Source organism: Scyliorhinus torazame, chromosome 18 (assembly GCF_047496885.1).
Source record: "Scyliorhinus torazame isolate Kashiwa2021f chromosome 18, sScyTor2.1, whole genome shotgun sequence".
NCBI classification, from domain to species: Eukaryota; Metazoa; Chordata; class Chondrichthyes; order Carcharhiniformes; family Scyliorhinidae; genus Scyliorhinus; species Scyliorhinus torazame.
The window spans coordinates 116,122,299-116,184,075 of NC_092724.1; the positions used below are offsets into that span (position 1 = coordinate 116,122,299).

At 46.5% G+C, this 61,777-nt stretch overlaps 2 protein-coding genes across 4 annotated transcripts; both read right to left on the minus strand.

Annotated features, from left to right (window-relative positions):
- Nucleotides 1-3,471: 3,471 nt before the first annotated feature.
- LOC140395431 (Golgi apparatus membrane protein TVP23 homolog B-like) lies at nt 3,472-26,094 on the minus strand. 2 transcript variants are annotated; one of them, XM_072483168.1, is made up of 7 exons: nt 25,943-26,094; nt 25,520-25,602; nt 21,985-22,129; nt 19,529-19,618; nt 13,905-14,036; nt 13,415-13,543; nt 3,472-4,233 (listed from the first exon to the last, which is right to left on the minus strand). In XM_072483168.1, the coding sequence occupies exons 1-7, from the start codon at nt 25,952-25,954 to the stop codon at nt 4,201-4,203; spliced, it is 624 nt and encodes a 207-aa protein (XP_072339269.1). In that variant the 5' UTR covers nt 25,955-26,094; the 3' UTR covers nt 3,472-4,200. The 2 variants fall into 2 exon arrangements, with proteins under 2 accessions (XP_072339269.1, XP_072339268.1); XM_072483167.1 differs by having other exon boundaries at nt 19,529-19,648.
- Nucleotides 26,095-30,951: 4,857 nt separating this feature from the next.
- Nucleotides 30,952-60,547, minus strand: LOC140395432 (uncharacterized). 2 transcript variants are annotated; one of them, XM_072483169.1, is made up of 5 exons: nt 60,409-60,547; nt 56,823-56,981; nt 40,722-40,999; nt 40,342-40,497; nt 30,952-31,873 (listed from the first exon to the last, which is right to left on the minus strand). In XM_072483169.1, the coding sequence occupies exons 1-5, from the start codon at nt 60,453-60,455 to the stop codon at nt 31,047-31,049; spliced, it is 1,467 nt and encodes a 488-aa protein (XP_072339270.1). In that variant the 5' UTR covers nt 60,456-60,547; the 3' UTR covers nt 30,952-31,046. The 2 variants fall into 2 exon arrangements, with proteins under 2 accessions (XP_072339270.1, XP_072339271.1); XM_072483170.1 differs by lacking the exon at nt 56,823-56,981.
- Between the last annotated feature and the right edge of the window lie 1,230 nt (nt 60,548-61,777).

A 61,777-nucleotide genomic window follows, 5' to 3' on the forward strand; every position in this document is an offset into this window, starting at 1 on the left:
TGCAGGAATCTCCTTCTGATATCAGACCCAGCTGCACCCATGCAGGAATCTCCTTCCGATATCAGACCCAGTTACACCCATGCAGGAATCTCCTTCTGATATCAGACCCAGCTGCACCCATGCAGGAATCTCCTTCCGATATCAGACCCAGTTACACCTATGCTGAAACCAAGAGCAGATTTGTCATGCTCAACTCTACAAAAAGAAAAGAAAATCCACGAAAACCCCAGTTCTAAGGGGAAATTGCATACCTACCCCACAATATAACCTAACGCTCTTCCATGCCCAGAACAGAAACAATATCTTTCAGAAAATTACAAAATTATAAAAAAGGATCGGCAGCAACAAGTCCCAGATGTTTTCAGACCCAAGGTCTCTCATAGAAAAAAAGCGGAAAGGAAAGACTAGAGATCCAGAGAACCCACCGGATAAGAAGAGCTCAGGACCCAACAGCCCTGACTCACCACAGCACTCATGAGGCATCCATCAACCAAAAGAGAATCGGCCACTCAACCAACACAAGGATAACTCACCCCCAAGGGGAATGACAGGATAACCATCAAGGTACAAAACCTGAGTCAGGACAATCTCTCCAGTCCTAATCAACGAGGGACCCCGTCCCAGAAAGCCGCCCCTCAATTGAGTGCCCTGGGAGGGAGGGCCAACACCCCTCCACCCCGGCACCCACCCTAATAACCTGACCCAACCAAGAAAAAGGCCAACATAAAAAGAACACTCAAAAGTGGACCCACTTCTTAACAAATAGATCACCGCTGCCCAACGAGTAGAGCACCAATACCCAATGAGCCTTAACATTCGCCAGTGGAAAGGCAAAAGCACCGTGAGAAACCCAGCGGAGGACTCGACCTTTGGAGCCTCCAACAAGAAACAATAGAGGAAGAGAGAGTAAGAACCGTCAGAGCTAATCGCTTGGATAACAAGGAATCAGTACCCACCCACCACGCCCAACCACTCAGGCAGTCTCCCGAGGCACACGAACGAAGAGAGCCAGTCAGTCAATAAGGGGTAGTCGCACCTACCCCGTGGAAAAGAAACACAGGACATCTACAAAGTGGATAGGCTCCGCCTATCCAGCACTCAGCCCATCCCCAAATTGCCACACACCCAGGAACCAGATCCAGCCTCTCTGGACACCAACCTGCTCCCCCAGACACCCTCAAAAGGAAGCGCCAAGGAGCTCCGATCTTTGGGGCAACAGGTACCAGCCAGGGTGCTGGGCTTGGACTAGCCCATTGGTGTCTAAGAAGAAAACTCAGGGCGTTATGCCCCTTGAGCCTCCCAACTGACCCCAAAACCCACACCCTACCGAGCTTGCAACCACCCAACACAATGTACCACCCCCCCACACAAGGAGCAAACGGATGACCCTAGCCAGGAGGGAATCCCAGTCCAGATGAACCGTCAAGACACCAGCCAATAGGTCAAGAGGCAGGCTATCTTCCTTCCCCCCCCCCCCCCCCCCCCCGCCGGTGTTTTGGTCATGTCTCCTTATTGTTTCATCAGCTTTATGAGCAACCCTACAAGTGTTTATTGTTTTGACTGCCCCTTTCAAGACCCCACATTTTGTAAATCAGTATAATTACACATTACAGGTAACCAAATGTCATCAAGAATAATCTTCACTGACCATTAATGTGATGGATGCGCTCAGTCTCCTCCGCACTGCCACCTACTCACCACTTCCTATTCAGTTTCTCGTTTTATACCTCACACTCACCGCTCCATTTCCCATCACCCACCTGCTGTTGTTGCCTCCCTCCCTCTCACTGAGGGAGTGCTCAGCAGAAAGGCAGTAAGCAGCGAGGGTTTGGGGGAAAGAAGCAGCGAGCGAGAGGGTTAAGGGAAGGTGCGGGTTGGAGGGAAGAGCGGGAGGTTCAGGGAGGGAAGCGGCAGGGTCAGAGTGGGGAACGGGGAGCAGAGCAGTAGGATGGGGAGTGGTAGCAAAGCGACGCTTCAGTTTTAAAAAAGACTGGGCATGCTCAGCAACAGCACCAAAACAAAAATGGAGCTGCACCATCCAGGGACGCCGATCCACTTTAAACAGATGTTTGCCCCATGTTCGGCACTGTAGCACAGTAGTTAGCACTGCTGCCTCACAGCACCAGGGACCCGGGTTCAATTCCAGCCTTGGGTGACTATGTGTGAAATTTGTACACTCTCCCCATGCCTGCGTGGGTTGCCTCCAGGTGTTCCAGTTTCCTCCCAGTCCAAAGATGTGGTTAGGTGGATTGTCCATGATAACATTGCCCCTTAGTTTTCAAAGATATGCAGGTTAGATGGGTATAGGGCCACGGCAAGATGCTCTTTCAGAGAGGGTCATTGCAGACCTGATGGGCCAAATGGCCTCCTTCTGCACTGCAGGGATTCTATGGTTCACTTACACAACTTATTTTAAGTACTACCTAGAGACACATGTACCCTACTTTTGGAACCAGTGCTCTAAGGGGAGGGCAGGGGAAGAAATATTTGGTGGTGGCAAAATGCTGGAGCTGGTTGAAATATTGGGCCATGATCTATTTAACATGGAGACTGGTGAGTGGAATGTGAGGACAAGGCGAACCTGAGAGGGAGGGAAGGGGTGAAGAATAGAAGTATGTGAAATGGAGGGCTAGCCAGCCATGCTAGATAGGGATCCTCAGTTAATTAAAAAAAGACACCTCAGAGGCACTGGTGTGGAACCTTGTTGAATCGTCTGAACCGATGTGAAGGACATAGAGAAACTGGGAGAATAGAATGGAATCCTGACGGAGTGTGAGGAAGTGTGGTCAAGGTGGCTGTGGGGAACCATGGTCTGGTTGTGAATATGCGTTGATAGCCTACCCTGAAAAAAGGAGGCAGAGAAGTCAAGGAGCAGAAGAGTCAGAGATGGACAAGACGAAGGTGAGGGAAGGGTGGAGATTGGAAAGAAAACCAATTAAATTCCAGTTCTGGATGCGAGCAGGAAGCAACACTGATACAGTCATCAATGTACCAGAAATAAGAGGGATCAGAAATAGGGCTGCAACGTTCCACATATTCCATAAAAGTTAGGGATACCTTGGACCTATACGGGTGTCCATAAGAACCTTTCTTTGTAGGAAGTGAATGGAGTTTCAGGAGGAGTTGTTCAGAGTGTGAGGAAGCTCAACCAGGGGGAGAAGGGCGGTGGTGGATGGAGAATGGTTGGAGGCCTCCGCTTCTTCCTCGAACAGACTTCCACTCTTGACCTTTCTGTTCACGACCTTCAGTTCTGATAAAAGGTCCAAACTCCTCTCCACCTGATGCTATCTGACCTGCTGAGTATTCCCTAGCATCTGTAACGTTTTGGTGGTGTCACATTCAAACACATGGTATTTTCACAGAGTGCCTGGTACTCATTTACAGGCTGTGTTGGCTCAACTCCATTGCCTTTATCCTTTGAGCGGTTTAATTTACCAGGTAAATCTTAATAGCTTCAATCACAGTCAAATGTTTTCCAAATTTTGTTTTAATCTTTCCACGAACATTGCGTCTGTACAAAAGTAAATTTTGTCAAGTGTACAATATGTCATGCATTTCAACATGAATTTATTGCTATAACTTTAAAAATTGGAAATTTGTGCATTTACAAAAGATGTTCTTTTCTTAGCCACATTATTTCCTCCTTAAAGAGTAGCTCAAACGCTTCACCAGTCTCTCAGACGAGTATTTTATTAGAAAGCACATACAATTTCTAAACCTCATTTCTCCCCTCCCCCCCAAAAATCTTTGTGTTTATGATGAAAGTAAAATTTGAGCCTTGATCTCAACCCACACCAAGGAGTGATGAGGTTCCCTCTTCTTTTTACACATCCTCCCTGTCCCTTGACATAGATTAACTTTTTGGAGAGATTCTAACATTAGATTTTGCTTCAAAAGGTTCATTCCAGGCTGGGAGACAATTAAATCAGCTCCCATTGAGACCGACCGCAACAGTTTCCAAACATAATTAATGGGGGCGGGGGCAGGGGGGAGGAGGAGAGAAAGGGGGTGAAATAAAAGTAAAAACTACAAATCATGAGGCGATCGCAATTTTATCTGATCTTCCTTTATCCCAAATGAGTTCCGAATATTAAAAAGAGAGAAAAGTAATGTAAAAATTGCCAGTCTTCAGCAATACGAGTTCCAAATTCACAATACAAAAGGCATCTCAAGTGTGTTTCCAAAATTCCCATCCTTCTTTTAAGGTTCTGTGTTCTCTTCTTTCTTCAATGCCTGTGACGTTAAACAAGAAGTGACCTTGATCAGCCAGGCTGCTCAAAACAGTCTACAGAAGATGCTGGTTAAGCTCAGCAGATCGGGCAGCTCTGAAGAAGTCCATATGGACTAAAAACATCGACTCTGTTTCTCTCTCTCCACAGATGCTGCCCGACCTGCTGAGCTGATCCCGCATCTTCCATTTTTATTTCAGATTTCCAGCGCACGCAGTATTTTGCTTTTATTAGGCTAAAAGGCTAATAAAAAGGCTTTCCAAAAAGCAGCTTTCTATTGTAACTGTCTTTATATTTATCTTTATATTTTTAATACTATGCTGTTAGATAACAGTCACTGAACATGACATAGTGAAGCCATTTCAATTAAATCTACAAGGCACACAACTATTATCTGAACTATAAAATCAGATTACATCTTGAAACTCCATTATCTGGCACATTAACATTTGCAAGTCTATGGTTTCAATATTGTCTGCGTCTGCACAAACTTGATCTTTTTTGGCCCATTTTGTTCATTTAGTAGTACAATAAAGTTCACCAAAACAAATCAAGGAATGCTTGCTGGGGCATTTTTTAAACAAGCATGCTTTTATAAATTACTCCTCCACTCAAAACAAGGAATAAAGACGCTGCACTTCAAGATCCCAACGTACAAAGCTGTAGGTTAGAGGATGTATAATTTGTGACAGGAAGCAGTGAATGACTATATATGTGAGGGAGGCAGCAACAAAGAGGAAGGGCTCACAAATTATACACTATACATTTGCCAGAAACTCAATACCCGCTATTAAACAGGATTTATTTGTTGGATTCATGCCGATATAGATCATAAGAAGGCACTGGTGTAATGTCTCCTTGCTTGGATGTATCATTTGGGACAGATTGCCACCATGAGAAGAAAGCTTGATATTTTTTTTTTTTTTTTTTTAATAAATGAAAAAAACCTGTCCCAAACGATGCCTCCGTACATATCAGTCATCACTATCACCAGGTGCTGCAAGCACATTTCACCCAGTTTCAGGCTCCCGCAGTCCGACAGCCAAATGCAAACCAGGAAGGTTTTAAACAGCCATCTGCGCAGCAGACAAATCGTGCTGATGGGCCCAGCGCCGAGTGCATCACTTGCAACATAATGGATCAATGGATCAATGGATCAATTATTGGACCCTTTTCATGATTAGGACATCAGTGCACACACTGCAAATTATTTTCAATAGAAGCTGTACAGAGCTTTATTCTGGTCACCTCACACAAAAAAACACATTATTCATAATTCTGCATCGAGTCAAGGTCAGTTAAGTTTTGTCTATGTGGATTAAACAGGCCTTCCGCATTCCCTTGGGTGTAGAGAACAACCCACTTACTGTAACTGCTAGATTAATGGGCTGCTGTTGCTGAAACAGATCTAAATATACCTCCTGTAAATTATCATTTGAAACCTTGATCACCATGTCTGTAATCATATTACATCAAAACTAAAATGGTTTTGAATACAGGCTGTGCGGCATCTTTTAATTTGATCTCTTTCACTCAGCACAATGTCAGGGTCTTGATTCAGGAGTTGGAGAGGGCCAATTCAAAACCATTTAACCATATTAAAATGGTCAACCTATAGATACCAGTGAAAATGTCATTAGCTTCAAGAATCATTGGATCCACCCACTCTTCACAGAATCTGGACTCCCTAAAGTGCAGGAGGCCATTCAGCCCATCAAGTCTGCAACGACCCTCTGAAAGAGCGTTCCACCCATGCCCACTCCCCTGCCCTATCCCAATGACCCCTTTAGGTTCCTTCAAATCTTTGGACACCAAGGGGAAATTTAGCATAGCCAATCCATCCAACCACAAACCTTTGGACTGTAAGAGGATTGCAGAATTGGAGAGGCTCGAATTAACCTCAACAACACTGGATGGGCCAAATTGGTTGATAGTGCAGCTATCAGAGCACTCAGGGTTTAAAATGTCAATCAAGCACGTAATGTGGCTCATTTCCACATCTTAGAAGCATCAGAAATTCAAACACAGGAGTCTGTTCTCTGCAAACAGTAGGAATATGTAAAATAAGAAAAAGAAAATGCTGGAAAAGTGCAGATCTGGCAGCATCTGTGGAGACAGAAACAGTTAATGTTTTGAGCCCATATGACTCTTCTACAGAGCTTGGGGGGGATAGCCTATCAGGGGAAAACAGCAGCAGCCAGAGCAGTGGCACCACGGCTGGCTCTGATGTTCAGAAGGGAGGGTCAAAGCGCAGAAGAGTAATAGTAATAGGGGACTCTATAGTCAGGGGCACAGATAGGCGCTTCTGTGGACGTGAAAGAGACTCCAGGATGGTATGTTGCCTCCCTGGTGCCAGGGTCCAGGATGTCTCCGAACGGGTAGAGGGAATCCTGAAGGGGGAGGGCAAACAGGCAGAGGTCGTTGTACATATTGGTACTAACGACATAGGCAGGAAGGGGCATGAGGTCCTGCAGCAGGAGTTCAGGGAGCTAGGCAGAAAGTTAAAAGACAGGACCTCGAGGGTTGTAATCTCGGGATTACTCCCTGTGCCACGTGCCAGTGAGGCTAGAAATAGGAAGATAGAGCAGACAAACACGTGGCTAAACAGCTGGTGTAGGAGGGAGGGTTTCCGTTTTCTGGACCACTGGGAGCTCTTCCGGGGCAGGTGTGACCTGTATAAGATGGACGGGTTGCATCTAAACCGGAGAGGCATAAATATCCTGGCCGCGAGGTTTGCTAGTGTCACACGGGAGGGTTTAAACTAGTATGGCAGGGGGGTGGGTACGGGAGCAATAGGTCAGAAGGTGAGAGCATTGAGGGAGAACTAGGGAATAGGGACAGTGTGGCTCTGAGGCAGAGCAGACGGGGAAAAGTTGCTGAACACAGCGGGTCTGGTGGCCTGAAGTGCATATGTTTTAATGCAAGGAGCATTACGGGTAAGGCAGATGAACTTAGAGCTTGGATTACTACTTGGAACTATGATGTTGTTGCCATTACAGAGACCTGGTTGAGGGAAGGGCAGGATTGGCAGCTAAACGTTCCAGGATTTAGATGTTTCAGGCGGGATAGAGGGGGATGTAAAAGGGGAGGCGGAGTTGCGCTACTTGTTCGGGAGAATATCACAGCTATACTGCGAGAGGACACCTCAGAGGGCAGTGAGGCTATATGGGTAGAGATCAGGAATAAGAAGGGTGCAGTCACAATGTTGGGGGTATACTACAGGCCTCCCAACAGCCAGCGGGAGATAGAGGAGCAGATAGGTAGACAGATTTTGGAAAAGAGTAAAAACAACAGGGTTGTGGTGATGGGAGACTTCAACTTCCCCAATATTGACTGGGACTCACTTAGTGCCAGGGGCTTAGACGGGGCGGAGTTTGTAAGGAGCATCCAGGAGGGCTTCTTAAAACAATATGTAAACAGTCCAACTAGGGAAGGGGCGGTACTGGACCTGGTATTGGGGAATGAGCCCGGCCAGGTGGTAGATGTTTCAGTAGGGGAGCATTTTGGTAACAGTGACCACAATTCAGTAAGTTTTAAAGTACTGGTGGACAAGGATAAGAGTGGTCCGAGGATGAATGTGCTAAATTGGGGGAAGGCTAATTATAACAATATTAGGCGAGAACTGAAGAACATAGATTGGGGGCGGATGTTTGAGGGCAAATCAACTTCTGACATGTGGGAGGCTTTCAAGTGTCAGTTGAAAGGAATACAGGACAGGCATGTTCCTGTGAGGAAGAAAGATAAATACGGCAATTTTCGGGAACCTTGGATGACGAGTGATATTGTAGGCCTCGTCAAAAAGAAAAAGGAGGCATTTGTCAGGGCTAAAAGGCTGGGAACAGACGAAGCCTGTGTGGCATATAAGGAAAGTAGGAAGGAACTTAAGCAAGGAGTCAGGAGGGCTAGAAGGGGTCATGAAAAGTCATTGGCAAATAGGGTTAAGGAAAATCCCAAGGCTTTTTACACGTACATAAAAAGCAAGAGGGTAGCCAGGGAAAGGGTTGGCCCACTGAAGGATAGGCAAGGGAATCTATGTGCGGAGCCAGAGGAAATGGGCGAGGTACTAAATGAATACTTTGCATCAGTATTCACCAAAGAGAAGGAATTGGTAGATGTTGAGTCTGGAGAAGGGGGTGTAGATAGCCTGGGTCACATTGTGATCCAAAAAGACGAGGTGTTGGGTGTCTTAAAAAATATTAAGGTAGATAAGTCCCCAGGGCCTGATGGGATCTACCCCAGAATACTGAAGGAGGCTGGAGAGGAAATTGCTGAGGCCTTGACAGAAATCTTTGGATCCTCGCTGTCTTCAGGGGATGTCCCGGAGGACTGGAGAACAGCCAATGTTGTTCCTCTGTTTAAGAAGGGTAGCAAGGATAATCCCGGGAACTACAGGCCGGTGAGCCTTACTTCAGTGGTAGGGAAATTACTGGAGAGAATTCTTCGAGACAGGATCTACTCCCATTTGGAAGCAAATGGACGTATTAGTGAGAGGCAGCACGGTTTTGTGAAGGGGAGGTCGTGTCTCACTAACTTGATAAGAGTTTTTCGAGGAGGTCACTAAGATGATTGATGCAGGTAGGGCAGTAGATGTTGTCGATATGGACTTCAGTAAGGCCTTTGACAAGGTCCCTCATGGTAGACTAGTACAAAAGGTGAAGTCACACGGGATCAGGGGTGAACTGGCAAGGTGGATACAGAACTGGCTAGGCCATAGAAGGCAGAGGGTAGCAATGGAGGGATGCTTTTCTAATTGGAGGGCTGTGACCAGTGGTGTTCCACAGGGATCAGTGTTGGGACCTTTGCTGTTTGTAGTATATATAAATGATTTGGAGGAAAATGTAACTGGTCTGATTAGTAAGTTTGCAGACGACACAAAGGTTGGTGGAATTGCGGATAGCGATGAGGACTGTCGGAGGATACAGCAGGATTTAGATTGTCTGGAGACTTGGGCGGAGAGATGGCAGATGGAGTTTAATCCGGACAAATGTGAGGTAATGCATTTTGGAAGGGCTAATGCAGGTAGGGAATATACAGTGAATGGTAGAACCCTCAAGAGTATTGAAAGTCAAAGAGATCTAGGAGTACAGGTCCACAGGTCATTGAAAGGGGCAACACAGGTGGAGAAGGTAGTCAAGAAGGCATACGGCATGCTTGCCTTCATTGGCCGGGGCATTGAGTATAAGAATTGGCAAGTCATGTTGCAGCTGTATAGAACCTTAGTTAGGCCACACTTGGAGTATAGTGTTCAATTCTGGTCGCCACACTACCAGAAGGATGTGGAGGCTTTAGAGAGGGTGCAGAAGAGATTTACCAGAATGTTGCCTGGTATGGAGGGCATAAGCTATGAGGAGCGATTGAATAAACTCGGTTTGTTCTCACTGGAACGAAGGAGGTTGAGGGGCGACCTGATAGAGGTATACAAAATTATGAGGGGCATAGACCGAGTGGATAGTCAGAGGCTTTTCCCCAGGGTAGAGGGGTCAATTACTAGGGGGCATAGGTTTAAGGTGAGAGGGGCAAGGTTTAGAGTAGATGTACGAGGCAAGTTTTTTACGCAGAGGGTAGTGGGTGCCTGGAACTCGCTACCGGAGGAGGTAGTGGAAGCAGGGACGATTGGGACATTTAAGGGGCATCTTGACAAATATATGAATAGGATGGGAATAGAAGGATACGGACCCAGGAAGTGTAGAAGATTGTAGTTTAGTCGGGCAGTATGGTCGGCACGGGCTTGGAGGGCCGAAGGGCCTGTTCCTGTGCTGTACATTTCTTTGTTCTTTGTTTGTTCTTTGTCAGAAGCACTGACGGAGGCAGAGGAACTGGGAAAATGGGATGGAGTCCTTACAGGAAGCAGGATGTGAGGAGCTGTAGCCGAGTTAGCTGTGGGAGTCGGTGGGCTTGTAATGAATACTGGTGGTCAGTCTATTGCGAGAAATAGAGACAGAAGGGGTCATGGAAGGGAAGGAAAATGTCAGAGATGGACCGTGAGAAGAGAGAGAGGGGTGGAAATTGGAAGAAAAAACAACAACATGAAGCAACACCGATATATAGTCATCGAAGTAACGGAAAAATAATTTGTGGAAGCGGGCCCGGATAGGACTGGAAGAAGGAATCATCTACATACTCCACCAAAAAGACAGGCATAACTGGGGGCCCTACAGGTACCCATAAGCACACCGTTTATTTGCAAGAAGTGAGACGAGTTAAGCCAGGTGGAGGAGTGGACATTGTTCAGGCCTCTGCTCTTAAGAGGTGGAGAGGCTTCAGACTCTCCTGATGGGGGATGCTGTAGAGAGAATGGACGTCCAGATTGAAGAGGTGGCAGTCAGGGCCAAGAAACAATTGATATGATGCAGGGAACCAGAGGAAGCGCAAGCGTAGGTGGGAAAAGACTGGACATGGGGAGTGAGAATGGAGTCAAGACAGGAAGAAGTGAGTTCCCTGTGGCAGCAACAGGCTGATATGATGGGTCTACCAGGGTACCACAGTGTGAAGATTTTGGGAAGGAGGTAAAGGTGGGCTGTGCTGAGTAGGGGGACTGAGGTTGGAGGCTGTGGAGGGAAGATCACCAGAGGTGAGGAGGTTAGTAACCGTCCTGGAAACAATGGCTTGGTGTTCGATGGTGGGGTCATGGTCCAGAGAAGGTAGGAGGAAGTTTTTAAGAGTTGGCGTTAGCACACTGGACTAAATAGATGGCTTGTAATGCAGAACAAGGCAGCAGCGAGTTCAATACCCGTACCAGCCTCCCCGAACAGGTGTCGGAATGTGGCGACTAGGGGCTTTTCACAGTAACTTCATTGAAGCCTACTTGTGACAATGAGTGATTATTATTATTATTAACACTGAAAGTGGGTGGAGTAAGCAGAGCAGGGTGATGAAGGTGATGAAAAAAAGACTTCAGCACTGTGCCGAGATCAAAATTAATTGAGGTGAGGATGCAAGGGGATGAAATGTAGTCCTTTGCGGAGTACAGGATGTTCAGCATCAGCGAGGGGCAGGTCATAGTGAATGCGCGGGAAGGGTTGGGTTTGGAAGGAGTGGGGTCAAAGGGATGGGAAGGAGTGGATGGTCCCGGGTGGACGTTGGTATCTGTTGGAGTTTGTTTTCCTTGACACCTGAAAGAAAAAGCTTCTTGTTAAGGCATCAGATGGGATGAAGAGTAAAATGGAGCTGGAGACATGAGCAGCTTTGAGAAAGTGCAAATGTGAATCAGTGCTGCTGGAGAGAGAGGTAGAGTGTGTACGTATGGCGGCACATAGCACTGAGTGTGGACCTCAGCAGGCGGCGAGAACAACAGTCCGAGGGGCATTTATGTCCCAGAGATACTGGTTATTCTGGGTGGATTCGAAATATAAGAGATGAAACTTCAGTTGGAATCCACATGGGATAAGTCAGCGACAGAGACGGTCATCGAAGAAGAAATTGTGACTGTGGAATAAAGTTCTGGTAAACACCTTGTCAAACACCAAGAGGGAAACGGAAAGCAAGAAGGCGAACAGAATAAAATAGGCAAACGGAAATCCTGTTGAAGAGAAAAACAGTACTTATTAGGCAAACCTAGGAGAGAAGTGGTAGTGAATTAAACACTAAAATAAATGAAAACAAAATACTGCAGATGCTGGAAATCGGAAATAAAAACAGAAAATGCTGGAAAAACTCAGGTCTGGCAGCATCTGTGGAGAGAAAAACAGAGTTACTCTCCACAGCTGCTGCCAAACACGCAAAGTTTTTCCAGCATTTTCCGTTTTCATTTACGATTTCCAGCACCTGCGGTATTTTCCTTTCATTTTAGGAATACGCAAAAGCCTTGCACCTTTTTTGAATTATCCCAGAGTTTTGCGAGCCTATAGTTCCCCGCTGCTTTTGCCATGCCAATGTTTTGGCCAATCAGAGTCAGCTTGTCAACTATTCAGCATGCTTTTCTCGTGTACTGTAAATTCTTGTGATAGTTCAAAATTCTTGCCTTTGTTCTGATGAGTGCAAGATGAAAAGCTTCAGCAACGTGTGTTCTTTTTCCAGCAATATTCGAGATACTGGTTAATTTATGAAATCAAATGTAATCAGTTCTAACGATTTGCATCTACATCAATGGTTTACTTTCAACAAGCTGATTCGTAGCCGACACCCAACCAAGGTGACATAGTCTGATAATGTTTCTTCGTCATAAACCAAAGATTAGCACACAAGAGGCTTTTTGCAACGACAGTAATCTATTCAAACAATGAGAGTTCTTCTTTAACCCCCAGACAATGCTACTGGGAAGATAATGCATCAAAAATAATGCTCTGGACTGTCTGTAGCAAGTGCCTCATTTATTCTGTTTGGCACAAAGCACAAGAGAACGTCTGGAGTAAAATCACTTAAGGGGAGACCCATGGCGCCGAGGTCCCGGGTTCGATCCTGGCTCTGGGTCACTGTCAGTGTGGAGTTTGCACATTCTCCCCGTTTGCGTGGGTTTCACCCCCCCTCCCCCAGCCCCAAGATGTGCAGGATCGGTGGATTGGTCATGCTAAATTGTCCCTTAATTGGAAAAAATTATGTGGGTACGCTTAATTATTATTATTTTTTTTAAAGATTTAAGGGGAGACCACCAGCATCTGTGGAGTTCCAACTCAGCACCAAATATCACCTTCAAGCACAAAGGATACAAAACAGGAAATGATTTTGGGGAGACGGAGTGGCTGCTTTGCGGAACAACTTTGCCCCGCCTGCAAGAACGATCCTAACCAACCTGATGCTTGTCATTTCAACTCGACATCTTTCTCCCATGCCCACATGTCTGTCCTCGGCCTGCTGCAATGTTTCAGTGAAGCCCAACGCAAACACCACCTCATCTTATTTAGGAAGGTTACAGCCTTCTGGACTCAACGCCGAGTTCAGCAACGTTAGACGGTGACCTTTCTCCTCCATCTTGACCTGCTCTTTATATCCCAAACATTTTTTGCCCCATTGCAAAATCTCCCCCTCCTGGCCATCTGTCACTCGTTCTTAAGTTTTGTTACACCTTTGTTGTTCTCACTTCCACCAATCACTGAACTTCTACTCTGTTCCAGCTGTCCCACCCGCCTCTCTTAAAGTATACAATCCAACACATTTCTCCCTCTTTAGCTTTGAAGAAGTCATACAGACTCAAAACATTAACTCTGTTCTGGTCACGTGAGGCATCAAGAGTCTCGGATTGAACTCACCGTCTTGAAAAACTGACGTCCCAGATAGGAGGTGGCCATGCTAGTTAGATTCTTTCCACTTCCTATTTTACATTTTACGTATCCATAAAGATTAGACCCTTGAAGCGTAACACCCATGATAACCACAGCCTGTTCCAAAAGAAGAAAAACAGTAAGAACATTCAAAAAGACTATCCCATGGATATAAAACAATCTCCACCTTCTACAACCGATGTAGCAAAACTGTGTGTGTAGTAACATCTGCTTTACCCCTCTCCATCACTTTCACCGTTTTAAACATATTTCAAGACCAGCATGAAGTTTTAAAACAACATTTCAAGTGGTACAAGTGACACAACCTGTCGCGATTCTGCAATCTCCCAGGATGTAGAAAACCATCTGCATTGTTTGCATTTATGCAAATATATTTTAAAAACCATGAATGAAATTTTTAATGAGAAAAAAAAAGGTAACCACAAAACTCCACATAGGCTGCCAGTCAGGAACTTACCAACCATTTCAACTTAAAGGAAAAGAAAGTGCTGAAGACAAAAATGATCCACAGAATGGGACAGATGATTAATCCTAACCAGAAGATTTTGGATTCTGCGTCGGAGGAGGCTCTCTTTCCTTTTCGTGACGCCTATGAAAACCATACAGAAAAAAAAACATTTAAAATTAGAACAGAATAACCTACTGTTTCCCCCAGAACTCAATGCAACAACTGTATGGGACCCAGCTTGATTAAAAAGGTTTTCAATAATTCATAAATATTTATGTAATTAGTTTAAAAATATTTCCAGTATTACTCGTGTACTTTAAAAAAAAAAACATTTCCTGCTTATTCAGGTTAAACAGCGTCCACGGTACCCAGCATGGTCTTAAACTAGCATCTACAAACCTCGGGGCTGCACTTCATCTTCTTGACTGGAATGAGAGTGCGTGGGGAGTGAAGAGCTTATATGCAGCTCCAGCTTGTCAAGTTCTCTTGTGCCAATCCCAACGCCAGTGAATCCCACTCCGGCGTCAGTTGGAATTGCACTAGTTCCACGTGGCGAGAGTGCTGGCCCATTAGCATGTCGTGAATGGCTCCGGCACTGGTGCCCCCATCGGAACCAGGGAACGCTTAGTCTCTCAAACGGAGAATCCACCCCTTTGTGCCTGCCTTCACAGTAGCAGACACAAAGCTTCATACCAGAAGGAGAGAGTAACGTAGGTGGCAAGAAGAATGACAAAATTAAGGAAATTATTGGCAGAGAAAATCTACTGGAGAAACTCAAGGGACTAAGTACTGACAAATCTTCAGGGCCAGATAGCCTACATCCTAGGATTCTAAAATAATAATAATCTTTATTAGTGTCACAAGAATGCTTACATTAACACTGCAATAAAGTGAAAAGCCCCCAGTCGCCACATTCCAGCACCTGTTTGGGTGCACGGAGGGAGAAGTCAGAATGTCCAATTCACCTAACAGCAAGTCTTTTGGAACCAAAAGAAATAGCTACATAGATAATAGAAACTCTGGCTACAATTTTTTTTTTCTTTTATAAATTTAGAGTACCCAATTAATTTTTTCCAATTAAGGGGCAATTTAGCATGTCCAATCCACCTAGCCTGCACATCTTTGGGTTGTGGGGGTGAAACCCACGCAAACATGGGGAGAATGTGCAAACCCCACACAGGCAGTGACCCAGAGCCGGGATCGAACCTGGGACCTCGGCGCAGTGAGGCAACAGGGCTAACCCACCGTGCCACCGTGCTGCCCTCTGGCTACAATTTTGCAAAATTACCGAGATTCTGGAACAGTCCCAGCAGATCAGAATTCAGTAAATGTGACACCGGTATCCAAGAAAGGGAGACGCACACAAACGGGAACGCCAGACCCGTCAGCCCAACATTAGTTGTCTGGAAAGTGCTGGAATCGGTTAAGTAAGCCTTAACAATGCCCCGAGAAAAATCAAGGCACGATCAGACAACAACCACATGATTTTAAGAAAGGCAAATCCTGTTTCACAAATAGATTCGTTTTTTGAGGATGTAACTATTAGGGTGGATAAAGAGGAGCCAGTAAATGTAGTATACCTGGATTTCCAAAGGCATACGATAAGGTGTCGCACAAAAGGCTGATAGGCAAGCTAAGGGCTCATGGAGTTGGGGGTAATATATTTGCATGGATAGAGGATTGGTTGACAACAGGAAGCAAAGAGTAGGCATAAATTGGGCAGTCTCATGTTGGCAGATAGTGAATAGTGGAGTGCTGCAAGGATCAGTGCTGCGGCCTCAGCTATTTACAATCTATATTAGACAAAGAGTCAGAGAGAAATGTATCCAAGGTTGCTGATGATACAAAGCTAGGTGGGAGTTTACATTTTGAGGCGTACGCAAAGAGATATGAATAGGTTAAGCGAGTGGGCAACAAAATGGTAATGGAGTATAACCCGGCGGGAGGGGGGGGGACGTTATTCCATTCTATCGCAAAAATAGAAAAGGAAGAACATTTTTGAAAAGACATGAAACTTGAAAGTACCAAGCTTCAAAGAAACTTGGATGTGCTCGTACAAGTAATGCAGAAAGTTAGCATGCACGTGCAGCAATCAGGAAGGCAAAAGGCATGCAGACCTTTATCGCAAGGGGGTTGGAGTAGAAGAATAAAGAAATCTTGTTACAATTATGCAATTTTTTGTGAGATCGCATCTGGAATACTGTAGACAGTTTTGGTCTCCACATTCAAGAAATGACAGACTTGCATTGGGGGCCAGACAGCGAAGGATCACAGGACTGGTCCCTGGGATGAAGGGATTGTCCTATGAGGAGAGGCTGAGTAAACAGAGTTTCTTTTTTCTGGTGTTTAGAAGAATGAGAAGCGATCTCATTGAAACAGACAAGTTTGAGATGGTATTGATGGGGTGGACACGGAGGTTGTTTCCTCTGGTCGGGGAATTCTGAACACAGAGATGCAGTCTCAGGATAAGGATCGAGTTCTTTTAGGATTGAGGCGAGGAGAATGTTTTCCCTTTTGAATTCTCTACCCCAGAAGGTTGTGATGGTTCCATCATTGACCATCTTTAAGTCTGAGATAGACAAATGAAGGGAAATGGGTGGGAAAGTGCAGTTATAGCTCATGACAAACCTTGATCGTATTGAATGAAGGAGTAAGTTCGACAGACCCGGTGATCTATTCTTATAAAAATTGAATCCAATACTATTCATCAACTAGCTTTCCAAATGAAAACACCCACTGGTATTTGTAATCTGTACACACAGACTGTTTTAGTTTCAAAGAACAATACAGCACTGGAACAGACCCTTCAGTCCTCCAAGCCTGTACTGGTCATGATATCAACCTTTGCCAAAACCATCAGCACTTCCTTGTGCCGTATCACTCTATACCCATCCGATACGTGAGTTTGTCAAGATGCCTTTTGAACGCCGTTAATGTATCTGTTTCCACAACCTCCTCTGGCAACGCATTCCAGGCGCTCACCACCCGCTGCGTAAAAAACCTGCCTCGCACATCTCTAAACTTTGCCCCACGGACCTTAAACCTATGCCCCCTGGTAACTGACCCCTCCACCCTGGTAAAGAGTGCCTGCCCATCCACTCTATCCATGCTCTCATCATCTTGTAGACCTCTATCAGCAGCACGGGGCACAGTGGTTAGGACAGTTGCTTCACAGCTCCAGGGTCCCAGGTTCGATTCCCGGTGTGGGTCACTGTCTGTGCGAAGTCTGCACGTTCTCCCAGTGACTGCGTGGGTTTCCTCCAGGTGCTCTGTTTTCCTCCCACAGTCCAAAGATGTACAGGTTAGGTGGATTGGCTAAACTAAATTGCACTTGGTGTCCAAAGAAATGGTTAGATGGGGTTACAGGGGATAGGGTGGAGGTACGGGGATAGGGTGGAGGTATGGGCTTAGGGTGCTCTTTCAATGGGCCGGTGGCAGACTCGATGGGCCGAATGGCCTCCTTCTGCACTGTAAATTCTATGATCAGGTCACTCCTCAACTTCCGTCTTTCTAATGAAAACAGTCAGAGTCTATTCAGCCTCTCCACATAGCTAACACCCTCCAAACCAGGCAACATCCTGGTAAACCTCCTCTGCACCCTCTCCAAACCCTCCACATCCTTCTGGTGTGACACCAGAATTGTGCGCAATATTCCAAGTGCGGCCTCACCAAGGTTCTATCTAACTGTAGCATGACGTGCCAGTTTTTATACACGATGCCCCGTCCAATGAAGGCAAGTATTCTGTATGCTTTCTTGACTACCTTGTCCACTTGTGTTGCCATCTTCAAAGATCTGTGAACCTGCACGCCCAGATCTCTCTCTATATTCCTAAGAGTTTTACCATTTATGGTACATTTCCCCTCTATGTTAGAATTACCAAAATGCATTACCTCACATTTGTCCGGATTAAACTTCATTTGCCATTTCTCTGGGCAAGTCTCCAACCTGTCTATGTCGTGCTGTATCTTCTGACAATCCTCAACACTATCTGCACTCCACCAACCTTGGTTTCATCCGCAAACTTACTAATCAGACCGGCTACATTTTCCTCCAAATCATTTATGTACAACGCAAACAACAGAGGCCCAAGCATCGATCCCTGTGGAACACTACTACTCACAACCTTCATTCAGAAAAACACCCTTCTACTGCTACCCTTTGCCTTCTGTGACCGATCCAGTTCTGTATCCATCTTACCACCTCACCTCTGATGCCATGTGACTTCACCTTTTGTACCAGTCTGCCATGAGGCACCTTGTCAAAGGCTTTACTGAAGTCCATGTAAACAACATCCACCGCCCTCCCCTCATCAATCATCTTTGTCACCTCCTCAAAAAACTCGATCAAGTTAGTGAGGCACGACCTCCCCTTCACAAAACATTGTTGTCTATCGCTTATGAGTCCATTTGTTTCCAAATGGGTATAACTCCTGTCCCTGAGAATTCTCTCCAATAATTTACCTACAACCGACGTGAGGCTCACCGGCCTATAGTTTCCAGGATTATCCCCGCTACCTTACTTAAACAGCGGTACCACATTAGCGTGGGCAGCACGGTAGCATTATGGATAGCACAATTGCTTCACAGCTCCAGGGTCCCAGGTTCGATTCCGGCTTGGGTCACTGTCTGTGCGGAGTCTGCACATCCTCCCCGTGTGTGCGTGAGTTTCCTCCGGGTGCTCCGGTTTCCTCCCACAGTCAAAAGATGTGCAGTTTAGGTGGATTGGCCATGATAAATTGCCCTTAGAGTCCAAAATTGCCTTTAGTGTTGGGTGGGGTTACTGGGTTATGGGGATAGGGTGGAGGTGTTGACCTTGGGTAGGGTGCGCTTTCCAAGAGCCGGTGCAGACTCGATGGGCCGAATGGCCTCCTTCTGCACTGTAAATTCAATGATCTATGATGAATTCTCCAGTCCTCTGGGATCTCACCTGTAGCCAATGAGGATACAAAGATGTCAGTCAAGGCTCCAGCAATTTCCTCCCTTGCTTCCCTCAGTATTTTGGCCCAGGAGACTTATCTACCTTAATATCTTTTAAAAGACCCCTCCTTTTCGATGTTAACATGATCCAGGCTGTCCACACACCCTACCCAAGAATCAACTTCCACAAAGTCCCTTTCTTTAGGGAACACTGATGCAAAGTATTCATTTAGTACCTCGCCCATTTCCTCTGGCTCAACAGATAGATTCCCTTTAGTGGTCCAATCCTTTCCCTGGCCACCCTCTTGCTTTTTACATATGAATAAAAAGCTTTGGGATTCATCTTAATCCTACTTGCCAAGGACTTTTCACGACCCCTCCTAATTTCCCGCTTCAATACCTTCCTACTTTCTTTATACTCAAGGGTTTCGAATGTTCCCATCCTTCTAGACCATACAAAAGTCTCCTTTTTCTTTTTGACGAGGTTTACAATATCCCTCGTTGTCCAAGGCTCCCTAAACTTCCCACACTTATCCTTCATTCTCTCAGGAACGTGACTTTCCTGAATCCTAATCAACTGTCGCTTGAAAGACTCCCACATGTCCGATGTTGATTTATTATCCAACAGCCGCACCCAATCCAAATTCAATTCCGGTCTATTGTTATCGTAAACAAAGAAACAATCGAAAAAAAGAACAAACTTTGGTCAACCATACCTTTTTGGCCTCAAAGACCCAGTGGCTCTTTCCATCATCATCAACCTGGTTCCACCAGCGTAGCCCCACCAGCAGCCTACCAGTGATATTCTGGACGAGAGATAGAACAGTGCAGGGTAACTGGAGGATCGCGTTTGCACATTAATATATGTTGCGCCAACATAGTGATTCTCACAATACATATCATAACATAAACATTGAGGTTTTAGTTCAGGAACATTGAAGGCTGCCTTCGTAAAGAGTAAAAACACTCGATCAATTCAAATATGCAGCAGCAATATTTGGAGTTTTCTCTGGCTATAACAATTGACTACAAATAGTAGGTAACAATTAGAACTGCTACACACACCCCTTTAACAAAACCAGCACATAATTTGAACAAGTGCATGACTGTTCAATACAGATAAATAATGCTCGACTCATTTATACTGCACAGCAGCCAACGTACAGCAAAGTGGTTACTTCTGATCTATGGCCCAAGCTTTGCAGTCAGCAAAGTGACAGCACTTACCAGTAATCTCAAGAAGAAGCGGCCCACACAGAACTAGTGGTGGGGATTTCACCTCTCCCCCACCCCCTCTGTTAATTTCATTCTGGCACTAGCTCTCGAGGATCTCTGGCGTCAGGCACCTATGATGTCATTTCCAATCACACTGTAGAATTCTCACAGACAGCAAACCAGAAAGTAACAAGCAGGTTCTCCCATTCATAATTTTACAGAAAGCAAAATAAAGATTGGGCAGCACAAGTGGATAGCACTGTGGCTTCACAGCGCCAGGGTCCCAGGTTCGATTCCCCGCTGGGTCACTGTCCCCGCTGGGTCATTGTCTGTGCGGAGTCTGCACGTTCTCCCCATGTCTGCGTGGGTTTCCTCCGGGTGCTCCGGTTTCCTCCCACAGTCCAAAGACGTGCAGGTTAGGTGGATTGGCCATGATAAATTGCCCTTAGTGACCAAAAAGGTTAGGAGGGGTTATTGGTTACGGGGATAGGATGGAAGTGGGTCAGTGCAGACTCGATGGGCTGAATGGCATCCTTCTGCGCTGTATGTTCCATGACTTACACAGGGAAGTAATGCAAAAAACTGAATTTCAAAAACAAGACTTTTTTTTAAAAAAAGATCAATGAAATCTTTATCATGGAATGGAGAAATTTGACATTCCACATATACGAAAAGTAGCTTTTGAGGGCCAATGAGATTGCTCAACAGTAATTATAACTTAACATGCTGTTACATCCCATTCAAGCAGTCAGATTTTCATTTGGGAGTGTTTCTACAGTGAGATTACAGCCAAAGAAGAAGTTCAAATCACCGCAGTAACATCTCCATTTCCACTTTTAACTGTGCATGTATGGACATGAGAAGTTGATGACAGTTATTACAACTGCAAAATCTGGGCCATTATATTCCTACAACATCAAAACTGCATTGCTAAATGCTGGAGTCCAACTTATGAGAACATTAAAACTAAGAATCTTGTCACCTATGTATCCTGCTAACGATGTACTCATTATAATTAATCGCTTGAACTGGTTAAATAATGACAACTTAATACTATCACGGGCTGGAAATTTGCTGAGACCTACGAAGTACACCATGATTACTCAATGGCCCAGATATTACAAGATAAATAAAGAGTTCACAGTGTAAGCCATTATTAGTGCATCAAAATCACCAACCTGCTGTGGTGAAGAAATTCGCTAGGAGTTGCAAATCACCAATTGCTGGACTATTGCTGCGAGGTTATACTCTTCAGGTAAGTATGAGCAGATGGGGGTCAAAAGACAAGGCTGAAGAGCGACCCAATAAGAGGTCTTTAAAATTATGAAAGCTTTGATCCGATGGACACAGAGCAAGCATTTTCACAAGAGCGAGCATTTTCACTTGTGGGGAAGAGCAAAACCAAAAAGGCCATCAACATGAGGTAGCCACTGAGACCCAAAGCTCACAGAACTGAATGTAAACACCAGGATGATGATAAGATTCAAATACCAGGGATGATTATCGATTAGAAAACTCGGGAGTAAGAAGGAAAATCATCTTTAATTTCTCTTTCCCATATGAAAATCGCAGGTTTTGTCACGAGTAGGCTTCAATTAAGTTACTGTGACAAGCCCCTAGTCGCCACATTCCGGCGCCTGTTCGGGGAGGCTGGTACGGGAATATGTGTATTTATGTCTCTGAGGAAAGAGGAAGGATTGAGAGACATAGTGAGTTTGGTGGGGTTAAAACCAATGAAAAATAGTCATGTTCTATCAAATGGCCTTTATCAACACCTAAAGGAAATTGTTATTGAACAAGTTTTTTTTTTTAAATATAAATATGTTCGTCTACTATTTATCCAGCTATAACACAGCCCTAGATATGTTGTGGTGCATGCCAGTAATCCTTTAACATTCAGTTCAACAGCAGTTTCCTTTACTGAACAGCTAAATTACACACTTCGAAGATTACTTACTTTCACAGTCCAGAAGTCACACGATAAAAGCAATATTATTGTCACAAAGCAGGCAATGAAGCTATTGCTCAGGAACTCACAAAGAAGGTAGACAACTATTGCACTAATTCGGAAAAACAGATGGAAGAAGCAAGCCACTGGATGCCTTTAAAAAGAGAGACAATATTATTTTCAATTAATCTACTGATATCTAACAATACATGACCGTAACGACAGCACAATATCACATTGTGTGAGGTTTTTAAACTGCAAATTAACTATGGTTGATAATACTTTGCACTCTTTCACATACCGTAAAAGATTTGTCACGTAGGCTTAATTTTAACTTGTGGAAGATCTTGGGTTTGTTTGGTTGCAGGTGGGAAGCATGCAAAGGTAGAAATTGACTGCACTACATGTCGGGAAGTTGGCTCCTACCCATCAAATCCCACGTTTAATTGCACCGTTTTGCACTGCGTGCAAACGTGAGAAATGGGCTGACAATTTCAAACTGTTAAATCGCTTACTTGCCGTAATTTTATAACAGATTTTGGAATTTGCTGATTGGCACCCAGGTTTCCCTGAACTTCCCAGTGTCAGGGAAAACAAAGTGAAAACACAGCAGCAATTCAGGGAGCTGAAGCACAGGTCAAGATATTTTTATGTTAGGGGTCTTTTTGAGATTTTCTTGAGGACTGCGTTTTGGTATTCAGGGGCTACTTTTCGGTTTCTTTATAATCCTCACTAACTCCTTTATCAGAGGATGCAGCTATATATTAACATTACCTTCATGCTGCCTGACTTGCCCTCGTTATTGCGAAGTCCACTTAGGTTCCTCAAGTGCACCGATCTGACAGCAACACCCCGACCGTCATACATGCCCTCACCACCAACCTTCCTCCAACAGACAGCAATGCTGCAAACAACTAAGCATCCTTTCCACAGCACCCCCATTGCTCAGAACTAATTTGGTCTTACCATTCATCACAATTGGGAAACCACTTGCCAGGCAGCAACTAAAGATGGGCATCACAGTCTCACCTCTCTCCCGCCTGCACACACACTCTCACAAACATACAGTCTTATCCCTCTCAGCGCACACACTCATACATGCTACATGATGGCAGCTTCCCCACTTGCTCAGTGGCCGTTTCCTTCCCTGTTCTGTCCCCCGCTCCACCATCCGGCCACCTCACTCTCGTCCTTGCCGGAGAGTTTGAATATGGACTTTGCCACTATTAGCAACTTGTCCAATCAACACTGTCCGTGTGGAGTTTGCACATTCTCCCAGTGTTTGCGTGGGGTTCGCCCCAAAACCCAGAGATGTGCAGGGTAGGTGGATTGGCCACGCTAAATTGCCCCTTAATTGTGAAAAATGAATTGGGTACTCTAAATTTATTGTCCAATCAGAGGGTGGCTTCTCGGTGCATTGGTTGCCGAGAGGCTGATTAGGAGCCAACGCAGTGTGAAAATCGCCGATCGGACGAACCGGAAGGACAGTTTTTTTTTCAAATTTACGATGGCCGAACCTAGCAAGGGTACCCTGGGTGGTTAGCACTGCTGCCTCACAACGCCAGGGACCAGGGTTCAATTCCGGCCTTGGGTGACTGACTGTCTGTATGAAGTTTGTACGTTCTCCCAGTGTCTGCGTGGGTTTCCTCCGGGTGCTCTGGTTTCCTCCCACCGTCCAAAGATGTGCGGTTTTAAGTGGAATCGGCCAAGCTAAATTACCCCTTAAGTGTCCAGGGATGTGCAGGATAGGTTATGGGGTTACAGGGATAGGGCAGGGTGAGCGGGGGAGTACTCTTTCGAAGAGTTAGTGCAGACTAGATGGGCCGAATGGCCTCCTACACTGTAGGGATTCTATACAATAATGACTGTTACATTAAAAGTTATTGAAAATTTAGTGAATTATGAATTTCCAAATAGATCAGTCAATATAAAAAATATTTTTTGAAAAGCTAGGCATTTAGAAACCAAATATAAAAGCTCTCGTTAGCAAGGTACTCGAATAAACAAGTTTTGGACAAAATGTCCAACAAATGTGGTAACTATGCATCGACAATGAGTAAGGGCTAAAAAGAGCGCAGAGTGAACGTCAAACTTTGCAACTTCAGTAAAAACGTACAAGAATTTTAGTTCATTCTAAGCAAATCAGTGACTATCCCAAGGTCAATTATTCGTTAGCAATATGTTAAATTTCTTGGAAAATTTATTTTGTTTCTAATGTATTTGATAAAGATTAAAATGTAGCTTCTTTTACTATTCAGGGGTTAATTTGGCAAATTTCCTTCGGCATTGTGCAACAAAGAAGGAGGAAGTAGGTGACTTTCTGGAATCAGGCAAGCATTAAGATTTCCTATTAAGATATCAGTTCTGATGGCGGGGGCTAATCTAAAGTACAAGAACCTCTCGCCATTGAACATCCTTCTCACTCACTTGATCAGTTCCTGCTTTCCGACCAGGTGGGGTTATGGGGATAGGGTGGTGGTGTGGGCTTGGGTAGGGTGCTCTTTCCAAGAGCCAGTGCAGACTAGATGAGCCAAATGGCCTCCTTCTGAACTGTAAATTCTATGATCAATCCTGACATACTTTGAACGAAAGATTTTGAGAGACTGAAAATAAATGCCCCTACATCTAGAGACAGATGGAGGACAATTGAGACACTGAGGCCGGCCCTCTCCCAGCGATCCAAATTCCACCCCCCACCCCCCCCCCCCCCCCCATGGGAACTGCACTTTCACCTCCGTGAGGATCACATCCACTTTAAACACAGACATGACATTTTAAGAACATAAGAACTAGGAGTAGGCCATTCAGCCCCTCGGGCCTGCTGTACCATTGAAATGAAGTAGACCCCAAGGACCATAGGCTGCTCTCCCATTTTGAGAGGAAGTTGACTGGTGGTGATTTAACCTGCTGGTCACCACACCGCAGGCGAGGGGAAGGTTGAGAAGGCAGGCCTTCATGGGATACCCTCAACCGGTACAGGAATTGAACACACGCTGTTGGCAACACTCCGCACCACCGACTAGCCATCCAGCTAACTGACCTAACAGACCCCAATACAACCACTGCTGATCCAATTGTGGCCTTCCAACTCCAGTTTTCTGCCAGTCCCTCTTAACCCAAATCTGTCTAACACAGCCTTGAATATATTCAATGACCCAGTCTCCACTGCTCTCTGGGGAAAAGTATTCCACAGACTAATGACCCTCTGAAAGAATAAATTTCTTGTCCTCATCTCATCAATTAACATTTTGTTTTTTGTTAAACCTGAAGAACATTAGGTTCTTTTGACTTTGAACCTTCACCCTTACAGCAAACCCCCGCTCACAGAGCCAACATTGTGTTGATCTAATTTCCCGCCCAGACTATCTCATGTATAGCTGTAATTCCCCAAAGAGCTAACATCCTATAGATCTAATCCACCCCCCCCCCCCCACCCACCCCCCCCAACAAAAGAGCACAACCTTTTCCAGGACAACATCAAAGCACCCCCACCCCCCAAAAAAAAGACTTCTGGGTCCTCTTTCCACACAAACCCCAGTATTACCGGATCCTCCTTCGCTTGGGTTTCCTCGACACCTCATCATCGGCATCAAACAGCGACACATCCTCCGCCTCGTCGCTGGATTCCTGCAGAGAGAAAGAAGGCAATCATAGAAGCAGCAGTTCACCTTAGGGGAGGGTGCTCACTGGGAAATATTAATGAGGAGCAGCTGGAGACCATTCAGCCCCTCAACCCTGCTCCACCATTCAACGAGATCACGGCTGATCTGATTGTAACCTCACCCCACATTTCTTCCTACCCCCGGTAACCTTTCACCCTCTCCCTCTTGTTAATCAAGAATCTGTCTTAAAAAGGTTCAAAGATTCTGCTTCACTGCCTTTGGAGGCAGAAAGCTCCTCTCAATCTCTCTAACCCCTTATCTCCATCGCCGTCTCTCTTATCCTCATATCTCTGTCTCTTCATCACCTGCCGCATCATTCTCTTCGTTCCGCCATTGACAACACTTCCGGACCACGTGTCCCTTGTTTACCCTCAGGACCCCTCAAGCCTCGCCCACCTCCTCTATCTGGGGTGACCATTCAGCGCCTGAGCGGCCGTGATAACAGCGCGGCCGGCGCCTTTTGTCAAGCACGCATGCGCACGGCCGGCTCCATCTGTCAAATGCGCAGACGCGCGACTGGCTCCCTCTCTCAAGTGCGCAGGAGCGGACGAAATCAGGGCGGGAAGAGTGAGCAGGTTGTTATTAATTAGTCCTGATTTTAGAGAGTAAAAAAAGTCAAGAATTCTTTGCTGTTGCTCAATAAATGAGCAATAAATGCTGATTTAGCCAGTGAAGCCCCCACATTCCTTGGATGAATAATAATTTTTTAAAATCATTTTCATTCAATATTTCTCTTTACCAGATACAAAAATATTGAAAATGTTTTTAAAGAAAAAAGCTGTTTGGCTGACAATTAAACATCATCCAATTGGGTCATGAGAGTTTTTGCTTTCCAACTGGTGTAGGAATGGGCTTTCATGATGGAACCTCCAGGAATGTGTTTAATCACAGTTGGGAACCCTAATTATGCTGAGGTGTTACAGTTCATTCAGGGGGGCAGAGTTGCTGTGGCAACATACACTCTTACATGCACATTGTAGTCTGGAGTGATGGATAGAGATGGTGGAGGCTCCAATATTCTCTCCATCGTATGGCTGGCCAAGTATCTCCCACTCACCACCTGCCTGTGCTGCCAAGTTGATACTGCCTGTTTGGTCAATATAACAACGCAGCTCCGGTGGTCATCGAATCCTGGCACAGGATTCAGTTCCACCCACTGCTCCACAAGACCTGTGAGTCTTATAAAAAGTTGTCTTAAAAGTAAAGCAATGGTCCTAAGGTGTTTCACCGAGCTGTGTAATGGGACAGCTGTGTAATGTGTGTTGTGGAAACAAAAGTCGGCATTTGAAGAGCTTGTCAAAAGCTTTGTATTTTCCTGGAGGTGAAGTGAGGGCCGTCTGATTTTATCTTTTTTTGCGTTTTAATGTTGGCTGCTGGGCCACATTTCCTGTTAGCCCTGCTTGCAATGTGTTAGTACAAGTGAATGTGGGCTTGACAGGCCAAGTGGTCTGCAAGGTGGGTTTCTCGCAGTGTGAGTCAGTCCACATTGCTGTCAGAATACTTTTGCGAGCATAGTAGCTCACGCTTTGCATGGGATAGGCCTTCAACGTTGAGTCTTGAGGTGGATAGAAAACTGGTTAGCAGACAGGAAGCAAAAAGTTGGAATAAATGGGTCTTTTTCTGATTGGCAGGCAGTGACTAGTGGGGTACCACAGCGATTTGTGCTAGGACCCCAACTGTTCACATTATATATTAATAATTTGGACGAGGGAACTAAATGTATTATCTCCAAATTTGCAGATGATACAAATTTGGGTAGGAGATTGAGCTGTGAGGATGCAGAGATGCTTCGGCTGTATTTGGACAGGCTGAGTGAGTGGACACATGCATGGCAGGTGCCGTATAATGTGGATAAATGTGAGGTTATCTGCTTCGGTAGCAAAAATAGGAAGGCAGATTATTATTTGAATGGGAGTAAATTGAGAGAGGTGAATACTCACCGAGACCTTGGTGTCTTTGTGCATCAGTTGCTGAAAGTAAGTACGCAGGTACTGCAGGCAGTAAAGAAGGCAAATCGTATGTTGGCCTTCATAGCAAGAAGATTTGAGTATAGGAATAGGGATGTTTTACTGTAATTGTATAGGGCATTGGTGAGGCCACACCTGGAGTATTATGTGCAGTTTTGGTGAGGAATTATGTTCTTGCTTCGGAGGGAGTTCAGCGAAGATTTACCAGGCTGATTCCTGGGATGGCGGGACTGCCATAGGAGGAGACTAAATCAGTTAGGATTATATTCATCGGAGTTTAGAAGAGTGAGCGGGGATCTCATAGAAACTTATAAAATTCAAACAGCGTTAGGCAGGGTAGATTCAGAAAGAATGTTCCCGATGGTGGGGGAGTCCAGAACTAGGGGTCATAGTTTGAGGATAAGGGGAAACCTGTTAGGATGAGGTGAGGAGAAATTTCTTCACCCAGAGAGTGATGAATCTGTGGAATTCACTACCACAGAAAGTAGTTGAGGCCAAAACGTGTCATTTCAAGAAGGAATTGGATACAGCTCTTGGGGCTAAAGGGATCAAGGGATATGGAAGGAAGGTGGGATCAGGGTATTAAACTTGATGACCAGCCATAATCATAATGAATGGCGGAGCAGGCTTGAAGGGCCGAATGACCTCCTCCTGATTCTATTTTCTATGTTTCTATAAATTTTAAAAGCAAATATGAGAAGCAAATGTAGAGTGAGAGGAGACTGCCAGCTTAAGAAAAAAAGGAATCCAAAAGTCTTCTATGGGCATTTAATAGTAAAAGGCTGGTAAGAGTAGGAGTGGGGTTAGTTGGAGACCCAAAAGGGGATTTATGCATGGAGGCAGGATGCTTGACTGAATACTTTCATCTGTCTTTACCAAGGAAGATGCTACCCAGACCATGGTGAAAGAGGAGATAATTGATGATGATGAGGGATTGGATAGGCTGTCTGTTATTAAACTTGATAAGTTACCAGGGCCAGATGAGATGCATCAGGAATACTGAAGGCATCAGGAATACTGAAGGAAGTGAGTGTGGAGGCACTGGCCATAATTTCTCAGTCTTCCTTGGACTCGGGTGGTGCCGGAGGACTGAGATTTGCAAAGTTACACCCTGGTCCCAAAAAGGGAGCGAAAATAAGCCCAGCAATTACGGGCCTATGTTTATCCACGGTGGTGGGGAAGCTTGTAGAAGCAATAATTTAGGACAAAATATATCATTTGGACAAATGTGGGTTAACTAGGGAAAGCCAGCACAGATTTCTTAAGGGAATGTGGTGTTTCATTAATCCGCTTGAGATTTATGATGAGGAAGCAGAGAGGGTTGATGAGGGCGATGTGGTGTACACAACCAGGCATTTGACACAGTGCTACGCAGCAGACTTGTGAACATCGATAGAGCTCATGGAATAAAAGGGGTCGTGGCAACATGGATATGAAATTGGCTGAGTAACAGGGAACAGAGAGTAGTGGTTTATGGATGGAGGCAGGTTTATAGTGGAGTTCCCAGGGATCAGTATTGAGATACTTGCCCATCCTGACATATTAATGACCTAGACCTTGGCGTCGAGGGCACAGTTTCAAAACTTTTGGAGAATATGAAACTTGAAGCCATGATGAACTGTGAAGAGGATAGTGTAAGACTTCAAAAGGACATAGACAAGTTGGTGGAATGGGCAGACAAGTGCCAGATAAAGTTCAATACAGATTTATTTTGGTAGAAAGAAAGTAGAGAGACAATATAAAATAAAGTGTACATTTCTAAAGGAGGTGCAGGAGCAGAGGGATCTGGCTGTATATGTGCATAAATCATTGATTGTGGCAGGAGAGGTTGAGAGAGCGGTGAATAAAGCATACAGTATCCAAGGATTTATCAATAGGGGCACAGGGTACAAGAGGAAGGAAATCATGTTAAACATGTGTAAAACACTGGTTCAGCCTCAACTGGGGTATTGTGCCCAGTTCTCGGTGGCACATATTAAGAAGGATGTGAAGGCATTTGAGAGAACGCAGAAAAGATTCATAAGAATGGTTTCAGAGATGAGGGATTTCAGATATGTGAATAGTTTGGAGAAGCAGGACCTGGTCTCCTTGGAGAGGAGAGAAGAGATGACTGAGAGGAGATTTGATAGAGGGTGTTCAAATTCATGAATGGGGGCTGGACAGAGTAGATAAGGAGAAACTGTTCCCATTGATCGAGAACCAGAGATCACAGATTTAAGTAAAAAGTCTTACACCATGTTAAAAGTCCAACAAGTTTATTTCATGATTCCAAGTAAATCTGTTGGACTTTAGTGCCCACCCCAGTCCAACACTGGCATCTCCACATCACAGATTCAAGGTAATAGGGAAAAGAGGCAATGGAGATAAGACAAAACATTTTTGTACAACCTATGGTTAAGATCTGGAATGTACTGCCTGAGAGTGTGGTGGCAGCAGGTTTGATCGAGTCTTTCAAAAGAAAATTGGATTATTTATCCAAAAAGGAAATATTTGCAGGGCTATGGGGAAAAGGCAGAGGAATGGCACAAGGTGAGTTGCACTTTCAGAACAGGCCGGGGCAGACACTCTGAGCTGAATGGTCTCCTTCTGTTCTGTGACCAGGGCGGAATATCCCGGTTCTTCCCGTCAGTGGGATCTTCCGGTCCCTTCGAAGGTGACGTCCGTGGAAGCGGGACCATGAGCGATACAAAACGCTGTAGACATCGGCGAGACAGGAAGATCCCGCAGGTGGCAAATGGTGAGCTGCCTCCGCTGCCGGGAAACACCCCACAGCTGTGGGAGTGAATTCTGCCCAATGTTTTCTCTGAATAGGTGCTGTGTTGGTGTCCTCTCGAAAAAGCCAGAGATCAGCAGCAGTTCAATTCCTTCAATTATGTTTCCTTCATTGTGTTTACTTCATACAGTATTTCAGTATGCGTTACTTCATACTTTTATCGATTTTATTCATGGTTCCCAACTTAAATATTGCACTTCCAATGGACACTGCATTGTCGTGACTGCCTAGCAGTAGATTCACTACCAACTGGAGCAGTGGGATGTGATTGGATTATTACTGGATGACCATTTTGAATAAGAACATTTAAACAATGTAACCAATTTCAATACCTAATTTATACGACATCTCTGCATTAACATATATCAGATGGAATGCCTTTTGAAGGAAGAAGTTAAATGTATGGGGAAACTTGCAAACTGTATTTTCATTACTGGTGAATCCTTTTGAAACTGTAACCTTGTGAAAATCCTTCAATATCACCTCGATCGCAGCACAAGGTGCCCTTTCAGACACAAAATCTTATTCAGATTCCAACTTAACACACAGAATTGACCCACACAAGCACGTGTAATACTAGCTGTACAGCAGGCAAACGATTTATTAAACCATTACTCAATATATTACTGTACATATGAACTGCTTTCGAACATGAGGTTTCTTATCAGCTCATTTCCGCGAATGAGGCTCAAGTTCAGTTCCTTCAGCTTTCTTTAACCAAGCCCTCCGACTAGCTGTGTGCTTTTCCTGATCTTTTATTTGCTGCTGAACATTGTGTTCCATGACTACTCTGTCCGCATACTCCTTCATTTGTTTTGAAGTCAAAAGATAGAAGCCACTGTTTATCCGAAGTGGATTAATGTCACCTGTTGGCTGTAGCTTCATTTTGGTATCTAACATGGGTATCGCCATAGGGCTCACGAGCAGATTGGTTTTGTTTTGATCTTCATTGTTGCCACTAGTTACGTAGCTCGTCGTGTTAGCCATATCTTCAACTGCAGTCTGGGGTCTATTCTTTTTGCCTATGAACTTGACCGGGTCTACAAAACCTAGTGCCGACTTTGATCGTTTCGTCATTGATTTTGATGTAAAACATTCGTTGAAATTGTGCAACATATCTTTAAATCCTTGCCCTTTCGAAATGTAAGGAGCCATGAGTGTTTTGACAGTAACACAATCGTCTGTTGATTTAACAGCATCGGCAACATTTTTCGATTTGTCTTTGGACATCTTTTTTGCTGTACTTGGGAGCATTTCCCCAGTGTCTTCAAGAGGGCATAGGGACTGACCCCAGTCCTCTGCAAGTGAATTGTTGTAGAGAGTATTTATTGATGTTTCATCAAATCGGAGGGAATTGTGGATGGCGTTGACAGTCAGGTAAATCTGCTCTGCGGTTTTCGGCCGATAGGGCCGATGTCTTTTAATGCGCTTTAATGAAATCTGCTCACTGGCTGAAAGGAATCTAGAAGCTGTTGACAAGGATTCGGACCTTGTACCTATAAAAAAGTCAAAAGCAAATGATGTCATTGTGTTGCAGAGCATTAGAATTATGCAAATAAAAGAAAAATTTAAGTAAATAAAACCCTGCACAACCTTGTTTCACTTACCAATATCTCGCTCCAAACCGTTTGGAGTCTCTGGTCAGGGTTTTTATAGGGCAGTGCTGGCCCTTCCCACCATCTGCATATCGCAGGAACCCTGCCCCTACCAGCCTGGATTTTAATGATCTCCAGGCAATTCATGGCCTGTGGTCAGGGCCTACACCCTGCTAAGGCAGCACAGGATGTCCTGGTCCCCATAAGCTGCCGGCCAATCAGATGACTGGCTGCCCTCCAGTCCCATGGGCATCACCAGGAATGGTGACCAATGCTTGGGACTGCAGCAGCCCCAGAGCAGCCAGGCTGGTGGAGCTCCGGACCATAGGTAGTTGGGATAAGGAGTGGCTGGGGACATAAAGGCAGACCGGGGATGAGGGTCAGGGAGGGAAGGGGGTCGATCACAATGGCAGGTTGGGTGGATCTCTCATCGGGAGCATGCATTGGTACAGGCGTTCCCTCCGTGGGCCACCCAATCAGGAGGAATCCCAGCCTTCACTAGCTCACAAGGAGGCTGCTGGCTTTCACTGGCAGCTGAATGAGGCCATTACATATTGCCCCATCCACCATACCACTCAATCTCCACCACCTCCCAGGAAGCGAGTGGAGGGCTTAAAATCCCAACCTTGGTTTTATTCTTCCATTCTGAACTCTGTGAATATTCCAGCTTCTTGAGCTTAACTTCAAGAAAATAAAGTTCTGTTGATAGGATGACAACATTACACTAACCTTACAAAAAATTAATTTTTTGACCCTCAACAAATCCCTACTCCTCTTAACATGAAATGATTTGTGTTGTATTGGGGTTGCATCTTGGAATGCCCTGGACGATGTGATTCTGGAAATGAAAACTTTTTCATAGATCCATAGAATCCCTACAGTGTAGAAGGAGGCCATTTAACCCATCGAGTCTGCACCCACCCTCCAAAAGAACATTCACCACCCCATCCCCATAACCCCGCGCATTGATCATGGCCAATCCACCTGATCTGTACATCTTTGGACTGTGGGAGGAAACTAGTGCCCCCGGAGGAAACCCACAAGGACATGGGGAGAATGTGCAAGGTTGCAGGCTAGGTGCTGGAAAATGGGATTAAAATGAGCGCCCATTTTATTTTTTCTCTCTTTTCAGCTGGCGCCGAAACGATGGGCCGAATGGACTCTTTCTGCTCCATAACCTTTCTATGGCTCTAAAAAGGTGAAGGTAGAAAAAGCAGAGCATTTTATTGCCATTTTTATGCAGACTGAGTGATCCTCACTGCAGTATAACTAGTAACCATTTGTTAATTGGCAGTTCATTGTTGTGAAGCTGGTATTGCCCAAGTTATTTTCATGTCACACAAACCGAAACACGGTTGGCGTATCCTGAGTAAGTCACTACGTCAGTCCAAGTGTTAAAGTCTGGGCTGAAGGAAGAAGGAAATTCAGTGATGTTTCAGTTCTTGGCCATTGTTCAATGATCCCCTGCTATAACTGGATATTTAATGGAAACAGGATGCAGGTTCATCTTCCTTATTCCAAGGTGATACCGAGAACAGCAACCTGAACAAGCATCTCTAACTGGCAGAAAATATCCCCTAAATGGCGGAAAAAAATAACTTCAGAAGGATCCTAAACGGCCAACGTTCCTGCCCTCCGACTCGTGAAACTCAAAAAAGACATTGGCTCAGATTGGATAATAGAACAGCTCAGTCCCACTTGTAACCTCTCCAAACAGAAATAAAATCAGCTGACCGGATTCATATTCAATGCTCCAGCTGTTCTAACAGTTCACTGTAGAGGATCAGCATAGTCAAAGTGAGAATTCTAAAATGCCAGCAGACACCTTCCAGCCATGTGCCCCAGTGTCTTCTTCACTTAACTGCAGACACTAAATCCACCTTCCCCAATCCAGTATCTGGCAAAAATCTTCCATTCTGTAATACCATTAATAGCTTACCATTAATATCTGACCGGCGCAGATGAGTTGGGCCGAAGGGCCTTTTCTGTGCTGTATGGTTCTGTGACTATGGATGGGATTTACCGACCACCCCGCTGCGTGTTTTGCAGCTTCCCCGTTGACAGCACCCCGCATCGCCGGGAAACCCGTACGCTGGCATGGGACAGGAATTTCCTGCCGTGAACAGCCGGTAAATTACGCCCCCTGACTCCTATCTCCCACGCCAAATTTTCCTCCTCGTACAGGTACCTCCTCTCTTGTGGAAACAGTATTAATGAGGGCTCTGTCATCATATTTAGAATGAATATCCCTTAATACCCGGGTATGAGTAGAGCTGTACCAATAAGATTGCTACGTTTCAATGTTGCAGACTGCTTCTGTGAAACACAATAGAGGTGTAACGCCTTCAACAACATAGAATCATAGAGTTTACAGTGCAGAAGGAGGCCATTCGGCCCATCGAGTCTGCAACGGCCCTTGGAAAAGACACCCTACTCAAGCCCACACCTCCACCATATCCCCGAAACACAGTAACCCCACCTATCCTTTTGGACACTAAGGGCAATTTAACATGACCAATCCACCTAACCTACACTACTTTGGACAGTGGGAGGAAACCGGAGCACCCGGAGGAAACCCACGCAGACACGGGGAGAAGTGCAAACTCCACACAGAAAGTAACCCAAGGCTGGAATTGAACCTGGGACCCAGGAGCTGAGGCGGCAGCAGTGCTAACCATTGTGCCACCGTGCTACCCCATTAAGACTTCTTTCCAGAACCGGGTTGCTGAGTATAGCAGTCTGTATCCAGCCTCCATTCCCCGAGCACAAACTCAAATCGACAAACATTTCCTATCAAGAAACAAAAAAACAGGGGCAATAGAAGAATCCAGGAATGAAATTCATTCTTGGTCTCTTAGCTGGAAAACAGAAAGATGATAATGCCTCAATCTGTAGCCTTATGATGGAAGAAAGGGGAATTACTCAATAGTACACAATTCTGAGAGGTCTAAATTTATGTTTGCTAATGCAGTAACAGTCAAGTAGGCCAATAGAAAATCTAATGCACGGATCAAGAAAACCTGGGAGAATTCAGAAACTATCCTTCGTTATTCTGATCAAGAGTGCCCGTTGTCTCAATATGACGGTCCATTTCAGCCCCTCTAAAATAAGGTCATATGTGACTGAAATCAAAACAATATAATTGAATGTCAGATCTTCCCCCACAACCTCCAGCACCCCCAGAAAATCATCGCTGCTTTAATCTCCAAATGCAGCACGGGGTTATCTGTCAGTAAAATGCCTGCTGTTCACACAGCCCACCTCCGAATGAACAAGCTGGTCAAAATGTTTTGCCGTCATTTGATCAGCTGAGCAACAGCCATCCACCTCTCCCCTCCCAGCTTTTCCAGCCTCAAGATTTCCAAACAACAGCTCAGTGTGGTGTATGTATTAGGGGTCATGTGGGACCTGTGAAGCCGAGATGCTATTGGCTGACAGATCCCGGGTCCTGGTTGGATCTGCCGACTTCTGGCTCCGCCCTGAAGGCGGAGTATAAGAACCCAAGCTTCTCCCCGCAGCTTCATTCTGTTGCTGAGCTGCCGGGGACCAGCATCGCTTAATAAAGCCTGGATCGACTTCATCACTTCTCGTCTCTCGTAAGTCATTGTGCGCAACAATTTATTAAGCGAGCTTAAAAGACTATGGAGCTCCGGATCGCCCCGGAATGCCTGCGGATCAGCCCCCACGCAGCGAACTCGGCAGCAGTATTCAAACACTGGCAAGCATGCTTTGAAGGCTACCTCCGAACGGCCCCCGGCTGGATCACAGAAGACCAGAAATTGCAGGTCCTGCATTCGAGGGTAAGCCCAGAAATTTACCCTCTCATAGAAGATGCAGAGGATTTCCCGATGGCGCTCGCATTGCTGAAGGGCATCTACGTTCGGCCCGTTAACCAGCTCCACCAACTCGCGACGAGACGGCAAAGTCCCGGAGAATTGCTAGAGGAATTCTACGCTGCGCTGCTAATTTTGGGACGAGGCGGCAGCTGCCCGCCGGTGAACGCGATCGAACACACGGACCTGCTAATTCGTGATGCATTTGTGGCAGGTATGAACTCTCCCCAAATCCGCCAAAGACTTTTGGAAAGAGAGTCGCTAGGACTCTCAGAGGCACGGGCCCTTGCAACCTCCCTTGATGTGGCCTCGCAATACGCCCGCGCCTACGGCCCCCACGGCGCGGCAGCCCCTTGGGCTCCATGGATCCCCGTCGCGACAACCCCCCCCCCTCGCAAGCTTGCACGGTTAAAGCGCCAGACCATCCCGGGGGGGCCCGCTGCTATTTCTGCGGACAAGCGAAACACCCCCGGCAGCGCTGCCCGGCCCGCGCAGCTATTTGTAAAAGCTGCGGCAAAAAGGACCATTACGCGGCAGTGTGCCGGTCCTGGGGGGTCGCCGCAATCCCCGGAGAAGAACGAGCCCAGCACATCCCAAACACCCCTCAGCGCCCCATGTGCGTCCCGCGGGCGCTGCCATTTTGGGTCCCAGGCACCACGAGGGGAGGATGGGCGCCGCCATCTTGTGACCCCCCAGCCACGTGCGATTCATGGGGGCAGCCATTTTGTCCACCCCCGACCACGTGCGATCCATGGGGGTGGCCATTTTGTCCACCCCCGGCCGCGTGCGATTCATGGACACCACCATCTTGGTTGACAACAAAGGACCCCAACATCGATGGCTCCACGGGGTCCGAAGAAGACGCCGTGACACTACTACCACGACTGGCTTCGGTGACACTGGATCAATCGTGGCCCCGGACGCTCCAGACGACGACAACAACGGTGCTGGTCAACGGATACGAGATGCCATGCCGGATCGACTCCGGGAGCACTGAAAGTTTTATTCACCCAGACACGGTAAGAAGCTGTTTTCTGACCATCCATCCAAGCACGCAAAAGATTTCAATAGCTGCAGGATCCCATTCCGTAGAGATCAAAGGGTTCTGCATCGCAAACCTAACGGTGCAAGGGAGGGAGTTTAAGAACTATAGGCTCTACGTCCTTCCCCAACTCTGCGCGCCCACATTACTGGGATTAGATTTCCAGTGTAACCTGCAGAGCCTAACATTCCAATTCGGCGGCCCAATACCCCCACTCACTATCTGCGGCCTCGCAACTCTCAAGGTTGGACCGCCGTCCTTGTTTGCAAACCTCACCCCGGATTGCAAACCCGTCGCCACTAGCAGCAGACGGTACAGCGCCCAGGACCGGATATTTATTCGGTCTGAAGTCCAGCGGTTGCTGAAGGAAGGCATAATCCAGGCCAGCAATAGTCCCTGGAGAGCCCAGGTGGTAGTAGTAAAGACCGGGGAGAAGCAAAGGATGGTCGTAGACTATAGTCAGACCATCAACAGGTACACGCAGCTAGATGCGTACCCTCTCCCCCGCATATCCAACATGGTCAATCGGATTGCCCAGTATAAGGTCTTTTCCACCGTGGACCTCAGGTCCGCCTACCACCAGCTCCCCATCCGCCCAGGTGACCGCAAGTACACAGCATTCGAGGCAGACGGGCGTCTATACCACTTCCTAAGGGTCCCATTTGGCGTCACGAACGGGGTCTCGGTCTTCCAACAGGAGATGGACCGAATGGTTGACCAGCACGGGTTGCAGGCCACGTTCCCGTATCTCGACAACGTAACCATCTGCGGCCACGATCAGCAGGACCATGACGCCAACCTCCAAAAGTTCCTCCAGACCGCTAATGCCCTGAACCTCATATATAACGAGGAAAAATGCGTTTTTAGCACAAACCGGTTGGCCATCCTGGGATACGTAGTGCGCAATAGAGTAATAGGCCCCGACCCCGAACGCATGCGCCCCCTTATGGAATTCCCCTCCCCCACTGCTCCAAAGCCCTGAAACGTTGCCTGGGTTTCTTTTCATATTACGCCCAGTGGGTCCCCCAGTACGCAAAGGCCCACCCGCTAATACAGTCCACTACCTTCCCCCCGTCGACAGAGGCTCGCCAGGCCTTCAGCCGCATCAAAGCGGATATCGCAAAGGCAACGATGCGCGCCATCGACGAGTCCCTCCCCTTCCAGGTCGAGAGCGATGCATCCGACGTAGCTCTGGCGGCCACCCTTAACCAAGCGGGCAGACCCGTGGCCTTTTTCTCCCGGACCCTCCACGCCTCAGGAATCCGCCACTCCTCAGTGGAAAAGGAAGCCCAAGCCATAGTGGAAGCTGTGCGACATTGGAGGCATTACCTGGCCAGCAGGAGATTCACTCTCCTCACCGACCAACGGTCAGTAGCCTTCATGTTCGATGATGCACAGCAGGGCAAAATTAAGAATGACAAGATCCTAAGGTGGAGGATCGAGCTCTCCACCTTCAACTATGAGATCTTGTATCGTCCCGGAAAGCTGAACGAGCCGTCCGATGCCCTATCCCGCGGCACATGTGCCAACGCACAAATAGACCGCCTCCAATCCCTCCACGAGGACCTCTGCCACCCGGGGGTCACTCGATTCTACCATTTCGTAAAGTCCCGCAACCTCCCCTACTCTGTTGAGGAGGTCCGTACAGTCACCAGGAACTGCCACATCTGCGCAGAGTGCAAACCGCACTTTTTCAGGCCGGAGAGAGCACACCTGATCAAGGCTTCCCGCCCCTTTGAACGCCTCAGTTTGGATTTCAAAGGGCCCCTCCCCTCCACCCACCGCAACGCATACTTCCTGAACGTGGTGGACGAGTACTCTTGTTTCCCCTTCGCCATCCCCTGCCCCGACATGACAGCGGCCACAGTCATTAAAGCCCTTGGCACCATATTCACACTGTTCGGTTGCCCCGCGTATATCCATAGCGACAGGGGGGTCCTCCTTCATGAGTGACGAGCTGCGCCAGTTCCTGCTCAGCAACGGCATAGCCTCGAGCAGGACGACCAGCTCTAACCCCCGGGGGAACGGGCAAGTAGAGAGGGAGAACGGCACGGTCTGGAAAACCGTCCTACTGGCCCTACGGTCCAGGGATCTCCCAGTTTCCCGGTGGCAGGACGTCCTCCCGGACGCTCTCCACTCCATCCAGTCGCTGCTGTGTACCACCACTAACCAAACGCCTCATGAGCGCCTCCTTGTCTTCCCCAGGAAGTCCTCCTCCGGAATGTCGCTGCCGACCTGGCTGGCGGCCCCAGGACCCATCTTGCTCCGGAAACATGTGCGGGCGCACAAATCGGACCCGTTGGTCGAGAGGGTTCACCTTCTCCACGCGAACCCGCAGTACGCCTACGTGGCGTACCCCGACGGCCGACAGGACACGGTCTCCCTGCGGGAACTGGCGCCCGGCAGAAACACACACACACCCCCGACACCGATCATCCCCTCCCTGCCACCGGCGCACCCCGCGACCGCCCCCTTCCCGGGGGATCGGTCCTCCTCCCGTGCCCGCCCAGGAGCAAAACAAGAACAAACAGCGAAACGCTCCCGGAGACGACAATGCCCGAGCAAGCACCTGCACCACCACCGTGGCTGAGGCGATCGACGAGGAAGACCAGACCGCCCGCTCGACTCGGGGAATCCGCGTGACACCAAGAATGTTGTAACAAAAAAAAATGTTTTTTTGCTCATATTGTAAAAAGTTCTCACAAACTTGTACATAGCCCAGTGTAGGGCTAAAGCTGTAGTAACACTGTCTGAAAATTGTTCCAGGGCCAGCCTTGTAAACTCCTACCACCATGCGAACCACCACCCCGCCGGGTTCCTTTTTAACAAGGGGTGAATGTGGTGGTATGTATTAGGGGTCATGTGGGACCTGTGAAGCAGAGATGCTATTGGCTGACAGATCCCGGGTCCTGGTTGGATCTGCCGACTTCTGGCTCCACCCTGAAGGCGGAGTATAAGAACCCGAGCTTCTCCCCGCAGCTTCATTCTGTTGCTGAGCTGCCGGGGACAAGCATCGCTTAATAAAGCCTGGATCGACTTCATCACTTCTCGTCTCTCGTAAGTCATTGTGCGCTACAATCAGCAAGACTCTCATTCTCTCCTGATGATTTGAGCCTGTTTAGGTTTATAGGACGCCTCTGTATCTATCCATAAGTCCCTGTGTTACCAACAAAGCCACAGATATTCTTCTGTATTTTACAGTGATCTGAGATGGTGCGCAAGGTACTGTTCTGCTTAACAATCGCAAAATGAAAGAAAACCCTTCCCATCTTTTTGAGAAGAATCAAGGCACCCAAATGAAAAATACCCAAATAAGGATGTCCGAGAATGAATGACAGCCCCAGTTCCAAGATGGGAGAACATTGTCACGGCAACTTACGCAACGATTTGTTTTATATCTCCTGCTGAAAGATATTTGAATCAAAATTTAAAATATATGACATACTGAGTTACAACCAAGGGTATCAAAGGAAATGAAACCTCATCTGTCTCACCATAAAAAATCCTGGATGGCACATCTGTTCTTAAACCGTCTCCTCTGAACATCTTTGGACTCCTTGAGGATGCCAAGGGTGGCTTTGAAGGTAATTCAGACCGCAGGCCAATGTGCGGTGCACTTTGATGCCGATACTTTGAATCTGATTGAATCCCTGCCAAAGAGTAACAGAAAGGAAAATAATATCTGCATTGTACCATTTGTAAAGTTGCTATTCAGGTCTTCAATCGTTTTTATGTTGATCTTTGCTTAACCGTGTTATACTTTTGAGGCATCAGGAATCACAGCAATTTAATCCCACCGCTGTAGATGATGTATAAAGAAAACCTTTATTATAGCTGCATAAACAAATGTTGTTAATTTTATTAAGACACTTACTTCGTGCTGCCTCCAAGCACCTTCCTGACATGTAGCGTGTATGGTGGAACAGACCCTCTTCTGCAAGATTCTCACGTCTATGGTAGATCTTTTCATTAGTTGAACCAATTCTTCTCATGCGCTGAGCACGGGTATAACTATAGGGTTGCTTCCTCAGTGGGGCCATTTTGAATTTGTCTAGCAGCGCTAAACTTTCAGTTGCTGATTTTGCTGTGTAATCCCATGTAATCTCCTCAAAATGAAAGTTCACCACATTGAACACAGTGTTTATTATCATCCTAAGTAAGTAAAGAAACTTTTGATGGTACCAGAGACAGAAAATAAAATACTTTCTCTATAAAACCTCCAAACTATGCATGGCTCAGAAAATATCGAGGCGTAACTTTCAGACTGCTGACAGCTCAGTGCTCAGTTAACACACTGATAGTTATCTCGTACCATTCAAGAATTCACAGGTATGGAATCAGTTCTCGTGCAGCAAGCCCTGGACAACATTCAGGCTTGGACTGATAAGTAGCAAGTAACAGCGTGCCACACATGTGCCACGGAATGACCATCTCCAACCAGAGAGAACCTTGCCATCTACCCAAGATAGAACAGGAGGTAAGAGAGGAGGGGGAGTTGCGTTTTTGATTCGGGACAGTATCACGGCAATACAGAGAGAGGATATATCCAAGGGTTCGCCGACTGAGTATATGGGTAAAACTGAAAAAGAAGAAGGGTGAGATCACTTTGGTAGGAATGTACTATAGACCCCCAAATAGCGGGATATTGAGGAGCAAATATGTAAGGAGATGACAGATACTTGCCGGAAAAATAGGGTGGGAATAGTTGGGGTCTTTAATTTTACCAACATTAACTGGGACAGCCATAGCACTAGGGATTTGGATGGAGAGAAATTTGTCGAGTGTATTCAGGAAGAATTCCTCATTCAACATTTTGTGGGCCGGGAAGGGCTAAACTAACAGACGGGTCTAGGCTCATTACTATGAGTTTCACTTCTTCCTGCTCGTCCAGACCGTACATGACGGTCTGTTGCCTAACTCGCTCAAAAAAGTGGTGTGGGTCTGATGTGTGGTGCAAGGTTTCTATTTTATCCAAGGCATCCCTTAACTGGGTGATGGTTAGTGGGGTGGTGTACACAAAATCGGGTTGGTCTTCTGTCGGTACTCTGCGCTGTGTGGTGACTGGATTCATAGGGTTGGGTGCTGCCTGTGCAGTCGGTGGTGCGGGTGCTTTCCTTTTCATGGCCTGGAGGGCTCTATTCTGACTTTCTGTTTCGTTTACATATCGATGGGCCGTTTCGTTAAGTTCCTGCCAATCGAGGCCATCTTCCTGATCTAGCTTTATAAAACCCTGGTTAGACCACACTTGGAATATTGTGTCCAGTTCTGGTCGCCTCATTCTAGGAAGGATGTGGATGCTTTGGAGAGGATGCAGAGGAGATTTACCAGGATGCTGCCTGGACTGGAGGGCCTGTCTTATGAAGAAAGGTTGAGGGAGATAAGGCTTTTCTCACTGGAGCGAATAAGGAAGAGAGGTGACTTGATAGAGGTGTGCAAGGGGATGAGAGGCATGGATAGAGTGGATAGCCAGAGACATTTCCCCAGGGCTGTCACGAGGGGACATAATTTTACGGTGATTGGAGGAAGGTATAGGAGGAAGGTATAGGAGAGTTGTCCGAGGTTGGTTCTTTACAGAGTGGTGGGTGTGTGGAATGCACTGCCAGCGGAGATGGTGGAATCAGAGTCTATAGGGACATTTAAGCGACTCTTAAGCACGTGGACAGCAGTAAATTGAAGGAGTGTAGCTTCGGTTGATCTTGGATTAGGTTAAGTGGTCGGCACAACATTGTGGGCTGAAGGGCCTGTACGGTGCTATACTGTTCTATGTTCTAATATGTGGATGGCCCGACTCTTGGGGAATAAGGAAGGGCAGGTGATGGAAGTGTTGGTGAGGGATCACTTTGGGAGCAGTGACCATAATTCCATTAGTTTTTAGATAGCGACGGAGAATGATAGTTCTGACCCAAAAGTTAAAATTCTAAATTGGGGCAAGGCCAATTTCAAGGGTATTAGGTGGGAACTTTCAAGAGTTGATTGGGGGTGCCTGTTTGCAGGCGAGGATACAACTGGTAAGTGTGAGTCTTTCAAAAAGGTGTTAACTAGGGTTCAGGATAAACACATTCCTCTTAGAGTGAAGGGTAAGGCTGGTAGAAGGAGGGAACCCAGGATGCCATGCATAGACAGCTGGGATCAAGTGGATCCCTTGAAGAGTATAGGGCTTGTCAGAGTAGAGTTAAGAGAGAACTTGGGAGGGCAAAAAGAGGACATGAGATTGTCTTGGCAGCTAAGGCAAAGGAAAATCTAAAGAGCTTTTAAAGATACATAAAGGGTAAAAGGGTGACTAGGGAGAGGGTAGGGCCTCTTGAGGATAAACAAGGTCATCTATGTGTGCATCCACAAGGGATGGAAGAAGTCCTAAATGAATATTTCTCATCAATATTTACTGTTGCGAAAGGCACGCATGTTAGGGAAATTGGGGAAATACAAAGTGATTTCTTGAAGAGTGTACATATTAGAGAAGGAGGTGCTGGGGGTATTAAAGCACATCAAGATAGATAAATCCCCGGGACCTGATGAAATGTATCCCAGGATGTTGTGGGAGGCTAGGTAGGAAATTGCCGGACCCCTAGCTGAGATATTTGAATCATCAACAGCCCCAGGAGAGGTGCCTGAAGATTGGAGGGTAGCAAATGTTGTGCCCTTGTTTAAAAAGGGCTGTAGGGATAAGGCTGGGAACAACAGACCGGTTAGCCGTACTTCTGTAGTGGGTAAATTGTGAGAAGGTATTCTGAGGGACAGGATCTACAGGCATTTAGACAGGCAAGGGCTAATTAGGGAAAGTCAGCATGGATTTGTAAGGGGAAAGTCATGTCTCACCAATTTGACTTGAGTTTTTTGAAGGTGTAACCAAGAAGGTAAATGAGGGCAGTGTAGTCGACATTGTCTACATGGACTTTACCAAGGCGTTTGACAAGGTACCGCATAGTAGGTGGATGCAAAAGGTTAAATCTCACGGAATCCAGGGTGAGGTAGCCAATTGGATACAAAATTGGCTGGGCGACCGAAGCCAAAGGGTGGTTGTGGAGGGTTGTTTTCCAAACTGGAGGCCTGTGACCAGCGGTGTGCCTCAGGGATCGGTGCTGGGACAACTGTTATTTGTTATATATATTAATGATTTGGATGAGAATGTAGGAGGCATGGTTAGTAAGTTTGCAGATGACACCAAGATTGGTGGCATAGTGAATAGTGAAGAAGTTAGAGAAGATTGCAACAGGATCTTGACCGATTGGGCCAGTGGGCCGGTGAATGGCAGATGGAGTTTAATTTGGGTAAATGCGAGGTGATACATTGTGGTCGATCAAATTAGGGCAGGACCTACTCAATTAATGGTAGAGAGTTGGGGAGAGTTACAGAACAAAGAGATCTGGGGGTACAGGTTCATAGCTCCTTGAAGGTGGAGTCACAGGTGGACAGAGTGGTGAAGAAGGCATTCAGCATGCTAGGTTTTATTGGTCAGAATATTGAATACAGGAGTTGGGACGTCTTGTTGAAGTTGTACAAGACATTGGTAAGACCACACATGGATACTGTGTTCAGTTCTGGTCACCCTATTATAGGAAGGATATTGTTAAACTAGAAAGAGTGCAGAAGAAATTTACGAGGATGTGACCAAGACATGTTGGTCTGAGTTATAAGGAGAGGCTGGATAGGCTGGGATTTTTTTCCCCTGGAGCGTAGGAGGCTTAGGGGTGATCTTATAGAGATCTATAAAATAATGAGGAGCATAGATAAGGTAGATAGTCAACATCTTTTCCCAAAGGTAGAGGAGTCTAGAACTAGAAGGCATAGGTTTAAGGTGAGAGGGGAGAGATACAAAATAATAATCTTTATTGTCACAAGTAGGCTTACATTAACACTGCAATGAAGTTACTGTGAAAAGCCCCTAGTCGCCACAATCCAATGCCTGTTCGGGTACACAGAGGGAGAATTCAAAATGCCCAATTCACCTAACACCACATCTTTCGGGACTTGTGGGAGGAAACCGGAGCACCCGGAGGAAACCCACGCAGACACGGGGAGAACGTGCAGACTCCACACAGACAGTGGCCCAAGCCGGGAATCAAACCTGGGACCCTGGAGCTGTGAAACAACAGTGCTACCCACTGTGCTACCATGCTGTCCAAAAGAGACCAGAGGGGAAATTGTTTCACACAGAGGATGGTGAGCATTTGGAATGGGCTGCCAGAGGGAGAGGCGGGTACAATTTTCTCCTTTAAAAAATAGTTAGTCGGTTACATAGGAAGAGCGTTATGGGTCAAATGCGGGCAAGTGGGACTAGCTTAATGATAGAAACTGGGCAGCATGGACAAGCTGGTTCGAAGGGCCTGTCTTCGGGCTGTAAATATCTATGCTCTATGACATTCAATGGCCTGCCACCACTGAACTCCCACTCTCAACATCCCTTGGGATTTCCACTGACTGAAAACTGAACTGGAATAGTCACATAAATACTGTGGCTACAAGAGCAGGTTAAAGTCTGAGAAACCTTTGGAGTAACTCATCACCTGACTCCCCAAAACCTATCCACCATCTACAAGATATAAGTCAGGAATGTGATAGAATACTGTTCACTTGCCTGGACGAGGGCAGCTCCAATAACACTCAAGAAACTTGACACCAGGACAAAGCTTCTGCTTGACTGGCACTTCATCCACAGCCTTTAACATTCCCTCCCTTCATACCGATGCAGTGGTAGTAGCAGTGTGTGCCACCTACAAGATGCAGAACGGCAACTTGATAAACCTCCTCTGTCAGTAGCCTCCAAACCCACAATCTCTACCGCCTAGAAGGACAAGGGCAGCAGATGCATGGGAACACCACCACCTGCAAGTTCCCCTCCAAGCCACTCACCATTCTGATTTGGAAATATATCGCCGTTCCTTTACTGTCGCTGGGTCAAAATCATGTAACTCGCTCCCTAACAGCTCTGTAGGTATACCTACACCACATGGACTGCAGCAGTTCAAGAAAAACGCCCCCACCACCTACTCAAGCACAACTGGGATGGACAATAAATGCTGACCCAGTCAATGATGCCCACATCCCATAAATGAATATAAGAAAAAACAATGAACCCACTCAAATCTTATTTCTAGCTATATACCAATAATCCAAGTACAAATCATAAACACAAACGCCTTTTTCTGCTTTCCCTGCCCCACTCTCTTTGTCCACAATCTCACCATTTCATCATCTCCTGATTTCATTATATGTGGTTTGGTGTGGTCAAATATAACCTTTACTGCAGTCATTTCCCTGAATAACATAATTCTTAGAACATTCTGCTCTGCAGCTGCCTCTCAAATCCCATCGAAATTTTAAAGATGGAAACCAGTCAAAAGCAATGGGGCTGGATTCTCCAAAAATGGGGCTATGTCCCCACGCCAGGGTAAAAACGCTGGCGTTTCACTCTTGACTTTCCTTAAGAAAGTCCTGAGCGATTCTCCTACCTGCAAGGGGCTGACAGGGCCCCGGAGTGTTCCTCGCAGCTCTGGCTGTGGATACGGGGCCCCGCACTTACGGTCGGGAGTCCGCGCATGCGCACTGCGGTGGTCTGCAGCAGCCGTGGCGTGCGCTATTGCGGACTTGGACTGCGGACCGTCATCCAAAATCGCGTTTGACGTGGTGGTGGAGAATGGCTGTTTGCGAGGAAATCGGGACCGAGATCGCGCGCGCCCTCGGATCCGTGCCGCCCGATCGCTCCCCTTGACGTCCATGAGGCCCCCATGGTGATCGCCCCCCCCCCCCCCCCCGCCTGAGTCCGCAGCCGCCACCCGAGGTTCCCGACAGCTGATACATGGTTAGAACCACACCGTCGGGAACTCAGCCAGTTTTGAGCGGAGAATTGCAGGGGGGATGGGGCGCCTCTTTCAATGGCCCCCTAGCCATTGTGCGCGAGAATCGCTTCAGCGGCACCGGTCCCAATTTGCTCATAAACGGCCATCCTCCGCCCCGTGCAGAACGCGATTTCGACGCGGGGCTGCGGAGAATCCAGCCCATGATTGCCAGGAAAAACAACCACAAAGGCAAGTTATTCAGTCAGTTAAGCCCTTGAAGTCTGAAGACGGATATTCACCTCTTAATCACAAATGTCCAAGTGCTAGCACTGGATGAAAAATCTCATACCTGGGCAAGACAGAGTAATGGTAATCTAGCTTCAGAAATCAGAGTAATGGTAATCTAGCTTCAGAAATGCCATGGGTCAGTAACTGTAATGTGTGCCTTTATTAAACTGTATACTTGCACGTAAATCCAGAAATCTAGGTCACCATTTGGGTGTTAACAATAGGAGGTATTTTTTGGTGGCTCACTTTGAGGGAGATGGCGGTGTGGTGGTATTGTCACAGGATTAGTAATTCAAGGTAATGCTCTGGGACTCTGGTTCGAATCCCACCATCCAAATGGTGACATTTGAATCCGATTAACAATCTAATGCTGACCATGAAACCATTGTTGACTTTCGTACAAACCCATCTGGTTCACTACTGTCCTTTAAGGAAGGAAATCTGCCATCCTCACCTGGTCAGGCCTACCTGTGACTCCAGACACATAGCAATGTGGTTGACTCTTAAATATCCTGTACTGTACACACCCCTGTCAGCATTAACGGGGCTGAGGTGGAGATGGTTAGCAGTTTCAAATTCCTAGGGGTGCACATCTCCAAAAACCTGTCCTGGTCCACCCACGTCGACGCTACCACCAAGAAAGCACAACAGCGCCTATACTTCCTCAGGAAACTAAGGAAATTCAGCATGTCCACATTAACCCTTACCAACTTTTACAGATGCACCATAGAAAGCATCCTATCAGGCTGCATCACAGACTGGTATGGCAACTGCTCGGCCCAGGACCGCAAGAAACTTCAGAGAGTCGTGAACACCGCCCAGTCCATCACACGAGCCTGCCTCCCATCCATTGACTCCATCTACACCTCCCGCTGCCTGGGGAAAGCGGGCAGCATAATCAAAGATCCCTCCCACCCGGCCTACTCACTCTTCCAACTTCTTCCATCGGGCAGGAGATACAGAAGTCTGAGAACACGCACGAACAGACTCAAAAACAGCTTCTTCCCCACTGTCACCAGACTCCTAAATGATCCTCTTATGGACTGACCTCATTAACACTACCTGTATGCTTCATCCGATGCCAGTGCTTATGTAGTTACATTGTATATGTTGTGTTGCCCTATTATGTATTTTCTTTTATTCCCTTTTCATGTATTTAATGATCTGTTGAGCTGCTCGCAGAAAAATACTTTTCACTGTATCTCGGTACATGTGACAATAAACAAATCCAATCCAATCCAATCCTCTTGCATGGTCGACCATGCCACTCAATTCAAAGGCAATCAGGGAGGTGCAATAAACACTGGCCCAGCCAGCGACACCCACATCCCACGATTGAATAAAAAACCACTTTCATCTGTTTCTGGTCCAGTTCCTAACCTCCAATGTGACTGGGTTTTATTTTGAGGCTCTGGCCCAGATACCTACGGGGAGAGGGCAGAAAGTGGCTGAGAAAGCTGAAAATGAGGATCATCTAATTAAACGGCAGGACCTCATTTGCAACTTTTTTCTACATTTCACAACTGGCAGCTGGATGGTCATGTGGGAAGGTCTTTGGGTGTTATAGTGTTTTACAGCACAGGAAGAGCCCCTTCGGCCATTGTATCTGCACCGGCCATCAAACACCTATCCATTCTAATCTACATTTTCCAGCACTTAGTCCATAGCATTGCATGCTCTGGCATTTCAAGTGCTCATTTAAATGCTTCTTAAATGTTGTGAGTGTTCCTGCTCTACCATCCTTTCAGGCAGCGAGTTCCAAATTCCCACCACCCTCTGGGTGAAAAAGCTTTTCCTCAAATCCCTTCTAAATCTCCTGCCCTTAGCTTAAATCCTGCCCCATGGTTACTGACCCCTCTACTAAGGGGAAATGTTCATTCCTATCTACCCTATCTATGTCCCTTATAATTTCAATAATACACCTCAATCAGGTCCCCCCTCAGCCTTCCCTGCTCAAAGGAAAACAACCTCCACTTAACCAGCATCTCTTCATAGCTGGAAAACTACAGCCTAGGCAACATCCTAGTGAATCCCCTCTGCACTCTTTCTGGTGCAATCACATTCTACTAATAGTATGGCGACCAGAACTGCACACAGTACTTTAGCTGTGACCTAACAAATGTTTTATACAGCTCCATCATAACCTTCCTGTTTCTCATATTCTATGCCTCGGTTAATAAAGGCAAGTATCCCATATGGCTTTTTAAGCACCTTATCTACCGAATTGAATGGAGTAACTGAACACAGTGAAAACTTTTGGTCGATCAGGGAAAGCTAGAATGGATTTGTGATGGAAATGTCATGTCTGACTAATCTTATTAAATTTTTTGAAGAGGCGACTAAGGTAGTGGACAGGGGACTATCTATAGATGTTATTTATATGGACTTTCAGATGACATTTGATAAAGTTTCACATAAGAGATTGTTAACCAGGGTGGAAGCCCATGGAATTGGGGGCAAATTATTGACATGGTTAGGAACTTGGTTGAGTGGCAGGCAACAAAGAGTGGGGATAATGGGTAATTACTCTAATTGGCAGATGACCAGTGGTGTACCACAGGGATCTGTATTGGCCCCTCAATTATTCAGAATATTCATGAATGACTCTGATGATGGCATAGAAAGCTATGGGGCGATTCTCCGAGCCCCGTGCCGGGCCGGAGAATCGCCGCAACCGCGCCACGATGCCCCGGTGCGTGATTCTTTGAGGTGCGGAGAATCGGCGGCATTTGCGCCGGCACGTTTGGCGCGGCGCGGCCACGGGAATCGGCGGGGCTGCCGATTCTCTGGCCCGGATGCCGAGCGGCCGCGCCGATACGACAGAGTCCCGCCGGCGTTGTTCACCCCTGGTCGTTGCCGGTGGGAACTCTGCAAGAACGGTCGGGGGGCAGCCTGGGGTGGGGGGTGGGGGCTCCTTCACCGGGGGGAACTCCAATGGGGTCTGGCCCACGATCGGGGCCCACCGATCGGCTGGCCGTCCTCTCCCCACCCCACCCCGGGCCTACTTTCTGGTGCGGCCGGCCCCTGAACACTGACTCCATCTTGAGTCGGGGCCGGCGCGCTAAAGAAGTCCCCCGCGCATGTGCAAGATGGCGCGGGCCAACTGCGCATGCGCAGGATTGAGCTGGCCCAACTGCGCATGCGCGGGTTGGCGTGGCGCCCATTTGGCGAAAGGAGACTGGAGCGACGTGAACCGCTCCAGCGCCGTGCTGGCCCCCTGTGGGGGCCAGAATCGTACGTAACCGGGCCTGGTTCGCGCCGTCATGAAACGCGACGGCTTTCATGACGGCGCAAACGCTTGGGCCCAATATTGGAGAATCGCCCTCTATCCAAATTCGCTGATGATACAAAGTTAGGCGGCATTGTAGGCAACTGAGATTATAGCATAACATTGCAAGGAGATATTGACAGACTAGGTGAATGGGCAAAATCGTGGCAGATGAAATTCAATGTAAGCAAGTGTGGGGTTATCCATTTTGGATCAAAAAAGGATAGAGTAGAATACTTTCTAAATGGAAAGAGGTTCAGTACAGTGGATGTCCAAAGAGACCTGGGAGTTCAGGCGCATAGATCCTTAAAATGCCATGAACAAGTGCAGAAATCTCTCCCTCAACATCAGCAAAACTAAAGAGCTGGTCATTGGCTTCAGGAAGCAAAGTATCATACACAACCCTGTCTGAATCAATGGTGCTGAGGTGGAGATGGTTGACAGCTTCAAATTCCTCGGTGTGCACATCCTCAACAATCTGTCCTGGTCCACCCACGTCGACGCTGCGACCAAGAAAGCACAAGAGCGCCTATAACTCCTCAGGAAACTAAGGAGATTCGTCATGTCCACATTGACTCATCAATTTTTACAGATGCACCATAGAAAACATCTTATCTGGCTGCATCACAGCTAGTATGGCAACTGTTCAGCCCAAGACCGTAAGAAACTACAGAATCGTGAACACAGCCCAGTCCATCACGTGAACCTGTCACCCATCCATTGACTATGTCTACACTGCTGCCTTGGGAAAGCGGGCAGCATAATCAAAAGCCCACTCCCCCCCCCCCCCCCCCCCCCCCAATCCGGGTTATTCTTCTCTTCCAACTTCTTCCATCAAGCATGAGATACAAAAGTCTGAGAACACGCACTAACAGATTCAAAAACAGCTTGTTCCCCGCTGTTACTAGACTCCTGAATGACCCTCTTATGGACTAAACTGATCTCTTCACACATCTTCTCCACTGAATAGTACTACACTCTGTATGCTCACCCGATGCCTGTGCTTATGTATTTACATTGTATATTTATGCATGTCCTCTGTTTTTCCATTTATGGAACGATCTGTCGGGACTGTATGCAGAACAATACTTCTCACTACCTCGGTACATATAACAATAAATCAAATTAAATTCAATTTTTTTTAAAAGGCTAATGGAATGCTAGCCTTTATATTTAGAGGATTGGAGTATAAAGACATAGAGGTTGTGCTGCAGCTATACAAAACCACTTGGAGTAGTTATGGGCACCAAACCTTAGGAAGGATATTTTGGCCTTGGAGCGAGTGCAATGTAGGTTTACAAAAATGATACCTGGACTACAGAGGTTGAATTATGAGGAGAGGTTACTCAAATTAGAACTGTTTTCCATAGAATTTAGAAGGTTAAGGGGTGATCTAATTGAAGTATTCAAGATATTAACAGGGAAAGACAGGGTACATAAAGATAAACTACTTCTACTGGCTGGAGATTCTAAAACTAGGGGGCACAGTCTAAAAATTAGGACTAGACTATTCAGGGGAGATGTTGGGAAGCATTTCTTCACTCAAAGAATGGTAAAGGTTTGGAACTCTCCCACAAACAGCAGTTTAAGCTGGATCAGTTGTTGATTTTAAATCTGAGACATAGATTTTTGTTAAGCAAAGATATGAGCCAAAGGCAGGTATATGGAGTTAGGTCACAGATCAGTCATGATCTCATTAAATGGCAGGGCAGGCTTGAGGGGCTGAATGGCCTACTTTTGGTCATATGTGCCTGTCCTGCGGTCTTCAGGAATCAAGGGAGATGTATTGTACTTCCTACTGTTCATTGTGTATTCCCTTGCGATGTTTGTCCTTCTAATCTGTATTGGTGGAGAGGACGAAATGAGAGAGGGCAAGATTGAAGAGATTGCAGGTAAAGTTGCAAAGTCCTGGATGGAGGTTGAGGATGGATGTGCAGAATGAAGACTCAAAAGGTTCATGGTTCCTATTGCAGGAAAGATTCTGATTATAGAAAGGAAATGTGGTGAGCTTGGGAACTGGAAGAGATTAGGGAACCAACCCCTGCTCTGCCTGGCTCACAGGCAGTACTCAAAGGCACTTAGCTGCTAGATCGGGCCTTTCACACTTCCCTTTAGCTCCAGGGTTTCCTGAGCCTTGGGAAATCTAGCCCTTTGTTTTAAAACTGGCTGACAGCCTCATTAAAATATTTCAATCACAAACCTATATCTGGAGACAAAAACAGAAAATACTGGACAATCTCAGCAGGAGAGAGAAGTGAGCTAACGTTTCGAGTCTGGGTGACTCTTTGTCAAAGCTAGAGAGAACTGGAAATGGGGTCAGATTTATACTGTTGGGGGGGGGAGGGAGCGGTGGGGCTGGATAGGGGGCCAGCGATAGGTGGAGATTGACAAAGATGTCAAGGATAGAAGACAAAAGGAATGTAAATGGAGGTAATTAAGGCTAATAAGGGTGCTGATAGTGGCACATAAAGAGGTTAGAATGTGAGAATGGCAGCACAAAGATGAACAATGAATGAAAGGGCAACTAGGAACAGTTGGTTCAAGTGGACTGGCGGGGGAGGGGGGAACGATGGTGAGGGAAAAACAGATTAATGGAAGAAATGAAAATTAATGGATTGAAATAAAAATGGGGTGAAGTGGAATTAGTGTACAGTCTATCCCAGAATTTTGAAGTAGAAAGGTCAAGGAAGGGAAGAGAAGTGTCGGAGATGGACCATGTGAAGGTGATAGAGGGGTGGTAATTGGAAGCAAAATTAATAATTTTTTCCAGGACCAAACGGGAACATGAAGCGGCACTGGAACAGATGTCGATGTACCGATTAAAGAGTTGTGGGATAGGGCTGAAGTAGGACTGGAACAAGGAATGTTCCACATACCTCACAAAGAGACAGGCAAAACTGGGATCCATGCTGGGACCCTTTGCTTTGGAGGAAATGAGGCATTCATAGAATTTAGTGCAGAAGGAGGCCATTCGGCCCATTGAGTCTGCACCAGCCCTTACAAAGAGCACCCTACTGAAGCCCACATATCTACCCTATCCCCGTAACCCCTACTTAACATTATTTGGACACTAAGGGCAATTTAGCATGGCTAATCCACCTAACCCGCACATCTTTGGACTGTGGGAGGAAACCGGAGCACCCGGAGGAAACCCACGCAAACATGGGGAGAACGTGCAGACTCCGCAAAGGCAATGACCCAGCCGGGAATCGAACCTGGGACCCTGGAGCTGTGAAGCAACTGCTAACCACTATGCTACCGTGCTGCCCTATGTTGAAGGAGAAATTGTTGAGTGAGATGACAAGTTCTGCCAGCTGGAGGAGAGTGCTGGTGGATGGGGATTGTTCGGGCCTCTGTTTGAGGAAGAAGCGGCGAGCCCTCAGATCATCCCGGTGGGGAAAGGAGGTTTAGAGGGATTGGACATCCATGGTAAAGAGGGGGCGGTTAGGGCCGGGGAACTGGAAGTTGTTGATATGATGTAAAGCATCAGAGGAATCACGAATGTGAGGTTGGAAGGACTGGACAAGAGGAGAGAATATGGAGTCAAGATAGGAAGAAATTAGTTTGGTAGGACAGGAACAGGCTGATACGATGGGCCTAATGGGACAGTCCTGTTTGTGGATTTTGGGGAGGACTGTCTACACCTGGAGAGTAGGTTAGTCACTCAGCTCCCAACCTGTCCCCATTAAAACTGGAAGTGGTTGTGTTGGAGGCAGATTGTCAGTCAGATTTCCAGTTTTTAAAATCATAGAATCTCTACAGTGCAGAACGAGTCCATTCGGCTTATTGAGTCTACATCAAACCTCTGAAAGAGCACCCTACCTAGGTCCATTCACGCTATCCCCATAATCCCACCTACCATTTGGACAATAAGGGACAATTTAGCATGGCCAAGCCACCTAACCTTCACATCGTTGGATTGTGAGAGGAATCCGGAAAACATGCAAACTCCACAGTCATCCAAGGTCAAGGTGTCCATGGCGCTGTGAGGCAGCAGTGCTAACCAGTGTGCCACCCGAACTCTTAACCTGCCCTTCCTCACCCATTATAGGTTAAAATTACCACCTTCACTTTTCTCAGGCTTCTGACTTGTTACAAATGCAAGACATTTTAAAGCAGTTATGTTTTAAATTGTCTTAATTAATTTAAGGTGAAACAAAGTGAAGGGCTTTTTTGACAATACTGGAAAACTCACCTTGGTTGACAAGAATAAGAGATCCTGCTCAAAGCTGAGAGGAGTTTGGGACTATAACTTCAAAGCTCCTGAGAGTGAGGCATAACATATAAGGGCAGCATGGTACCACAGTGGTCAACACTGTTGCTTCACAGCCCCAGGGTCCCAGATTCGATTTCCGGCTTGGGTCACTGTCTGTGTGGAGTCTGCATGTTCTCCCTGTGTCTGCGGGAGTTTCCTCCAGGTGCTCCAGTTTCCTCCCACAAGTCCCAAAAGATGTGCTGTTAGGTAATTTGGACATTCTGAATTCTCCCTCTGTATACCCGAACAGGTGCCGGAATGTGGCGACTAGGGGCTTTTCACAGTAACTTCATTGCAGTGTTAATGTAAGCCTACTTGTGACAATAACAATTATTATTATTAAAGGGTTTTTGGTTGTTGATCAGTTAATGGGGAAAATGCCTTTTCTGTACATTTATATATTAGGTGCCTACGAAGTAATGTTTATTCGAGATTGATATTAGTTTGTTTCTTACAGTAAAAGTGTTAAAAACATGAAAACATGTGCGATTTTTGGTCACTGGGAGAAACATGGGCAAATCACATTAAATCAGTAGCAAATTCCTTACTTCCTGGAGAACTGTGGTATCAGAATTGGTATAGGAATTCTTTTTTCTAAGTCTTTCCATGACAGCATGGTGGCACGGTGGTTAGCAATGCTGCCTCACAGCACCAGGGACCTGGGTTCAATTCAGGTTTTGGGTGACTGTCTGTGTAGACTTTACACTTTCTCCCCTTCTTTGCATGGGTTTCGTCTGGGTGCTCTGGTTTCATCCCACAGTCCAAAGATGAGCAGGTTATGTGGATTGGCCATGATAAATTGCCTCTTAGTGTCCAAAGATGTGCAGGTTAGATGGGGTTATGGGGATAGGGAGCAAGAATGGGCCTAGGTAGGGTGCTCTTTCAGAGGGTCAGTACAGACTTAATGTGCCGAATGGCCTCCTTCTGCACTGTAGGAATTCTATGGTTCTAAGTTGCTGAATGACATTTTTCATGATCCTTGGATGTAAATGAGGAGGAATTGTATGTGGAAGTTGTATATGGAAGTGTATACAGTATTTTGTGTTATTTGTAGTATATATATATATATATATATATATATAATCAATCGCTGTTTTTAAAGGATAATATTATTTACTGTACAGCTACACTAATTATATGCTTGAATATTCCTATTGTTTGGAAAATTAACACGTAACAAAAAAAAAAAATTAGAAATCGCGCAGAGCAAGATATATACATGGCAAAATGATATATTTACACAGCTTTGTTCACTGGCCCTCACCCGTACGTGCCAGTTTCCCCAACCCTTCATGTTATCTCTTGCTCATCCACCCTCCCAGGCAGTCCCCCCTTCCCCCCCCCCCCTCCCAGGACGTCCCCTCCACCCCCCCCCTCCCAGGACGTCCCCTCCACCCCCCCACCCCTCCCAGGACGTCCCCTCCACCCCCCCCCCTCCCAGGACGTCCCCTCCACCCCCCCCCCCCTCCCCCCCCAAGGTTGCTGCTGCTGCTGACCGACCTTCCTCTAACGCTCCGCTAGATAGTCTAGGAACGGTTGCCACCTCCTGTAGAACCCCTGCGCAGATCCTCTCAAGGCAAACTTAATCCTCTCCAACTTTATGAACCCAGCCATATCATTTATCCAGGCCTCCAGGCTGGGGGGCTTCGCCTCCTTCCACATTAGCAAGATCCTTCGCTGGGCTACTAGGGACGCAAAGGCCAGAATGCCGGCCCCTTTCGCCTCCTGCACTCCCGGTTCGTCCACTACTCCAAATATTGCTAGCCCCCAGCTTGGCTTGACCTGGACTTTCACCACCTGAGATATTGCTCCCGCCACTCCTCTCCAGAACCCCTCCAGTGCCGGGCATGACCAAAACATATGGGCATGGTTCGCCGGGCTCCCTGAGCACCTTCCACATCTGTCCTCTACCCCAAAGAACCTACTCAACCTCGCCCCCGTCAAGTGCGCTCTGTGGACCACCTTAAATTATATCAGGCTGAGCCTACCCTAAATTGTATCAGGCTGAGCCTAAGTGCCACCTTTTTGATGTGATGTTAAACCAAAGTCCGGTCTGCCCTCTCAAATGAGCTTGATGGATCCCATGGGACCATATAGAAGAGATCCTGGTCAGTACTTGTCCCTCAATCAACATGACACTGACATTATCTGGTCTTTATTACATTGCTGCTTGTGGGAATCGGTTGTGTGCAAATATCCTGCCATGTTTCCCACTTTACTTGATTTAAGTGCTTTGGCATGTCCTGTGGTCATGAATGGTGCTATATAAAAACTAGTTTTTCTTTTAAGGTTTTCTAAGGCAGCTATTTTTAATGATCTGGGAGGCAAGAACAAATAAGAACCCGCAAAGTAATGAGTGCAGTTTCTAACAGTTTACCACATACGTACGTGTTTCCAGTAGGATGTAAGGATAGCACAGGATCACCACGGCCGTTTGCTCGCATTACTCTTAGGCAGCTGCCATTGCATACGTCGAAAATCCGGATCTTTCCATCGCCACATCCACTGATCACACGCAGATAAAGAAATTTCACACACAGCACTTCCCTGGAGAAAAACATCGCTAGAAATTGGATTTGATCATTGACATAAAATTGAGAGTACATCAAAATAAAGTGGATAATTTTAACCCCAAAGGCCAGTAGTTTGAGTTAGATGTTAAAATGCTAACATTTGAAACAGAAATCCAACCCAACTTAACCCTGCCTGTTTCGTGAGGGCCAGGCGAGCAACTCCACGCACCCCCCCACCGCTGGAGGTGAGACAGTCATTGGAACACTTTAAGGAGACTGTCCTTCATTTTAACAGTGCTTCTACTTTTAACCAATGTGGTCATGTTTCTATGCCTCAGGAAACCCAACAAGAGATGATGTGAAGAGCCCTTCGTGTTGGGTGGGGTTACTGGGTTATGGGGATAGGGTGGAGGTGTTGACCTTGGGTAGGGTGCTCTTTCCAAGAGCCGGTGCAGACTCGATGGGCCGAATGGCCTCCTTCTGCACTGTAAATTCTATGATAATCCTTCAGATAAGTGGGAAACCGCTTCTACAGCACTGTTTCTGGAGGTGCAGGGGTACAATCTCTTTCGACCTCCCTAGCTGCTCCGCCATAGAGTCCTTTTGTAAGGGCCCCGAAGAATCCAGCACGAGTTTTAAGGATACAAAATAATAACGTTTATTTACTATAACAATATATACATAACAGTAGCAGTAACTGCCCTTGCTACCTTCTCCTTCCTCCTGGTTCCTGGACTGGCCAGCTTATTTATAGTAGGAGTTCCTCCGCCCCCCTCATTGGGGAAGTTCATACTCCCATAGGATTGTGGGATAGTCATTAGTCCCCAGCCAATCGTCAGTAGGCAGGTTATAACAAGTCCTCTTGCTGCAGGTGACTGCAGTTAATAATTACAGGACATAAGGACATTTCATACTGAGTTTCCATGCATAAAGCAACCCCTCCAAACAAGCGGCCTTGTAAATATCAGGACTAAAATATTACAACACATTCAGGTCTTCAAAGGGCTTGCTGTATTCACCGCAAAATCTATTTAATGGAAATAATTAGAATTCTTGCGATTGTCATTTTTCTGCACCTGATTTGTCAGTCTTTCTAAGCCCTTCTAAGTTTTTCTAAGATTGGTCTATCAGTGAAATCGATAATATATGAAATAAATCAAAATTGGGTTACAGTTCCAATCTGTGAGGGTAAATGTTGAAAGTTCCAAGCTTTTACTTTCTTCCTCACTGTTGAGTGTATTCAATGTTATTTCTCTGCAATGTTTAGTTGAATGAATTTGCAGTTATGACTGAGACCCTGATGCAGAATTGAAACAGGGCTCTGTTACAGGAGGACATACACCTGAGACAGAGGGACAGCATGAAAGGCAATCCTGCTGAGCTTGAGGTGAGAGAAAACAAACAAGGCTCTGCCCAAGGAAGGAACATGGGGGTTGGGGGGGGGGGGGGGGGGGGGGTTGGGGGGGGGGGGGGGGGGGGGGGTTGGGGGGGGGGGGGGGGGGGGTTGGGGGGGGGGGGGGGGTGTGGCGGGGGGGGGGGGGGGGTGGGGGGGGCGGGGGGGGCGGGGGGGGGCGGGGGGGGGGCGGGGGGGGGACATCTAAATGATAAGATGGGAAGCCACAGAGGACTAGATAAACACAGAACTCTTAATCAGGAAATCGAGAGTTACCCAATCAGCGAAACAGAGAAGGAATGAGAGCATGTGGAATAAGGACAAGAGGAGGAAGACAGCAAGTGAGATCTTATTGAGGGGAGTAAAGAGAAACATCGTTCAGGAGAAGGTAAAGAGAGAGGCTGCACATTAGGTATATAAGAGGGAGACCTTGGGAGGGTTTTTTTTGGCCCTTCCCACCAGTGCGATCTTCGGGTCCGGCCGAAGACAACTCTCGGTAAGCAAGACATACAGAACGTTGTAGACTTCAACAGGTCGTGAAGGCCAATACAGAGCCATCTCCACCGTCAGAAAACATGGAGGGTTGGGAGGAAAATCCAGCCCATGTTGCTCATATATAGGAAAGAGAAGGAAGATAATTTTGTCTACCCAATACCCAGCTGTGTGTTGACTGTCATCTCACTGTATGGATGGTGATGGAAAGGGCAAGATTGAGATGGTAACAAGCCAACAATGAAAGGAAGAATGTGAGAGACTTGGGGGGAAAAGGGCTGAGTGAAACAGAAAGATCAGGACAGGGAAGAGAAATAAAACCAGTCACATAGAGACACTTCTGGAAACAAATTGTTTGCGTTATACAACAGCAAATTACTTAGACGTAGGAGTGAGACAGGCAAAGCACTAGGTTATATCTGTTTTCTGTAGCTTATTTTTCCTGGCACAGGCCGATAGCCTGAAACCAGCTGTAGCTTGAAGGGCGACACTCCACATCAGGCACAGCTGACCAGGAGATCAGCCACCAAAAGCAGATTGGAAAGATTTGCTTACTTGTTTGCCCGTGTAACAAACGCATCTTCCTTGGCCATCAAGCCCTCTGGTGGGGGGGGGACTCAAATCCAGGGCTTCAGGATCAGATGCAGGGACACCACCCACTGCCACAAGACGTCCAAAACCAATTCGTACAACATGAGAAATATCTTCAATGTCATTTGTACCTTTCTAATTTATTGTTTCAACCCACCCCAAAGTGTTATTCTCTTTGTTCTCAAGGCGCTCATTTAGGCTGTAATGGGATCCATAGGTTTCTCTGTTAAATGAGTTTTTATTAATGCAAAGTCTTGGAAGGGTGGCACGGTGTTTTAGGGTGGCAGGGCAGCACAATGGTTAGCCCTGCTGCCTCACAGCACCAGGGACTCGGGTTCAATTCCAGTCTTGGGTGACTGACTGTGTGGAGTCTGCACGTTCTCCCCGTATCTGAGTGGGTTTCCTCCGGGTGCTCCGGTTTCCTCCCACAGACCAAAGATATGCAAGTTAGGTGGATTGACCATGCTAAATTGCCCCTTAGTGTCTAGGGATGTGCAGGTTAGGTTATGGGATTAGTATAATCTTTATTAGTGTCACAAGTAGGTTTACATTAACACTGCAATAAAGTTCCTGTGAAAATCCCCTAGTCGCCACACGAATGGTGCCTGTTCGGGTACACAAAGGGAGAATTCAGTATGTCCAATTCACCTCACAAGCACGTCTTTCGGGACTTGTGGGAGGAAACAACAGACACGAAAATGGTTTGTTCATACTACGGAACACACATGCTCTGAAACCAGTGGGTCCATTAAAAACTTTAATCCAAGAAGCAAAACCTCCTGCTGCTATAATTAAAGATGGAAAAAGTTGTCATGTTGTGTTGAAGCTTAAAGAGACAAAAATATAGAAATTAAACCTAATCTATTACACGTGGAGAAAAATTGGCAAGAATGTTTTTCATCCATTTTGACAAAGGTTATTTTTAATGTTCGAGTTTGGAATAATTATGCATCATTGATGCCTTATTTACTATTAAGTTACTTACTGTGGATGGTTGAAAGTCATTAAACATTCACTAAATTTTCCAATCATACTCCAGGCCTTAACACATCTATCTTTGCTTCCACTGATCAAATGCCATTGATCAACAGACAGACATGTGATTGAGCTTATATGACCAATCAGAACCTGAATAATCAAAGAAGGGAATTCATCAATTGAATAGTACAACCACATCAATCCTGCCACAGTGACACAGAATGAATTTCAACAGTCAATATTATACATCACACAGTAAACAGAGTAGAATGTCTAGACCCCAGCTCGATCATGTCGTAACACTGGTCTCTATTTCAAGATGATCATTTTTACCCTTTTATTCTGAATTGCGTTGCGACTATGGAGGATTTTCTAATTCTAAGCCTAAAGTAAATATGCAAAGCTATCATCTATTATAGAAATAGAAAGGATGAAATACTCAGCAGGTCAGGCACAAACAGTGTAGACAGACACTGAGAGTTCATGGGCAGAATTTAAGCGGCCCCTTGCCGACAAGCTGGAAAGATTGTCAAAATGGGGGGGGCGGGGGGGGGGGGAGCGATACATGCTATTCTGCCTGTGGCAGGAAAGCTGGCAGACGTGCCATACACCATGAGCTCAGCTGAGCTATTTGCATGGCCAATTAAGGGCTCTTGCCTCCTCCATGGGCTAACCACTGGTTGAAGAAGGGTCACCTTCCGCTTTTGAGCCAGTGGCAGGACTTTCGCGCCTGTGACAAAATCCAGCCCAACGTTCAGATCGATGACCTTTTACTCTCTCATAACTGATTCATTCTCCAGTACAGTGGGGAGAGATTTTAACTCCCTTTAACGAGCAAAAACTGGTGTTAAAATGTCATTATAACTACCTACTTGCCAGAACGTCTGCTGTGGGTGCTCTGTTCAGTAACACTTGCTGCAGAGGCAGAAGCAGACCATAAAGGCAAGAATTGAAACTATTTTCCACCAATTCCATAAGAATAATGTGGGTCAGTGCCACCAGGCTACAACCTTTCCCACCAGCATTGATCGATTGGCACCCCAACTGGACCTATCACTTTCTTGCTCAGAATATATGATGTGAAGATGCCGGCGTTGGACTGGGGTGAGCACAGTAAGTGGGGTGAGCACAGTAAGAAGTCTTACAACACCGGGTTAAAGTCCAACAGGTTTATTTGGAATCACTAGCTTTTGGAGCGTAGCTCCTTCATCAGGTGAGTATGTTGTTGAGAGAATATGGGCGTCATTCTCCGACCCCCCAGAGGGTCGGAGAATGGCCTTTGGCCGCCGTGAATCCCGCCCCCGCCGGTTGCCGAAGTCTCCGAAGGGAGAAAAGTCGGCGGGGTGTTAATGGCGCCGCTGCCGCGGAGAATGTCA

Bases quoted from the DNA above. Each gene is read 5' to 3' on its own strand.
- LOC140395432 (XM_072483169.1), bottom strand. From the start codon at position 60,455: ATGATTGGAAAATTTAGTGAATGTTTAATGACTTTCAACCATCCACA. The intron at 41,000-56,822 runs GTACGTATGTGG...TTACTTACTTAG, and splicing joins TTACATCCTACTGGAAACAC to GATGATAATAAACACTGTGT. The intron at 40,498-40,721 runs GTAAGTGTCTTA...ACTCTTTGGCAG, and splicing joins GTGCTTGGAGGCAGCACGAA to GGATTCAATCAGATTCAAAG.
- LOC140395431 (XM_072483167.1), bottom strand. The intron at 22,130-25,519 runs GTAATACTGGGG...CTCTTTTTAAAG, and splicing joins CCCAAGCGAAGGAGGATCCG to GCATCCAGTGGCTTGCTTCT. The intron at 13,544-13,904 runs GTAAGTTCCTGA...CTTTTGGAACAG, and splicing joins CCTTTAAGTTGAAATGGTTG to GCTGTGGTTATCATGGGTGT.